Here is a 72,089-nt window from a genome sequence, read left to right on the forward strand (position 1 = left end):
CCTTGATCCCCTTATTAATCAGGAAATTATCTATTTTTGTCTTAAGTACACTTGGCTTCCACAGCCCTCTGCGCCATGACTTCCACAGATTAATCACCCTCTGGCTTCCCCCTTTTACCTTAAACCTATGTTCCTGAGCAATTGACATTTCTACATAGTTTACTGACAGAGGGAAATTGAACCAAGCAATTGTGCAGCATGAGATCTTTGTAGTGTGTTCGAGAACTGGTCACCACAAGTGATATTTTAAGATCATCTGTGATCACTTCTGTTTCACAGAGATTAAAGGATTAATCTGTAATGATCAATGGCACAGTCCACCTTCCTTCAACTAGGGCTAAGGCAAACATGGAGAAGTGGGGAAGAAATCAGTAAGTTTCATCCACCAGATAACTGCTCAAACTCTCACACTGGGTTCTGGTGCTATCTAATTTCTCATCAGTGACTGGGAGAATCACAGCCTGCATATAAATCAGGTGAGATGAGCTAATAGTGCGACGCAAGTACGTTGAAATAGGCTTCTTGCCACTCACCAGCTGGGTTTTCCTCTAGCCATTGAAACTTTAGAGGGAAAATTGGACTTTTTTTCTCATCATTGAGAATCTTATTTTTCCATTTTTGTCATCTTCTACCAAATTTCTCACATTGCCCACACCGCTCAAGGGCTAGGAATATTTCACCGGATGTTTTGATAGCTCATTCAATCCATTCTGAAAATGTACTTAATCAAGTGCCTAGTGTAATACAGGAATCCTCAAACAATTTTGTGTTAAGTGTTTTAGCATGTGTCATGTTGTCCTTGTTAATAGAAAAAAGATTTATTATTCTAGATTAAATTTAAGGCAATGTGTGAAACAGTCACCATACATCAAACCACATAAAAACTAGACAAGAGAAATGTTCATATCAGCAAATAATCTAAAGATTTCAGTGAAATTTTCCCTTTGTAAAGTGGAATGCTGAGGAGTAAGCACATTTGCCTCAGTCAGGAATTTTAGCTTTTGTAGCCTGCACTGCTTATTCAGGTAGATAATCAATTGAGACTTGGATGTTGTTCTAAGAATTAATTTATCCATGGATAGCCCTTAATAATTTTAAAGGTTACATTAAATCTGTAAGATCGTTTCATGCCAGATACAAAATGCTTTCCTTCAGCGCCAGAGGAAGCTATGACAGCATAAGTTACTGTATGTATGATTTAGCAGAATATCTTCAAGTATATAGTTCCAAAACAGAAACCCTTCAAGGATTTGGCTTGTAATAACAAATACACATCATATTCTCTCCTACACATAAATCAAAGATTTCCTAGACTGAAAATTACACTGTGTGATATTATTGCAGGAACACGTGTATCAAATTCCTCTATTTACCATCTTAAATAAATTAACATCTCAATTTTAAAAAAACACATCTAATGCAAACACGATAAAGTGATAATACTGAAGGACATAATTACCAGGTGAAAATATTCATACGCATATTCTCTGAATATTGCACATACTTTGATTTGGTATTGAGTGATAATCATAAAAAAGTGTTCAGGAAGATAAGAGGATATGAAGTGAGAAAAATGCTTTACCTGTCAACCCTGCATTTTCTGACAAATCACATCAGGAAATGATAAATAGCATTTTGGAAATAATTTAGTTTAGATGTAATCTAGGCTCAGCTGGACTCACCACATCAACACAGTGGCTACAAGAGCAAGTCAGAGGCTGTGAATACTGTGGCACTTCCATCCAGAAGGACAAGGGCAGCAGATATATGGGAACACCACTACCTTCAAGTTCCCCTCCATGCCACTCACCATCCTTCACTGTGGCTGGGTCAAAATCCTGGAATTCTCTTCCTAATGACGTTGTGGGTCAACTCACAGCAGGTGGACTGCAGCGCTTCAAGAAGGCAACTAACCAGCACCACCTTCTCAAGGGCAACTAGGGACGGGCAATTAATGCTGGCCAGCCAGCGACGCCCACATCCCAAAAATGAATAAATACAAAAAGGCAAAAGTAGATACATTTTGCATATATTACACAAAGAGCTAACTAGCAAGTTTGCTATTGGACAGTTCTTTACAGATGCCCGTAATCTCCATGATTTTTTATGTGCAGCTACAGGTTGAAGAGTTAGCTAGCACTGTAACAGAATCCGGAAGTAGCCCAGCTGCTGTGGCACTTGAAGCTGCATCAGCATTCTTTGCACATTTGGGGGAGTGCAGAATTTGATAGCACTCAAGAAATGGTGCAAGGATCACAATGCACAATTTGTCAGCACCTGTCACTTCCAATTTAGGCAACGCACAAACTTTGTCTACCAGGTGCTACAAAATTGTGAGAAGCTGATACAAGTTCAAACTAATCAAAACCAGAGAAAGTCTGCTTGGACCTCATAAGAGGGCATTCATTTTATCTAGATAAGTGCTTAAAGTCATTCCAGAAGTCTGTTTGACCTGGGACATACATAGAAATGTCAGAGTATTGCAGAGGGAAGCTTGAAAATTCACCAATACAACACTAATAGTCTTAATGCAGGAGGTAGACAAGAGGGGGTATGTGATCAATTCACAGGATGCTTGGTCGCTGTCCAGGTGCTTTGAATGCATGCAGCATTTCTAACAAAGTACAGGCATTAACAGCACAAACAGAAATAAATGAATATAATTTGATAACTATTAGAGGAGGTGTGTTTATACGTTGACCAGGACTAGCAAGTCATTGTTTAAGTGTATTCAATGTTCCAGTGAAACAGGCAAAAAGAAAAAGGTGGTGGAGTAGCATTGTTAATAAAGGGAGTTGTCAATGCAATGGTGAATAGTGTTTTAGGTGCAATAGAATATGGTGTGGAATCAGTTTGTGCAGAAATAAGGAACAGTAAGGGAAATAAGTGTAGCCTCAATACAGGACAAAGTATAAATCAAGAAATAAAGGGGACATATAAGAAGAGCATTACCATTTTTAATGGTGATTTTAATCTGCATATCAACTGGACAAATTAGATGAGTAAGGATAACACGGAAGACAAATTTGTAGAGTAAATCAAGGATTGTTTCTCAGAGTAGTTAATTGTACAATCCACCCTGGAACCGGTTATTTTAGATCTTGTTATGTATTATGAGGTAGAATTAGTCAGAGATTTTGTAGTTGAGGATCGTCTAGGGTTGACACAGCATAGTAGAATTTCAAATTCAGTTTGAGGGAGAGTAACTTGGATCTCAAACCAATGGCGTCAACTTAAATAAGTACAATTACCGAGGAACAAAAAAAATGTTGTCTAAAGTGGACTGGTTAACTCGGACTTAGGGGAAGAACAGTAAATGAGCAATGGCAGATATTTCAGCAAATATTGCGTGATACTCTGGTGTTTGACTACATTAAAGGCAGTATATAGGTTACTGCTATACTTTTTTTTGTTCCTTCACAGGAAACTGTATTTCTGACAGGGCTGGCATTTATTGCCCATTCCTAATCATCTTTTTGAACACAACTGAGTGGTTCTCATTTTACAGCGCAGTTAAGAGTCAATTGCATTGCTGTGGGTATGGAAACAAATATATACCCACAATGGGAAAATATGACAAATTTCTTTCCCTAAAGGACGTAAGTGAACCAGATGTGACTTTTCCAGTGATAAATTTGTGGTCACCATCACTGATACAAGCTTTTTAGTCCACATTTGTTTAATCATCTGAATTTAAATTCCCCAGCTGCTTTGGTAGGAATATGAACTCACAACTCAGCTTCACTATTAGTCCAGACTTTGGATTACTAGGCCAGTAACATACCCCATTGAGACAATGCCTATAGGATTGTCCAGCAGCATAGGTAGAAGGGGAACTAGAGAGAGGAAATGGGAGACATTGTTTAATGAACAGGTTGTTTTATAATAAGTGATGTCTTTGAATACTATTTCCCAAAGAGAGAAAGAAAGGAAGGAAAAAATATTTCCAACAAGGGGATTGCCACAGCTGCTACAGGACATAGTGGGAGAATAATAAACACCAGTAACCTAATACAATCAATGCTGGTTTGGTAAATTAGTGGCCGGTGAGAGAAGAAATTGTTTTATACTCGATTAGAGGCAATGGGTATGAGGTATGGGTTATAAGTGGGCAAAGAGGATTTTTAACATTATGTTAAAGGCCCTTTATGATACTTACTACAATATACAGGTGAATCACTGTTGGTGAATGACTCAACTGAACACATTGCCTGTACAGAGACAGGAAATTAAAGCTTGTGACCCTCATGGGTGACATCCTTGAATCCAGCAAACTGATGATCCGGCACTAATCAGGGCACAGTACTTACTTAGTTCAGTATCTTGGGAGGACTGTTGTTTGTGTTTCTGCATTTAACCGTCGAAACTGGCTTGCAGTTATTATTGGTTGATGCAACTAAATAGGTGTGTTTCAAATCATATTTTCAGCTATAAATCCTGCAGGAGGAGAAAGATTTCCATTCCAGTCCACTATCACTTGATTGGTTTTGATTGCCTTTCCTACAGCAGGTAATCTCTCCTTTATTTTACTTTCTAGTTTACACAGTTATTACAACTACAACTTGGTTAATGTATTTATGAGGACACTTGCTTCTTGGGAATTTTCTGGTAGAAATAACTCATTAAGTGGCAGTGCAGTCATTACTTACAGGTACTCTGCTTATTGGATTTTAGACTAATATTAATATTTGTACCTATGGTGGATACACTAAGATTATTGTATTATTGCTGGACTTTCATTTTACCCAGCTATACTTTTCTGATAATTGAATTCTGTAAACTGTCCCTATGAAGAAGAATTGATTGCTTTTATGTCTACTGCTGCATAGTACATGTAGGAGGCAGGCAGCACTACACAGTATTAATATGCTGGTTTCTGTTTGCACCTTGTTCCTCAGACTTCTATCAAGATGCCATCCCAGCTGGAAGGTGCCATGGATTCACTGATCCACGTCTTTCACAATTATTCTGGAAAAGAGGGAGATAAGTACAAACTCAACAAGGGCGAACTGAAGGACCTTCTACAAAGTGAACTGGGAAATTTCCTGGTGGTAAGAGAATGAGTGACTCTAAAATGGGAAGAGGAATTGGCTTCAGCACAATGAAACTCTGTCTTACTTTCTCAGTTAGCAGTGCATGACTTCTCCACAATGAGCTTTTTTATCCTGTGACTCCAGTGTGAAGATTGCATGAATTCTGCAGTTTCTTGTATTTGGCACCAAACACTGGGGTACAATTGTAAGGAAATTAAATAGCAAATATTCAATATCCGTTTGCCCTCTGAAACCCATTTCCACATCTTCCACTATCCAGCAGAGATAAGTAAAATGCAGTATTGATAGCATCACACACACAGGAGAATCCTCACCCCTGTATCAAATCTATGATACAATTAAATCTACTCTTCTGCCCTTTCCCTGCAAATGTTTTCTTTTCAATTATGTATCCAACTCCCCTTAGAAACTACTACTGATTCAGCCTCTGCCACCACAACAGCTAGTGTATACTACATCACAACAACTCACTGAGCAAAACACAAGTCTCACCTTTCCTCTGGCACTTGTACCAAACAATAGTATTGTTCTCATGAGCCAAAGCTTTTCAGCAACTTGTTCTGGATAAAATTGCTTGTTACAATACACTTTGCCAGTTTTTATTTTATTTAATTATGCAACCTGAGATAAATTCTCAAACTGCGACAGAGTGCCCAGTGAAATCAGTTAGATACCGTTATGTACAATGTTTAAAATTGCCTCTACCAGGATGACAGAGCCTAATGCCCTTCCTAGTCTGTACTTACCTTCAAAGCCCAGGTCTGGGAGATCCTATATAGAATTTGCAATCAAGACCGAGTGGCTGAGCTAGGTGAATAGCATTTTAGATAGCTATTAAACCAGATTAAATTAAGAAAAAGAAATCAAAGGTTTTGTTAACAAGGTGAAATGAAATAGTGTGGGAGGTGGTTTTATGTCTAGCTCCGTTGATTTATTCGGAAGAAAACTCTGTGTCTGTGTTGTACTATTGCTCAACAATATGTGACATTGACTGCCCCTGGCATTGACCGGCAGCCTCTCCTGCATTGTTTGAGATCAAGAGATTTTCATGTAGTTGCTTCATCATGAATAGGAACAGGGTGGCTTTGGACCACAAGGACCAGAGGCATTTGCATCCATCCATTCAGATAAATAGATCTTAGATTTTCACTGCCGCCTATTTAGTTTTTGAGTCTTTACAGCCTATTGTGCTTTTTATTTTGTCTATGCTAACTCCATTCAGATGACATTAATTTGTGTTTTCAATAGAAAACAAGGTCATAATAATGTAAAGTTCAAAAGAAACATCACTCCGAATCTTAAATTTCAAAAACGGGATTTTGGTCATGTCACAAGTTAAGAAGCATAAGAAACTGGAACAAGAACCAAACTGAAATCTAACCAGCCCACTTCCATGCAGAGGTGTTGCAGATTGGGTAGGAACCAACCTGCTCACAGGAACGGAGTTGGTCAATTGAATTGCATAATGAAGCTGTGCACCTTCAATTTAACAAACGTTTTGTTTTAAACTTGGCTGAGTTTCCCAGGTTTTAGTAAATTAGGCAACTTTAAAGTGACAAGTATCACAGAATCGCAAAATTATAATGGTGCAGAAGAAGGCTTTTCGGCCCATCATGCCTGCACCGGGTCTTCAAATGAGCATCATTACCTAAGGTCAATTCCCAACCTTTTCCCCACACCCTTGCACACCATTTCTATCCAAATAATGGTGCAATGCCCTTTTGAATGCCTCAATTGAACCTGCCTCCACCGCATTTTCAGGCAGTGCGTTCTATACCCTAATTAATTATCTTGTGAATTCTTTATTTCTCACATCATCCATGATTCTACGCCCTCTCATTCTTGTACCTTTTTCAGCAGAAACAGCTTCTCCCTATCTACACTATCCACCCCATTTATGCTTTTGAAAATCTCTATCAAATCTCCTCTCGGCCTTCTTTTCTCCGAGAAGAACCATCCCAACTTCTTCAATCTACCTTTATAAGGGACCATTTTGTAAATCACTTCTCCTGAGGGTTTGGATCCATAATCATAGCATCCCTACAGTGTGGATTCAGGTCATTCGGGCCATAAAGTCCACACTGACCCTCCAAAGAGCGTCACAGTCAGACCCACCCATTCTACCCTATCCCGGTAACCCTATACATCCCATGGCCAACCCACCTAACCTGCACATCTTTGGACTGTGGGAAGAAACCGGAGGAAACCCACGCAGACACGGGGAGAATGTACAAACATCACAGACAGTTGCCGGAGGGTGGAATTGAACCCAAGTTCCTGGCACATGAGGAAGCAGTGCTAACCACTGAGCTGCAATGCCACCCTAAACTGTGACAAGAGGACAAGTCAAGTTTCCAACAGACCTAAAAACTAATGTCCTAAAAACTAACATCCCATGACCTAACCAGTTCCCACAGGCCACTACATACTCTCCAGTTGTAAGATGTTTGCCCAGACAACAATCAAAACATGTCCTGTGATTGGGACCACAACTCAAACCACCACTGTATTTGCCCCTTATAGTCAGAAGCTACTGGACCATCATTGGATAGCCTGTCCCCTGCCACGACTTGGATCTCCTGGACCATTATTCAACCACCCCCATCCCCTTTCCCGTAATTCTGAACTCTCCCATGATCATGAATGAGAGATGTCTTGATAGCGGTTTACGAGATGATGAGAGGCATAGAGTGGATAGTCAGAGACTTTTTCCCAGGGTGGAAATGACTATTACGAGGGGGCATAATTTCAAGGTGATTGGAGGAAGGTATAGGGGAGATGTCAGAGGTAGGTTGTTCACACAAAGTGTGGTGGGCGTGTGGAATGCGCTGCTGGCAGTGGTAGTAGGGTCAGATACTTTAGAGACTTTTAAGTGACTCTTGGATAGGCATATGGAGGATAGTAAAATGTAGGGTATGCATGGTAGATTGATCTTAGTAGGATAATAGGTCGGCACAACATCATGGGCCAAAGGACCTGTACTGTGCTGTACTGTTCTATGTCCTATGTTCTCCTGTGTTCAAGCTCCATGCCCTATGATTGGGAGCTTCATGATCTCTTTCATTTCCAAAATATTTAAACAAATGCTGGAAAATGGGACTAGAATTATCCAGGATATCTGGTCGGCATGGATGAGTTGGACCGAAGGGTCTGTTTCCATGCTTTAAATTTCTATGACTCTATGACTCTATTATGAAGCAGGCCCATGAGGCCTCCAGCCTGTCAATGTGGACAGAAATGTCTCAGGAAACAAGAAACAAGGCCACTGAATGACTATTAATATAGGAAACAAATGGGTAGGGTTGCGAGTTAAAAGCAGGAGATTGGCGCTGAGTTAAAATGCTCAGAGAGCTAGTGCACACATGATGGATCAAATGGCGTTCATTTCATTCTGTGATTCTGATTCTGTAAAGCTACCCTCTGTTTAAATTCTGCAGGTCATTCTGGAAACGGTCCTTCAGGTGTTCCACATCTGACAGCGTCATCCCTGCACAGAACTTGCCATTTTCTGAAAACAGTATTATTAATGTTTATGGATAGTTTTCTGTCTTAAAAAGGAGGGAAGTGAATACTTGAATCAGGCAGAGTTCTGTAGAGTAAAACCCGAATAATGTACTTTCCCCATAACATTAAGCATTCCTCATTTTGCACAGAAGTGACACACCACTTTTGAAAAGCATTGCCACAATGTTATGTTGTAGAAGGAGGTCATTCAGCCCATCTTGTCTGGCAGGGGCCTCCAAATAAACATCATAACTTAGTGCCATTCTTCCACCCTTTGCCCATAAACATGCACATAATTCTGTTCAATTAATGCCAAATTTGGCTTCATTAGATCCATTAAGGGAATGTCATTGCCCAAGGGATTTCTGTAGAAGCACTAGAGAAATGCTACAGATAACAAACAAAGCCTTCTCTGGAATTAACTGCAATTTACAGACTTTGCTTTGAAAGTGGCACTACTAGTCACAATTACAAACATTAAGAACGAAAGAACAAGGGTATAAATTACTATCTACCATGGCCCATAAACAAAATGATATTTGTTTTATTGATTGGCTATTTTTACAAAGGATTTTTGATAGAGTAATCACAATTAAGGTGTCACAAGTGCAAATTAATAACACGTAATTTTTAAAGAAGCTTCCATTTTTAAAACAAAAGCTAAGCATTTCTAAATTTTTTTTATTCATTCCTTGGATGTGTGCATCACTGGCAAACCCATTCCAAACTGTCCCGCGATGTGGTGGGGAGCTGCTTTCTTGTACCATCGCAATCAGCGTGATGAAGGTACATCCACAATGCTGTTTGGGAGGGAGCTCCAGGATTTTGATCCTGTAATGCTGAAACAATGACCATTTAGTTCCAAGTTAAGGTGGTGTGAGATTTGGTGAGGAACTTACAGACGGTAATATACTCCTTTTAACTTTGTCCTTAAGATAGTAGGGTCACCAGTTTGGAAGACACCATTGAAGGGGGTTTGACAAATACAGGCAGTGTATCTTGTAAATGGTAAGGGTGGTGGAGGGAATGAGTGCTTAAGTTATTGTCTGGAGTGCCGAACAAGTGAATTACATTGGCCTGATTGATGTTAAGGTTCTTGAGTGTAGTTGGAACTGCACTCAACCAGACAAGTGGACAGTATTCCATCACAATCCTGACTGGTGGTATGTAGCTGATGGACAGGCTTTGGGGAGTTAGGAGGTGAATTACTCACTACAAAATTCCCAGCCCGTGACCAGCTCTCGTATCCACAGTATTTATGCGTTTGGTTAAGTTCAGTTCCTGGTCAGTAATGACGTCCTGAATATTGATGCTTGGGATTTACTGATTGACAAAATAGGTGAAGATGGTCAAACTTAGGATACTGTCCTAATTTTTTAAATATATCCAGAATGGCTTTTACACACAACTGAATATTTTGCTTCCATCATTAAATCTCCCATGGTATTTTTTCTATCTATTAACTACCATCAGTAAATCACCCATGTTCGCCAATTGTTTAATTTATGTGTAAAGTTGGCTAAGAGCCATATGGACCAACAAAGATGAGAGCAGGTTAGGAAAAAGAGAAAATACTGTCCTAAAGGATTTCTGCAGCAATGTCTTACAACTGAGATGATTGGCCCCCACCAATTACAGCTCTCTTGCTTTAAACCAGGCGCGGCTCAAACTCATGGAGAGATTTCCCCTCAATCCCATTGGCTTTAATTTTTTTTTGGATTCCTTGAGGCCACGTATGTTTAGATACTGCCTTGATGTCACTTAGCTCCTGAAATCAGTTCTTATGACCCTGTGTTGAACAAAGTTGTAATAACATCTTGAGTTGAGTCATCCTGACAGGACCCAAACTGTACATCGATGAGTTGGTTAGCGCTCAACAAGTGCTATTTGATAGCATGAGTTTCTTGTAGTAGTTGAAAATAGCATCTGAAGTCATCACCACACTTTGTGTCAAGTCTATAGCTCTAGACAACTCTTCACAAATTATGACTTTGAAATACCAATCAGTATTTGTATCCCTTGATTACATAATGAACTTTAGCAGAAGACATTTATTTTCTGCGTAGTGTTGATGTGTAGTTCACTCTGAAGTCTCCTCACATCACAATCAGTGTACTGCTAAGAAGTTTGTCATGCTGGAAGGGACTGCACTACTCATTTGGTTACTGCCTGTTTCTTCTGTCCAATTTGCCAGCATTTGGCCCATATCCCTCTAAACCCTTCCTATTCATAGATCCTTTAAAATGTTGTAATTGTACACGCTTCCTCTGGCAGCTCGTTCCATACACGCAGCACCCTCTGCATGATAAAGTTATCCCTTAGGTCCTTCTTAAATCTTTCCCCTCTCACCTTAACCTATGCTCTCTGGTTTTGGGCACCCCCCAGAGGAAAAAGACCTTAGCTATTCACTCTATTCACACCCCTCACCCCTCAGCCTCTAACGCTACAGGGAAAAAAGCCCCAGCCTATTCAGCCTGTCCCTATAACTCAAACTCTCTAGTCCCGGCAGCATCCTCAAAAATCTTTTCTGCATCCTCTCAAGTTTAACAACATCCTTCCTATAGCAGGGAGACCAGAATTGTACACAGCATTCTAAATGTGGAGTCACCAATGTCCTGTATATCTGCAATATGACATCCCAACTCCTATACTCAATGTTCTAATGAATGAATGTAAGTGTGCCAAATGCCTCCTTTACCACCCTGTCTTCCTGCAGCTCCACTTTCAAGGAACTATGCATTGGCACCCCTAGGTCTCTTTGTTCGACAACACTCCCCAGGGCTCTACCATTAACTGGATACGTCCTGCATTGATTTGCCTAACCAAAATGCAATACTTCACAGTATTGTTCTCTCTATTCCCACTCTCCATTATGTTTCCAAATTCCACAGGCAGAATATTAATGGGGCGAGTGCAGAGGAAGGTGTGCATGAAAGGGTTGGCCTCATAGCCATGGAGTGCTGGACCTTGCTGTGCCACTGGGAAGCTACTCTCAGACACCTGACCTAGTCCTGACTGCCTCTGGGACATACCACAAAGGCTGACTGGAAAATTTCATTCAGCCTCTAGCATTAGCTTCATTTGGCCTTTGATGACCTTTAATTAACTAACACTATAGGGCACATAATCCTAACTTTCTCCAGAACTCCCCCATGAAAGGTTGGGGATGATGCTGTTGAACACACTTCTCTATTTCAAAGTTTAATAAGTTGGAAGGAGGGGCCTCAAAATGATTGCCTGTGACAATTCACAAAATAGGGTCAGGTTGTGATCTCCATTAGTCTGAAAAATCCTACCGTTTGCTTCTAGCAATTGGGCAACTACAAAACAATTCAGGGATTTTCCGACTATGAGAATGGTGGAAGCAGAGATGAACAACAGGAATTTTTTGATCGTCAGCATAAAAAGTACATGATTGACATGTCTGTGCATAATCATAGGATTGTTGATTCCCTACAGTGTGGATGCAGGCCATTTGGCCCATCGGGTCCACATCGACCCTCCGAAGTGCATCCATGCCGCCCCCACCCTATCCCTGTAACCCAACATTTCGCATGGTTCATCCACCTAGGGCACAGGAAGGTGTGCATGAAGGTTGTGCCTTGTCTGTCATGCCGATTTGTGAGCATCATCCCCAACCTTTCATGGGGGAATTCTGGAGAAAGTTAGGATTATGTGCCCTATAGTGTTAGTTAATTAAAGGTCATCAAAGGCCAAATGAAGCTAATGCTAGAGACTGAATGGAATTTTCCGGTCAGCCTTTGTGGTATGTCCCAGAGGCAGTCAGGACTAGCTCAGGTGTCTGACAGTAGCTTCCCAGTGGCACAGCAAGGTCCAGCACTCCATGGCTATGAGGCCAACCCCTTCACAGCTGCAGCTGTAGACCATCCAGATGAGGAGCTCCCTCTCCAACTTGGTGGCCCAGCTGTTGAACACACTTCTCTATTTCAAAGTTTAATAAGCTGAAAGGAGGGGCCTCAAAATAATTGCCTGTGACAATTCACAAAATAGGGTCAGGTTGTGATCTCCATTAGTCTGAAAAATCCTACCATTTGCTTCTAGCAATTGGGCAACTACAAAACAATTCAGGGATTTTCTGACAATGAGAATGGCGGAAGCAGAGATGAACAACAGGAATTTTTTGATCGTCAGCATAAAAAGTACATGATTGACATGTCTGTGCATAATCATAGGATCATTGATTCCCTACAGTGTGGATGCAGGCCATTTGGCCCATCGGGTCCACATCGACCCTCCAAAGTGCATCCACGCCGCCCCCACCCTATCCCTGTAACCCAACATTTCGCATGGTTCATCCAGCTAGCCTGCATATACCTGGACACTTTGGGCAATTTAGCACGGCCAATCCACCTAACCTGCACATCTTTGGATAATCATAATTAAAAGCGTAGCTTTTTGAGGTATTTGATTAAATAATTCAGCAAAACAGTTTTTAATACAAGATATTTGTTCAAACTTTAACTTGCTAACCCATGATGAGATAATAGTCATTATAATTTTGATGTAGGCCAGTATTTTCCATTCCGTGCCAAGTGCTACTTAAGCTTTAATTCATGCATTTTCATATCAGAGTGTATTTATTGTTCATTAATAACAAAGAAGCTTGGAGTGGAGACAACCTGTCAACTCCAAATGAAATATCAGAAGAGAACTGTCATTTAAAAAAAATATTTATTTTGTTTTCTATGCTATTGTAGCCAGTTTGTTTTCCTTTTTTATTATTCAGCGATAATATGCTACCTACACAATTTCTGTGCAATTGGCATTAATGCTCTTCAGTGAGTTGTACCATTGAAAATGTTAAATGTGTCTAATCAACTTTCTCCTTTGTTTCTTCAGTCTCAGAAGGACCCATCTCTTGTGGACAATATAATGAAAGATCTTGATTCCAACAAAGATAATGAGGTGGATTTCAATGAATTTGTTATTTTAGTTGCAGCTCTGACTGTTGCCTGCAATGAGTTCTTTGAAGAGCAGCTTAGAAAACAAGGGAAAGCCAAGTAGGACTGTAAAGATCGTAAAAAGGCATCCTAGTAAACACCATGTTAAAGAAGGATACAAATATATCCCTTTTCTTTTGTAGATAAGCTATAAATTCTTTGTCCATGTATTTTGTAAGAATAGATAATTCACTTCAAAGACAATAAAATCTTATATATGTTACACAAATGTTTCTTTAAAACAATCATTTTACACCACCTTATATTAAATACAAAATCCGCCCCAAAGATCCAGACAGCAAAGGATGATAATAATTCATACCTTAGCCAGTTATAAAAAAGGATCAGGTAAGTTTAGAATATAATTCTGGTCCCAATGTCTATTACAATTAAATTTTAAAAATTATAGTTGAAGTAGTTTCTCATCTTCTACAGGGATGATGCATATTAGCAAACAGTGAAATACTGAGTTTATTCCACTCTTGTATCACGAAGTTATAAACACATGTTGGTCTAATATTCATGAGTGATGCTGCCAGTCAGGAGCCTTGCAAACTCAATATATGCATTAGGAAATCAACTGCTGCTTTTCTTCCTTTAGACATGCACCTGTCAGATGATTCTCTCAGTCATTGGTATGCATTTGTAAAGTCAACCATTTAATGAATATCTCCCAAACATGGGATAAGCTGAGTTTTTAGTGCTCTTCATCCTTGAATAAATTAGTTTGACATTCAGATTAAATTTCACATATTTTTGATTTAATGTTAATCAGCATTATTCAAAGTATTGAAATGAAAATTACTTACAACTACCAACTTACGCACAGCAAACAGCAAGTGAAATGAATGACCAGTTAACCTGTTTTTCCCTGGTACTGATTGATGGAACAATATTGCCTGAAATAACAAGAGCACTTTTAGTTCTCTATTGAATAGTACCAGAGGCTATTTCACTTAAAACAGAATCTCAACTTAACATATTATGTAACAACACTCTGTCAAAAAATTGTAAACTATGAGGAGGATAATGTGGAACTCCAAAAGGATATTGACAAGTTGTTGGAGTGGATGGATAGATGGAACATGAGGTTTAATGCAGAGAAGTGTGAAATAATGCACTTTGTCTTTCAGTGTTTTTCTGACCAATGTAAAATAGGGGTTATGATTCTAAGAGGGTACAGGAGCAGAGGGACTTGAGTGTATATGTGCGCAGATCATTTAAGGTAGCAGGACAGGTGGAGAGAGCAGTAAATGAAGGATATAGTGTTCTCGGCTTGATTAATAGGCCTTAGCGTACAAGAGCAAGGAGGTGATATTGAATTTGTACAAGACACTTGTTAGCCATCAGCTGGAGTACTGTTAACAATTGTGGTGCTACCTTACAGGAAAAATGCGAGACATTAAGTATTGGAGACAGTGCAAAAGTGAATTTCTAGAATGGCTCCAGGTAAGAGAAACTTCAACTATGAGGGAGATTAAAGAAGCTGTGACTGTTCTCCCTAGAGAAAAGAAGGTGGGGAGGTTTTCAAAATCATGAGCGGCTGGACAGAGTAGCTAGCATATTGCTGTTTCTGCTTGTAAAATAAACAAGAATGAGATGTAAAGTGATGTGCAAATAAAGCAAGGATAATGTGAGAAAAAAACCTTTTCACTCACTGGGTTGTTAAGGTGTGGAATGTGCTGCCTTGAAATGTGGTGGAGGCAGTTTCAATTGAGGCATTCAAGAGGGCATTGGAATTTTTTGTATAGTAATGGTGTGCAGGGGTACAGAGAAAAGAGAGGAGATTGGCTCTAGGGTATTAGAGCCGGGGCTGGTGCAGGCACAATGCGCTATAATAATTCTGTGATGCTGAGTAATACTCCTAAAAATACAGTGCACACTCAGTATTGCATTGACGTGTCAGCCACAATTACGTGCTTAAGTCCTCGAGTAGGGCTTGAACTTACAATCCACTGAGTTTGAGGCAAAAGTCATATCAGCTGAATAATACTGACACTTAAGTGGCTTTCAGGCTTCTCACCAGTTGAAATTGGTCACCAAGCTGAAATAAAACCTCACAATTAAGCTTTAAATTAAAGCCCTACCACAGCCACAAACAGCAATTATATCTTTCTGCATTGATTCCAGGAGCTGTTATGAATAGTTTGATTCCTATCTGCACAAAGAGACAAAGATGGAAATGTCAGGGCACAAATAGAAAATCAAGTTACTTGCTGCATCAGAGCTATGCAAGAGGCTATTATTATTATCACTGTTGTAAAGTGTCTTACATACAGGTACTACAGCTTTGTAGCACCACTGACGATTGGGTGAACAAGTGATCGTCTAAGTCATTAGCAGTACTTGTTGAATTGGAGACTGTTTCACTTCAACACCTATTAAAACAATCACTTATTTGTAGAAACTAAAAATTACTTTACAATCCAACTACAATAAGGAATACAAAATTATTTGTAAGTAAATAATTAAGGAAGAAGGATGACGGTCTATTGTGTTGTGCTCTCTAAGCAAACAGAATAATATTTATTTGAAAATATCATTTATCAAGGCAATACCACTGATATTTATTAAGTCTTATGCAAGCCTATTAACTTGATGGTCCGAGTTGGTTACCTCAGCAATGTGATAAATGTGAGTACGAACTGCATTTTTGTACCTTCTCTGTTCAATCAACAATGCAACCATCAGGCATTTTCAGACAAGATTAATGATGGATAATGAACTTGTGTAATGGACTTCACTTTGTGCATCGTTTCCAACTGACTGATGATGTAACTGAAAAAAGCTTCGCTCCGCAAGCAATTAGAGTCATTTACAAGCAAGCAAAACAACAAATAATCAAATCTGCGTGCCCGCAATTCTAATGGATCAACAATAAAGGATACCATATTTAAAACAAAGTAGCTGATTCATATTCTGTCAAGAGCATCTCCAAATGTTATTGCCAGTGAGTCACTTCACCTATTATGTTTATGACGAGCCACATGAAACATCTGTAGGGCACAAAGTTCAAGGAAATGTGTTGCTTTTTATACCATGTTCAAGAATATTTTAAAATTCATGTTAATTTTGAAAATCAAAATCACAAAAATGGAACCCTTTTTGTTCATTGTTTAAGTTTGGGTTTTGCTGATAGGATTGGCATTTATTGCTTAATTTTCCCTTTGAGAAGATTTTCATGAGCCTCTGCAATCTCTGCAATGAAGATCATGGCATTTTATTTTTGTACAAGTATTTAAACTCAATTAATAAATTTGGAGTTCAAAGCTAGTCTCCATCATGGTGACTATGAAGCCATTGTTGATTATCATAAAAGTCATCTGGTTCAGTATTGTCCTTTAGGGAAGTTCTAGCCTACATATGAATCCAGACCCACAACAACTGTGACTGATTCTTAAATGCCCTCTGAAATGGCTTAGCAAGCCACTCAATTGTATTGAGCCACCTTCAAAGTCTAAAGGAATGAAACAGTACAGACGATTTGGCATTGACCTATGCACTGGCAACAATGGCAACTAGCCCTGTCTAGCCAGCTACTTTCGCATTACTTACATCTGGTGCGCCAAACACTGGAAGAGCTGCTTCATAGACTGGTCAAGCAACAGCTTGACACTGATATATTCATGGAATATGACCATAAGAAATAGGAACAGGAGTCGACGATTTGGCTCCGCAACCACCCTCAGCCATTTAACAGGATCATGGCTGATCCAAAAATCCCATGTCGATGTTCCTACCCTTTCGCCATAAACTTTCATTCCCCTACTGATCAAGAATTTATCTGTCTCAAGGACTTTGCCCTGACAGCTCTCTGTGGCAAGGAGTTCCAACAACTCACAAACCCCTGAGAGAAGAAATTCCTCCTCGTCTCCATCTTAAATTGGTTGCTCTTTTATCCTGAGATTATGCCATCTGCTCCTAGGCCTTCCAACAAGGGGAAACACCCTCTCAGTATTTACCCTGCCAAGACACTTAAGAATTCTGAGATAACAAGGTGTAGAGCTGGATGAACACAGCAGGCCAAGCAGCATCAGAGGAGCAGGAAAGCTGACATTTTGGGTCTGGACCCTTCTTCAGAAATTAAGAATTCTATATGTTTCAATGAGATGACCTTTTGTTCTTTTAAATTCCAATGAAACACATTCAATGTTCAAGAATATTTTCAAATTCATCTCAATATTAAATGTCAAAAAATAGGATGTTTTTGTTCAGTATTAAGATTTGGGTGTTGCTGACAAGATCAGCATTTATTGCTGTGTACCTATTTGCCTTTGAGAAGGTTTGGGTCAGCCTCTGCAGTCTATATAATGAAGGCTTTTTTTAATGTAAATATTTAATTTCATGCCGTGCAGATTCATATCTTACAGAAAATGAACCAGACACCAAACTCACCTTCTCCAGCTATGTCCTGTTCCACCAGCAATGCAGACCCAGCACAGGTGGTGGCACAGTAGCATGCAGTTGGGAAGGAGTTGCACTGGGGAGTTCTCAAGTTTGACTCTGGAACCCATGGAGTCTCGTGGCATCAAGCCAAACATAGGCAAGGAAACCTCCTGTTGATTACTACCTACTGTCATACCACGGCTGATGAAACAGTACTCCTCCATGTTAAACACCAATTGGAGTAAGCATTGAGATTACCAAGAGCACACAGTGTACCCTGGGTTGGAGAAATCCAATGTCTGTCACCAAGAGTGGCTTGGTAGCAATATAATAACATAATAAGAACATAAGAACTAGGAGCAGGAGTAGGCCATCCGGCCCCTCGAGCCTGCCCTGCCATTTAATAAGATCATGGCTGATCTTTTTGAGACTCAGCTCCACTTATCCGCCCGCTTACCATAACCCTTAAGTCCTTTACTGTTCAAAAATTTATCTAGCCTTGCCTTAAACACATTCAGCGAGGTAGCTTCAACCGCTTCACTGGGCAGGGAATTCCACAGATTCACAACCCTTTGGGTGAAGAAGTTCCTCCTGACCTCAGTCCTACATCTGCTTCCCTTTATTTTGAGGCTATGCCCCTTAGTCCTAGTTTCACCTGCTAGCGGAAACAACCTCCCTGCCTCCACCTTATCTATTCCCTTCATAATCTAACATGTTTTGATAAGATCTCCCCTCATTCTTCTGAATTCCAATGAGTATAATCCCAGCCTACTCAGTCTCTCCTCATAATCCAACCCTCTCAACTCTGGAATCAACCGAGTGAATCTCCTCTGCAACCCCTCCTGTGCTAGTATATCCCTTCTCAAGTAAGGAGACCAAAACTGCACACAGTACTCCAGTTATGGCCTCACCAAGACCCTATACAGCTGCAGCATAGCGTCCCTGTTTTTAAACTCCATCCCTCTAGCAATGGCAGACAAAATTCCATTTGTCTTTTTAATTCCCTGCTGCACCTGCAATCCTACTTTTAGCGATTCATGCACAAGGACACGCAAGTCCCTCTGCACAGCAGCGTGCTGCAATTTTTTACCATTAAAACATAGTCCAATATTACTGGCTGAGTCCTAAAGGACATGGCTGTTAGGCTGGTCTTGCAGCAGGTGGTGAGAGAACAACAAGACAAAAACAAACTACTAAACGTCATCCTCACAATCTCCCGGTCAGTAATACATTTGTCCATGACAGCATTCATAGGAGTAACCTCTGAACATTCCTTATGGAGATGAAGACCTATCTTCACATAAAAGATACTCTACACCTTGTTAACCAATGCTAAATAGGATAGATTTTGGATAGATGCAGCAACTTAAAACTGGGCATCCATGAGGTGCTGTGCACCATCTGCAACAGCAGGATGGTATTCAACCACAGTCTATAACCTCTTGGCCCAATACATCTTCACTCTACCAGTGCTATCAAGCCAGGAGATCAATCTGCTGGTACAAGGGAATGATGAGTACATTAGGGCATGCCAGAAACAGCACTAGGCATACCTAAAAATGAGGTGTCAACCTGGTGAAGAAGCAGCACAGGTTATTTGCAATGCAAGCAGTAGAAGAAGCATGCAATAGAGAGCAGAAGGGAGGAAGTTCTACAAATATCCCCATTCTCAATGCTAGGATAACCTATCACTTCAGTACAAAAGGCAATGCTAAAGTTATTGCAACAATCTTCAGCCAATAATGCTGAGTGAATGATCTATTTCAGCCTCCTCTGGAGATCCCCAGCAGTACTGATGCCAGAACATCAGCCAATTCAATTCACTCTATGTGTTACAAAGAAATGTTTGAAGACACTGGATACTGCAAAGATTATGGGTCCTGACAACATTCTAGCAATAGCACTGACCAACGGTCCCCTAATGGTTATTGGTGTCAACCACAGCACTGACTTCTGGTTCCAGAAGTCACTTCTACGCACAAACCTTGAACACCTGTGCAGTCAGAAGGAAAATTAGACGGAACGTTCCTGAAGATTTGTGCTCCAGAACTTGCTGTGCCCCTCATCAAGCTATTACGATCCAGATATAACAATAGCATCTACCCAGCAATGTGGAAAATTACCCAGGTATGTCCAGTATATAAAAAGCAAGATAAATCCAACCTAGTCAGTTACTGCCCTGTCAGTCCATGATCAACCATCAGCAAGGTTAAAGACAGTGCTATAATAAAACAAAGAACTACAAATGCTGACTGTCAGTGCTATCAAGCACACTTTAATGAGCAATAAACCACTCACTGATGCTCAGTTTATGTTCTGCCAAGGTAACTCATGTCCTTGCCTAATTACAGACTGATCCAAACATGGGCAAAGAGCTAATCCAAAAGATGAAGTGAGAGTGACTGCCCTTGAACGCAAGCAGCATTTGTCTAAGGGTGGTGTCAAGGATCCCTAGCAAAATTGACATCAATTGAAATCAAAGGGACAGCTCTCTAATGGTTAGATTCATGTCAAGCTCAAAGGAAGATGTCTGTAGTTGTTGAAGGTTAATTATTTCAGTCACAGGACATTACAGCAGGTATTTCTCAGCATAACATGCCAGGCCCAAACATCTTCAGCTGCTTCATCAGTGACCTGCTTTCCATCATAAAATCTAAAAAAAGGATGTTTGCAGATGATTTCACAGTGTTCAGCACCATTTGCATCATCTCAGTTATGAAGCAATTTCTGTCCATTTGCAGCAAGACCTGGACCAGGATGAGGTTAGATAGGCTGGGACATTTTTTTCCTGGAGCATAGGAGGCTGAGGTTTATAAAATCAGGGGAGGCTGTGATAAGGTGAATAGCCAAGGTCTTTTCCCCAGGGTAAGGCAGCCCAAAGCTAGAGGGCATAGGTTTAAGGTGAGAGGGAAAAGATTTAAAAGGGTCCTGAGGGGTAACTTTTTCACATAGAAGGTGATGCATATATGCCATGAGTTGCCAGAGGAAGTAGTAGAGGCAAGTACAATTACAACATTTAAAAGGCATTTGGACAGATACATGGATAGGAAAGGTTTAGAGGGATTTGGGCCAAATGCAGGAAAATGGGACTAGTTCAGTTTAGGAAATCTGATTAGCATGGACAAATTGGACCAAAGGGCCTGTTTCTGTACTGTATGATTCTACAACTCTAAAACTCAAAGAAATGTTCATGCCATACGAATGCCAGGCATTAATCATTTCCAAGAAGAGAGAGTCTAGGCATCTTCCTTAAACTTGTTATGGCATTACCATTGCTGAATCCCTCACTATCCAAACCGTGGCTGTTACCACTGACCAGAACTGAACTGGACCAACCATATAAATACTGTGGCTACAAGAGGGGAGGTATGGTGGCTCTAAGGTTAGCAGTGCTGCCTCATGGCGCCAGGTACCTGGGTTCAATTCCAGCCTTGGATGACTCTCAATGTGGAGTTTTCACATTCTCCCGATATGGGTTTCCTTCAGGTGCTCTGGTTTCCTGACACAGTGCAAAGATGTGCAGGCTAGGTGGATTGGCCACGCTAAATTGCCCATGATGTGCAGATAGGTGGATTAGCCATGGGAAATGCAGGGTTACCGTGTTAGGGTGGGTCTGGGTGGGTCACTTTTAGGGATGGCACAATGGCCCTGTGGTTAACACTGCTGCCTTACAGCTCCAGGGACCGGGTTCAATTCCACCCTCAGGCGACTGTCTGTGTGGAGTTTGCATGTTCTCCCCGTGTCTGCATGGGTTTCCTCCAGGTGCTCTGGTTTCCTCCCACAGTCCAAAGATATGCAGGCTAGGTGGATTGGCCATGGTAAATTACCCATAGTGTTTAGGGATGTGTAGATTAGGTGGGTTATAGGGGCTGGGTCTGAGGGACAGTGTGGACTTGTTGGATCAAAGGGCCTGTTTCAATACTGTAGGGATTCTATGAAAAACAAGATCAAATCAGAAGCTAGGAATCCTGCAGTGAGACACTCACCTCCTGTCTCTGCGAAACCTGATTTGACAAGAATCCAACAGTTTTATGGTCATCACCACTGTTGGTTGCTTTTTTCACATTCCATAATTACTTAATTGAGTTTAAATTCCCCAGATTTGAACTTGTGGGGTGAAATTATATGATCTAAACCCTGGTAGACCCTGCCCAGCGTGGTTAAAAGGCAATAGGTTCCTTGTCTGGAATGGTTGGCCCACAGCAATCCAACTGCCAATTGGCCATTAATATGCTGGCAATGGGATTTCTGCCCCTCCTAGTTGCTGCTGGGACAGCAACAGAAAGGTTCAGCAGAAAAGACATACAGAATTGAAATGTTAACTTTCTTTCTCTCTCTACGGATGCTGTGTTTCTGCAGCACTTTATGTTTTTATATGAGTAGAAACTTGTATCTGAAACCTGGCAAGCATCATAAAAATATTTTGAAACTTTTTTTAACTACTAAAACCACATTTTGAATATTTGACTGTAACTCATTCAAAAGGTCATTGTCCAGTTCGACAGAACCTTTGAGGGAAATAGGCACTGAGCATAAAAGCTGGGACATCATGGTGCAGCTGTACAAGACATTGGTAAGGCCACATTTGGAGTATTGCATACAATTCTGGTTGTTCTACTATAGGAAGGATGATAGTAAAATGGGAAAGGTGCAAAAGAGATTTACAAGGATGTTACCGTGACTGGAGAGTTTCAGTTATAGGGAGAGGCTGACAAGCTGGGACATATTTTCCCTGGAACGTCGGATGCTGAGGAGTGACCACATAGAGGTATATAAAATCAGGAGAGGCATAGATAGGGTGAATAGCCAAACTCTTTTCCTCAGGATAGGGGAGTCCAAAACTAGAGGGCATAGGTTTAAGGTGAGAGGGGAAAGATTTAAAAGGGACCTGAGGGTCGAGGTTTGCATGTGGAATGAACTGCCAGAGGAAGTGGTCAAGGTAAGTACAATTACAACAATTAAAAGACATCTGGACAGGTACATGGATAGCAAAGATTTAGAGGGATAGTGGGCCAATGCAAGCAAAAGGGACTAGTTCAGTATAGGAAACCTTGTCAGCATGGCCATGTTGGACTGAAGAGTCTGTTTCTGTGTTGTGTGACTCTATGACTCTCCAAATTATTGAATGTAGCCTATCTAGTTGAGCTCTGTAACTTGAGTTTTAATTCAATTCAATGGTTTATCTCTACAAACTGTAAAGTTCCTTGTGGTTTGTCTGGTTTCACACTTCTTTCCAGGATGCATGGCCCTCATCTCTCTCAAATGATAAACAATTGCAACTGCACAATATTCAGAAATAAGTCTCCATTCAAAAGCTTGGCTCAATCCAACTGGTAAAAATTAAAGATGCATTATCTGCTGGCCCAATTAATACAGACACCTTCTGGGGACACTTCACTCCGTAAAACTAATGCCAATTGCACATCCTTTGAGATAACTGTAAAAAATATTGGGCAGAATTTTATAGGGATCTGAGTATCATGGGCTATGGTGAGATGTATGACAGAATTGAACTATGATTCTATGATCTATGATTGAGGTCTGGCAAGGTCCATCTTGATATTAAGAGCAACTTGTGCCACCTGATATGCTTTTCACAAGTAGTGTGGTGCGTTTCTTGGTAGGCATAGGTGAGCCAATCAAGGGGGATTATTGCTTGTTAAATGTCTTGAGGACAGCCTAACTCACCTCATTAATATTCAGATTTCTATCTTATCAAACTCGCCAAAGACGTTCAACATCAAGAAAACTTAACAAGGAAACCAGAGTTGTTACTTGGCAGGTTCATTCTGCTGCTTGATCTGAATGACGTCTGTGTTGCGTACATTGAGGCTGTATGCCAGGGCACAATCCATGGGCACCAGCTTTTCTCACCCATCATTCGTGGACATTGGCATCCAGCATTTGCCAAATCCTCATGATCATAGCTCGTAGCTTCGTTGGCTGTGTCCTCTGGACACTCAGACTTGCATTGCAGGATGCACTGGCAATTAGTATTGAAAGGCTGCAGCAGGGACACTTTGCACACATGAATGGGCACACAGCTCAGAGATTGGACTAGACATCTCAAGACTGCTGGCTTGTCCTCTTTGTGCTCGCTCACTTAGCATCTACCTACTTGCTCACAGCATCTATGCCTTGCCTTGCCTTACCTTGCATTGCCAATTAGTTTACTCCTATAACCAGGCAGCTTGACTTGCTGGTCAGCAATCTTCAGTCAAGAGGATGCACATTTTGACGTACAGCAGTGTGCTACAAGGCCCTTCAGCTCATTGTGTCTCCTTCCATTGTGCTGGAAATCAAAATGGAGAAAGCGGAAGAAAATGGCTGCAAACCACACTTGGAATACGTGAAGTAAGTGACTTGTACATCAATTTCAGACCTGTCCCATGTGCCAGCAGACTTGGGGAGTAGTTCTCACTGAAGTCAATCAAGAAATCCTGGCACAATAAGTCAAGTGTTGTCTCTGATATTGGTCCAGGGGACTGGCCAAGTCAAGTTTCCACTTGGCGTGATTCTAGTAAGGGGACCTATATCTCTGCAGCCAGGGGAGTGGGGTCATGGTCAGTCCTGTAGGTGGACAGTCCAGAGGCTTAGGGCTAATGCAGCTAAGGAAATCTACAGGCACTAGACAGGATGTGGGCAAGGGTGGCCATCGTGGCAGGAATGGGTCTCAGCAGGTTTGTCTTTGGTGCTGGAGGCTGCATGATCTGACTAAGAGAGGATTAGAATTGTGAAGGAGGGAAATGGTTTCTAAAAGCGGGGGGTGATACAGTAAACATGACACTGAAAGGGGTAAGGTGGGAGAAGGGGTTCGCAGTCAGGAGTGCCCCAGTTTTAAGGCAGATGCATTGTATGACCACACCAGGCATAGCCATCTCATATGCCAGACACTGAGGAGGAAATATGAGCAAATAGATGTGTTGGGTGGGTCTTGGGGTGGTAAGAAACCTCCAAGGGTTTCTTGGCTCAACTGAACTGGAAAGAATTAAAGATGCATTATCTGTTGGCCCTTGGGTCACTTGTGTCTGGACAACCCTGACATGGTGAGAGTCTACATGTCACAAAATTGGCCCTCCTCAGCTTGAACACCCAAGGGGTTTCTGGGATGGGCTACAAGGAAGTGGAGATGGATGTTTGGGACCTAACCAACACATTCAGGTAAAGACTGGAAGCCACTGGCCAAGAAACATTAATCATCAAAAAATCATAGCATTTTAGAGCATGCAAAAAGGCCCTTCACCTGTTGCTCTCTTTCCATTGTGCTGGAAATTGAAATGTGGAAAGAGGGAAAAAGACCCAACAGCAACCACACTTGGAGTGGGTGGAGTAAGTGACTCAATCTGTGAGAGAGCAGGCTGTGGCAACCACCTTTGGAAAGGGAAAGAACATTGCACACAGACTCATGGACCGTACAGGACTGCACAGTCCCTGATCTTGAACCATCCAAATACATTGCATCATACTGCCACAGACACTGCTGGACAATTCACTGACTGCTACAGATCCGAGTACAGAGGCCATGAAGCAATCGGGAAGTTGCATGAGGAAGGTCAAAGTTGTCAGCATGACCTAATACCATGCATACACATTGTTTTTGTTTGCCGTTGGGTCACTTGTGTCTGGACAGCCCTGGCATGGTGACAGTCTGCATGTCCCAAAATTGATCCTCCTCAGCTTGAACCTCCAAGGGTTGGAGAGGGGAGGCAGGATGGACGTAAAGGGCCTGGCCACTTCTGGAGTGTCCTGAGAGGAGACTTCTGTGGGGCCTGTGTCGTTCCTCCTCCTTGGTACTTCTAGGCACTACGCTGTTTCCTCATAAGGACAGATTTAAAACAGAAAGGAGGAGAAATTACTTCTTTCAAAAGATTGTGAATCTGTGGAATTCCCTACTCCAGACTGTGGTGGATGCTAGAACATTGAGTACATTTAAGGAAGAGATAGACAGATTTTTAATTCGTAACAGGTTGAATGGTCATGGAAAGTGGGCAGGAAAATGGAGTTGAGACTGACATGAGATCAGCCATGATCATATCAAATGGTGGAGCAGGCTCGAGGGGCTGAATTGTCCATTCCTGTTCAAAATTCCTATGTTCTTATGTTACATAAAGCCACAACTTATGTGTACAGTACAATGTGCTTTGTGTGTAGTGTTTTGGTCATCACATTACAGAAAGGATGTAACTACTCTGGAGAGAGTGCAGAAAAGATTTACTACAATGTTGCCAGGGCTGGAAAATTGTAGCTTCAAGGAGAGATTGGAGAGGTTGGGCCGTTCTCCTTGGACCAGAGGAGACTGAGGGGTGACATTATTGAGGAATACAAAATTGTGAGGGGTAGAGATAGAAAAGGCAGGAAGAACATGTTTCCTTTGGCAGAGAGTTCAGAAACCAGGGTCATAACTTCAAGCTAAGTGGCAGACGGATTAGAGGGGCCATGCGGAAAAACTTTTTTAATGCAGAGGGTAGTCGGTTTCTGGAATTCGCGGCCTGAGTTGGTGGTGGAGGCAGAAACCCTAAACTGTTTGAAAAAGTACCTGGATCTGCACCTTAAGTGCTGTAATCTGCAGGACTATGGCTATGTACAGGAAGATGGGATTGCAAAGGGCATCTGGTTGTCTTTGAGTCGACATGGACAAGATGGGTCAAAGGAACCCCTTCTGTACTGTATTATTTCTTTGGCTCTATGGTTCTATGTTCTAAGTTCCAAACTCTTCTCTGAGTTACCTCATGTTCAGTATCTCTGCCACTGCACCCAATATCCCATCTGTACAAGTTTCAACAGCTTAGTCAGAAATGAGGGCATTCTACCGTATTAAAGATGCTGTGTAAATGTAAGTGGATTTTCTTGAAGAATTAATAACTTATTCCACTGTTGAAAAAAATGGCACTGCAGTTTTTAATGAATGTCTACTACCAAAGAAGAAAAGTGAGAAGTCATTTCTAAACATAGCGTCTTGATTAAAGAAGTGTGGCTTTAGTGTTATCTGCACATTTTCAATATAATAACATATGAACCATCTTCTAATGCTACCAAATTACATGCAAATCATCAAAATTAAAGTCAAAACAATGAAATACTTGACCAATGGAAAATGGAAGAATAGCTAAGAATTAAATGATGCACACTGCAAATCTGATTTAATGTTGTAAAATACGAAAATAGCTAAGAATTCATGGAGAGTTTAATAATCTTAATCTCAAACACGAATTACAGGTACAAAGTCAAAAGCAATAATATATACATATATATATTATATAAATGCAAAAAAATTGTATTAGCTTTTTTTTCCTGGCTAGTATTCTCATCAGAGCAGGGAGCTCTGACTAGATTTCTCAGGTCTGACAGCATACATGTCAGCAATGTATTAAGCAGCCAATCATCAAAGTCATGACTTACTTTTTATATTTGTTGATTGTGAAGCTACAGATTTTTTAGAATCCCTTAGAATCATCTGCCTGCAAGTAAATTTGATGCTTTTTTTCAGGAACAGAGTGTGATGAGTGGACAAAACATACCCACTGACGTTTCAATGTAATCCTGCAATCTCATCAATACATGATTGAGCTTCCCATATCTACGATCAGAAGCCACTTCTGAATGGAAAGGGAAGTTTAGAATGACATTTGTTGCTTTCACTGCTTTCTACAGTTTACAAATCAATATTCTGCAATGTCTGTTATGTCCAGATATTGAAAGGTTAGAAAGGATATATGCTACTGAACACATCAGTATCTGTCTGTCCTCAAGGCAATGCTTTGCCTTTTCAGATTTTACAACACTAAATCAGATTTGCAGTGTGCGTCATTCAATTTATTGTGAATAACCCCAGGAATCTGTTTCATTTTCACAAGTATTTGAAAGTAGCTATTGCCTAGTGAATTGACTTCATAACATCTAACCTGGACATCATCTAGTGTCTTAGATTTTAGGATCGACTGCTATCAGTCCTCTTGTGGGTTAAATCTTAGTCTTCTAAAACAGGATTAGACATGTGGCCGAAGAAAATACAAGCCTTTAGGTAGTTCAATAGAATTATGAATAAAGTAAAGGCCAACATAAACCATTTCGTTGTACTGGCTCAAATCCTGTGGCACTAGCAAAATGTGATTGTCATTTATATTTCTTAATTTGTTTAAAAGAATTTACAGGTGACACTCAAACAGCAACATTTTAAATATTTGAGTAAAGTTGCAAACAAATATTGAAGGATACAATCACTAGTATTTCGATTTCATAATACACCTTTTGAGTAAATTATAAGATAACAAAGGAACAGCAAGGAACTTTATCCATCAAGTATGCATTTTGGAAATTCACATATGCACTGACTATGATTCTTCAGCTAAAATAGATGCAAATCTCAATGATGCCATGTTTTCAGCAGACAAGATAACCCGTTGGAAATTGACCCCTCATTTTTTTTTAATCTGTTACAGGTTGTATTCAGGAGTTTGTGAAACCATTGCTGAACCCGTTAATAGTTTTCTATTAGTACTTTCCTGAAGTCAGTATCTCATGTAGGATATGGTTCCAAATTTCTCCGGTACCTTGGCCAAGAGGCAATTCATTCTTGTGTGTCTGATCTTAAACATTGAGGAGATGATGTTTTGATCCAGCATTTCCTGGGATCAATTGCATTTTCTGGGACCACTTCCCTGAAAATCACAATCTTGCAGCCCATAAATTTCCATCTCCAGCATTTGGAAAATGATTAAATGTCAGCTTGGAATTTCCTGACGAGAACCCACTGTTTCCAAAACTGACAGGGCAGCAGCTCATGAAATCACACTGTGATTGAACAGCAGCTTATTCAACCACAGATAGTTCCATAATGTTTTCTCTCTCATGTACAATGTCAGGTAAGCGTTATTGGAAAATGATCAAAAATATGGAGAATTATTTCTTTCCTCCTTAGCCTAGGGTTGGTGAGACTGATATTTTAGTCCTGATACTGCATTCCTAGCAATAACCAATTATCTCAACACCAACCAGTAGCTGGATCAGCAGATTTTCTGACCAATATAGGTCAATTTTGGTGGCACTACACAGGAAGCCCAACCTTTGTTAGACTGGGTACCTTAAAATTCATTCACCCTTAAGATTTACAGGTGCGAGCAACCATACATCATGTTCAGTACAAAATTATGTTGCTGCTCATATAAATCCAGAAACTGCAAGGGAAATCTTTTATGATGCATTCATCATGCTCTTATGACATTTATACGAAGTGCAGTGATATTTGCTGTGAGGATTACCCAAGCCTATACGCAAGAATCAGATGAATTCATTCTTTCTGGAATCATAATGCCAAATGTTTTGTCAAACTTTTTAAAGCAGCAGTGCAGAAAGTTCTGTAGCAATTATTCAAAAACAATAAAACTGCTAAATCAGATTGATGCCCATCTTTCCTCAAGGCTAGTTCGCCAAAAATCTATAGCCTGTCAGGCATAAAACAGAATGTATATCATTGAAGGAGGTTTTTCACCTTGGAGGAACATTGGCCACACCAACATTGTTTATATCCCAGCCACTCTGCAAACAGACTTCCAACCCTTCTTTTAAATGAATGTCATATCCTCCGTAAAATGTTTCAAAACATTTGATATGCACTCAACATAGACATAGGCTCTAGCTGGAAAATTGGATTTAGGACATGACCCCATATAACTGTTATTTCACAATAAATGTGCCCTAATTGACTGCCAAATTTCTAATTACTCTGGGTTCCTAAACTAAAGGAAACATTCACACATTAAATTATGAGCCAAGTGTAAAAAGTGATCCAATTAATGCAATTCAGATTGCTCAACATAAGGTTTAATCTATTGCCAAGATTTTCATAAAGAGTCTTAAAAAAATGTTCTCACATTTTCCTTTGGATACTATTCTGATATGTTAATTCAATCTGTGGGATGTTGAACTTCCCACTGATTGTTGTACTGTAATGCTGCACAGACCCATGCTGCTGCTTAGGTGGATCCCCATCTGCCTGCTCACTTTGTCTTGATGGTCCATTTAAGTTGTCAACTGATAGCTTGCCACCCATATTATGACTCAGGACTTTCAATACTTGTTCTGCAACTGACACAGATGATCAAACACAGTGAAAAAACTACTTGTGACTTTCTCCTTCCTAGATTCCTAGGCTGCACAGTGTATAGCATGGCCAATAATCTATTGTCTGCATCTCATCTCAAAAATAATTTATTGTCTGCATCCCATCTCAAACTAAGTTCCAGCTAATTATTACCACTATCTTTGTTGCTTTTATTGGCTGTCTGTCCTTCAAATTATAATTGTAAATTATAAAATAATAAAACTATAGTATTCTGGATATTGGAGATCTCCAAAATGTCTTGTTCTTAGCTAAACTCTTCCAGAGTGCTGTCTGACCTGCTGTGATTGTCCAGCTCCACGTTTATTGACCCTTCCATGATATCTCTGTACTTACCTCGGAAACTCTGTCAATAATTCATTGTGCATCCTCCATTTTTCTGACTTTGCCCATGATGCATTCCTTCTCCAAATGCTTTATGAACAATGATAAAGAATAAGTCACTGTTGCAAATATAAGGTTTAATAAGTTTGTTAAGTATTGAGACTGTGTCTTTAATTTAAGGTGAAGTGAAGGAATGATGGCTTCATTTGACCTCTTCTGGAATCTGCTGACAGCAAGCTTGGGTGTCGAAGATTAAAGGGGTCCCACATTGATTGGGAACAGGCTTAGATGCAAAGGTATTCGTGCCTGCAAACAGTGCCAAACATATTTATGTTGATGGTGGATTCTCCCAATTGGCAGTGGTGTTAGATACATAAATGAAGATTACTTAAACAGTTAACATTTTTACCTCTGCAACTTAACAGAAGAATCCCTTATAAATGCAAATAACATTTAATTTTGAATCAGAATACAGGAAGGAGATAGAGGGCTTGGTGTCATGGTGCAATGATAACAATCTCTCTCTCAATGTCAGTAAAACAAAAGAACTGATCATTGAAGAAAGGAGCAGGACATGCCTCTATCTAAATCAATGGAGCTGAGGTAGATCTGGTTGAGAGAGTGAAGTTCCTAGGAGTGATGATAACCAATAATCTGTTTTGGACCTCCCACATAGATGCAATTCTTCCTCGGGAGGCTTAGGAAATTTGGCATGTCCATAAGAACCCTCACCAAATTTTACAAATGCACCATAGAAAGCATTCTGTCTGGGTGCATAATGGCTTGGTACAGCAACTGCTCTGCCCAGGACTGTAAGAAACTACAGCTCAGAAACTACAGTACACAGCTCAGACCATCATGAAAGCTAACCTCCCATCCATGGACTCCATCTACACTTCGCGTTGCTGTAGAAAGGCTGCCAACATCATTAAAGACCCCTACGAGCCTGGTAATACTATCTTCCAACCTCTTCCATCAAGCAGAAGAACAGAAGCTTGAACATATGTACCAAGAGGTTCAAGTGCAGCCTCCTCCCTGCTGTTATTAGGCTGCTGAATGGACCTCTCTATTCTTAGATCTAATGTCGATCCTGCTTTTGTTCACCTCCTGTGCAACTGTAACATTGTATGACTTGCTTTGTCTAAACATCCTATGATCTGTATGTCCTTATATATTATGATCTGCCTGTACTGCTCGCAAAACAAAACTTTTCACTGTACTCAGGTTCATATGACAACAATAAATCAAATCAAGTCAAATCAAATCACTTCTGATATATCTATTAAACTGCCCTTAAATGGATTTGTGCTGGGATCTGTGTAACCATCAGAAATTATTGCTAAATAAGAAACAGAGTTACATGCAAAACCCTTCTAATTTGTAAAATCACAGGATTTCAGAGGATGTATTACACAGAAACAAACAATTCAAACTAATCAGTCTGGGTTATGCTCCACTTGACCCTTCATCAATATCTTTTTTATCTAAAGGCTACCATCGTAAACTCCTATTACTTCTCCAGATACTTAACGAGTTTCCCCTTAAATGAATCTATACCTTTCACTGTGTAGAATGGATTTCATGTTCTTGCCCATTCTTTGGATGAGGACCGTTCTTCTGAATTCCCTTCTTGGTTACATCTTCCTTGTAGCTCTTTATCATAATGTTTAGATTGTCGATGGATAAGGACAAGAAACAATTAGGAGTATGACAGATTAACTAAAGCAATGTCAATCTCAATAGGATAAGAATGGATCTGACAAATAAAATTGAATCAAAGACTGGTAGGCAAAACTGTAATTAAACAAATGTCTGCCTTTAAAGAAGAGATGGTTGTAGTCAAGGTATATTTACATGAAATGGAATGGACGGCAGGCAAATCCAGAGTTCTGCAAATGATGAAAGAAACAAAGATGAAAATTAAACAGAAAATATGTACTTATGAGATATATCCAGTGGATAATACAAGCAGGGACAAGGCTGAATATATGGGGAGGTCATTGCCTGATGGTATTGTCACTACACAATCTCTCCAGAGACACAAGGAATGCTCTGGGGACCTGGGTTCAAATCCCACCATGGCAGAAGTTTGAATTCAACAAAAACCTGGAATTAAGAGTCTAATGATGACTATGTCGGGAAAAACTCGTCTGGTTCACTCATGCTCTTTAGGGGAAGGAAACTGTCACCCTCACTTTGTCTGTCTTACTTGGGACTCCAGACAACAGCCCTCTAGCAATTAGGGATGGACAATAAATGCTGACCGAGACTGCAATACTGACATCTTGTGAATGAATTGAAAAAGCAAATAAGAGAAGCACATTGATATTAGAAGAAACTATCAGTGAGCATAAAATGGAATTCAGAAGTCTGATATGAATAACAAAAGGGTGACTAAAAGAGGAGTAGGACTGATTAAGGGAATTCACCTTTGGGCAGGGGGTGTGACTAGGATAGTAAATGAATACTTTGCATTTGCTTATACCAAAGAATATACTGTTCAGGTCATTGCGAAAGAGGAGGTAGATATCTGGAGGAACTAAAATTGATGAGGAGGATGTATTGAAGATGATATCTGAACTTAAAGTCTTATAGCCAAATGGGCTATTTCCAGGGAATGCAAAAGTGGAAATTGCAGAGGGACTGGACATAATTTTCAAATCTTTCTTAGATTTAGATGGTGACAGAGATCCAGAGTCCTGAAGCTTAAGCAAAATTGAGAAGGAGAATCCTTCATTGTAACGTCAGCCACTGCAGAAATTGAAACCACACTTCTGCAATATAGACCAATTTTCTAGTCAACTAAGCTAACATAACATTCTCATTCAAAGGTAAGATGTAAAGATAAGTTAGCAACTATAGGCCAATCAGTTTAACCTCAGTGATGGGATAATTTCTAGAAAGGGTAACTCGGGACAAAATGAACAGTCACTTGGATAAATGTGAATTAATTAAAGAAAGCAGCATGGATTTATTAACAGCAAATCATGTTTAACTAACTTATTTAAGTTTTTGATGAGATAACACAGAAGATTGCTAAGTGTAATGCTGTTGTTGAGGTGTACATGGACTTCCACATTTGACACAGTGACACACACCAGGTCTGTGAGCAAATTATGAGCTGGAAGAATGAAAGGGTCAGTAGCAACATGGATATGAAATTGGCTGAGTGATGGAAACACATTAGCCAATGTTTTGTGGGTTGAGGGAGACTTATTTTGAGTTCCCTGTGTGTTGGTGTTTGAACCCGTGCACTTCCTGATTTATATTAAGTGCTAAAACTCGATGTGCAGGGTACAATTTCAAAACTTGTAGTCAATACAAAGCTTAAAAACATTGTGTACTGTGTGGTGGATGGCATAGAATTTCAAAAGGACACAGGCAAATTGGTGGAATGGATGAACAAGTAGCAAATAAAATTGAATGCAGAAAAGTGTGAAATTATTCACTTTGATTGAAAGAGAACAGAGATTTTTTTAAGTGGGTACAATTCTAAAGGGATTGCAGAAGCAAAGGGGCCTAGACATAAATTTACGTAAAGTCTTAAAGGTGGAAGGAAGGTTGAGAGCATGAATCATATAGCAGGGTGGATAGAGAGACTGGAACCAGGGACCATAGCTTAAAAATAAGGATGTCTCATAAGGGCAGAAATGAAGACTTTTTTTTCTCTCAGAAGGACCTGATTCTGTAGAACACTGATTCCGAAAGAGTTTGATGGAGGTGAGATCATTTAATATATTTAAGGCAGAGGTAGAGAGATTTTCGCCTGACAATGGAGTCAAAAAGTACCTGGGTGTGCCAGAAAGTGGTGTTGAAACCACAATCAGAACAGTCCTGATTTTATTGAATATCGGGAGCGTCTTGAGGGGCCGAATGGCCTACTGCTGCTCCTAACTCGTATACTGGTATATATATGCAATAAAAGAATTGGCACCGAAATAAAACCAAGAACTGCGGATTCCGGAAATCCGAAACATAAATTGCTGGGGAAACTCAGCAGGTCTGACAGCATGAGCGGCGATACAAGCAGTTAATGCTTCGAGTCCAGCCACCCTTCTTCAGAACGAGCTTATTACCCACGGCTGTATCAAATGTGTTCTGTGATTTGGAAGAGTTCTCGTGCTTTTTTTTAAATTCAAGTTTAATTAAAGAGTTTGACTAGTAGGTGGTAAATTCAATCAGATTACAGCCTCTCTGCTCCTATGATGCTGCTTGGCCTGCTGTGTTCATCCAGCCCTGCACCTTGTTGTCTCGGATTCTCCAGCATCTGCAGTTCCTACTATCTCTGATTCGAGATTATTTTGATGTTGTTTTAAAGTAAGAAAAGAGAACTGAAAACTGTCAGCTACACAAAGTGGCATGTTTCCAACTATTCTCCAGAGTGGGAGCTGAACCTTATGGTTTTAATTGCAGTTACAGGGTATGTTGATGGAAGCTCGCTGTTCGGTTTATCGCTACTGGTGTTTTGTTGCATCTGAAATAATCCGTGGGCTGATTTTTTTTTCTGCGTGTGATAATGACAATCCGTCTTCTGCCGCCGTCACATTCACGTAACTTAGGTAAAAGCGATAGGGTAGCCTAGTAACTCGGTTGTTATCAACGGCTTCTACCCACAGCATAAATTACAGACAGCTTTCAGCCAAGTATAAAAGGCGAATTTCAATCATGTTCCCCAATACTCGTCAGTGACTGCAAGTTGCTAACACGCCGAGACAGAGAGAAAGATGTCTCCTGGCTTCAAGGTTCCGCTACACATCGTGCTGCTGTGGATGGTGATTCTCCAGGGACACGGCAGATACATTGAGGTGGGACATAACTATCAGTCAGTGTCTGCAAAACGGGATCCCTCTGACCATCCATGTGTTCATCTAAACACTTGTCTGTCTCTTTTAGTCTTTTATTTCTGTGATAAGAATTTGCGTTCACGATATTTCAACGTTCCTTCTTTCGTTCACATTCTACGTTGAAATAAATCTTTATCGGTTCGATTGACAGCCATCGCATGCACGTGTTCAGTAACTCTATTCTCAGTCTTTCTCTCCCTTCTGATATCTGCGTCTGGGTCGCCTTCACGTTTCCTCTTTGGAAGATGTGCGGACCATCTGCCCAATTAAAGCTAAGAAACTTTAGCTATGTTTGTTTTTTTTTTCCAACTGGCTTCTTGAGTTTGTATTGGAGACTGTCTTATCAATTCAGAATAGCAGCATACAGAAGCGTCCTTTATAAAGCAACCCTGTGTAACCTGTATAACCCACGCTGATCTGGCGTTGAAAGGTAGCAGATACATTGTATTCAGATTCAATTGTCAGAACCAAGAGGCTAGCGTCTCTGCTGCCGGCGTAAATCTGATTCATTACATCGCGAACATTTTTTACGAATTCCAGTTTAATACATTTCCACGAAAGTTTGCAGGCTTTTTTTAAAAAAAAAATTGCTTTCCGCGACGTGCCTTATGTTTCATTTCCAGCAACAAGTGGTTCTACATTTCACAGATGTGCACTAAGCATTGTTTCCACTTTTCTTAAAAGAAAAATGAAATAATCGAGGACACTCTAGGGCTCCTCAACTCGGAGCTGAAGCGAGAACTTTCTCAAGGTTACATCTACAGCCGAAGTCTGAGTGAGTATAAAAACCGAAAGAACTGCGGTAAATCAGAAACAAAAAAAATTAGAAATTGCAGGTCTGGCAGCATCTATGGAGAGAAATCACAGTTAACGTTTTGGGTCCGGTGACCCTTCTTCAGAACTGATGGTAGTTAGGAATATGTGGGCTTATATGCAGAAGATAGGGTGGAGGTGGGGGTTAAAGAGTAAATGATACGTGGGGATAGAACCCAAAGAGAGAGAGAGACCAGTTAGACCGACAAAGGAGTGGATAACGATCTGGTTAGGAGGGTGAATAGCTTTAATGGGGACTATTAGGTGCTAACAATGGGTGGTGTGTAATAACAGACAGTGATAATAAGGCCTGGTTTTGGGGAAGGGATAAGGACATGGGAGAGCTCAAGCTTTAAAGTTATTGAACACGATATTGAGTCCAGAGGGCTGCAGGGCCCCCAGGCAGAAAATCTGGGCTGGGTGAGTTAGAGGATCTTTGTTGTTTACAGTTGCATTGGGTGAGGAATTCGTGTGCAGGCTCAGACTGTTATACAAGTCAAGAAACAAAGAGGGGTTTGGAAGCTGCAGTCCAAGAAGCAAGTCTTATGGTGTTAGGATTGTTGCTGCCTGGTTACAGGTGTGAGCACCAAATCTGCTCACTTTTAATCCACTTCTTGACATATGGATGTTCCATGTCTCACTGCCTTGCACTGTTGACAGTTAGTTTTTAGTACTCCTGTTCAAATTTTTGTCCCAAACCACGTGTAAGATGTCTATATCTTGGTTTTCCATTCTAAATCAGTCTGAATTTTGATCACTCTGCTTCTGAGGGAGCCAGATATAGGAACGGGTAGACTTTGCATGTTGCCAGACCTCACTCTGAGCTGGAAACCAACTGCAGATGCTGGAAATCTAAAAAAAAAGGATAAAAGCAATTAAAATTCTAATTTAGATAAGAATGTGCCTAGGACAGGGTGAAAATACTCACAGCTCAGAGTGGTGTGTGCAGGAATGAACCTGACAGGTTTGATGTGGTCTTAGGGACAGGTGCTGTATTCCTGCATGAGATTATAGAACAATGGAAGTAGCCACAGTGGGCCAGCTGTTAGAACATTCCGAATACAACTTTAGCTCAGTTAGTTTGGAATGAAGATACCTAAATTTGTTTTGAGGAGTGGTGGTAGGACGTGGAGACACAAAAATATCCCAATTAAATGTAAGACTTTAATAATCATTCCATAAAATCTTGATTATTCCACTATCTCATAATCTCCTGTTCGGGGAGTACAGAATGTTTTTTTTAAATGCAGGACACTTGTTCAAAATTAATTTGGAGGAGTTATTGAGACTGGGACTATTCTGGCAAGGGATGAATCAATACCAACAGCCCTTGGTACCATGTGCAACTATTTTAACCATTTCTGCTAAATTGGCTCTCTTACAAGTAAGGAGTGTAGTATCGCATCCAGTCCTGTATCCCATTGTGCTGTAATTGTCAATGCTATGTACAAGTTTAATTTGTTGAAAAGAAGAATGATGGTGAAGCCCAAACTTTAACAGATATCTTTTAAGAATGCAGTTGTGTAATGTATAACCCAGTCACAATACTTCAAAAGAATTAATATAATGTAATCTACATGTTGAAAAGACAGACTATTCACCAAATTTCAATCATTGATAAAATTGCTTTTATAATCAATAAATGGCTAAAACATTTAACAAATGTTGCATTGCTTTCGCTTTAGAAGATTACAGTAAAATCGTTGTAAGATTTTTAGTTTTGAAGCTGCACAACAGTTGGAACTTAGTAAATCTATGGTAGCCTTCATTTTGAACATCAGATGGCTTATGGTTATTTTCTTGCAATCCTTCTTGCTACAGAATGCATTGACATGTTGAGTCTTGATGGCCGGTTCACATTCAGTGCAGATCGACCACAGCTCCATTGTGCTATCTTCTTCATTGGCAGCCCAGATGAGATTATCTCCCTTGAATATAATTATGTCAATATAGACTGTCAAGGTGGAGATTTCCTCAAGGTATGCATAAACAAGCTAGTTTTTTTTTCAAAAGAGTTCAAACTTTAATGAATAGAGCTGTCTTGGTTTTTTTTGCACGTGATTAATATTATGTTAGATGCCACCATTCTTTGTAATTCCATTTTATCTGTTGATATTCTCGGCCTTCTTAGCTCTTTTAATTTAAGTAGATTCCTCAGAATTCCTTCAGTGTTAAAGTTGCTTCCATGACACTCAGTTTCATGAGTCACATAATAATTTATTTTCCCCTCCATAATTTTTTTTAAACTCCAGCTACATGCAAGATTAGAGTAACCCTTACCCTTGGGAAACATCCTGGTTAGAATTCATGCTAAACAGAATATAAGAAAAAGTGATTTTCTGACATTGAATTGCATTTTCACCCTCCAGAAACCACTCTTTTTCTTTCCCTTTTGCATTCTTTCCTATCATTTTATCAATAATATTGCACTCACTGTACCTCTGAATTTTCTTTTCTTGACAATTAAAGCCTTTTGAGTTAAATTTTAACCTAATTTATTTATTGCGTGGCAAGTCGGTATTTTGAGTCAGATGCCTATTTTAAACTCCCCTCGCTTATTGTCTAACAATCGTGGTATAAAACAGGTGTCCAATACAAAGATGCCTGTTTCAGTCCAGTATTAGATGACAAGTACTTCCATTCTTTTCCAGAAGAAAACAATACGGAGCTTTTCATTTCCCTCAGTCTTTCCTTCCTCAGCGAGCTCGTAAAATCTGATCACTACTTCCTGACATATTCCATATTGTCCTCTATTTGTCACTAATAGTATCAGTTCATCAGTTCCTGATGTGCTTCTAGTTCCTAGATCAACAGGCTGCTTTATTTCTCAGTTAACTTTAGCTCCTCATTATTTGCTCTACTCAAACCAAACATTGTGTAACTCTTCATTCCACTTCCAAGGTTTTTGTGTTTAAAGAAAGGATAATTTATTTCACTGTTTACAGAAGGAGCAGGGGCATTGAAAAAAAGAAATGGCCTAAAATTGGATGAAGCAGCTCTGTATTGCTGCCAGACTCTGTTTCACACTGACAGCTCTGGGATGAAGTTGGCAGTCGATGGAATCAGAAACATATGCTCAAGAAGAAAGGGAGCAAGTGGAACAGCAACAGTTACTTGTAAAGTATGGGATAGACAATGACTTAAATAATAATCAGTAAAATCGCGGAGAGAAATGGTGGTGATATTAGTTAGAAAACAAGAGATCCAGAGACAGGCTAGAAAGCAAGCATGATGAAAACAAGTTAGCATGATGGAGAAATTCAGATTGTTTGGGATGTAGTATTGCTGGTAAGGCCAGGATTTGATGCCCCTGCTTTGTTACTCTTGAGAAGGTGTTGAGCTGCCTTTTTAAATTAATTTCAGTTTGTGTGGTAAACACCAAAGCGCCCTTAGAAATCTATTAGGGAGGAGCTTCAGGACATGAAAAAGTGGTGATAATTCAAAGTCAGGGTGGCATACCACTTCGAGGTATTGGTCTTCCCATGCATTAACTGGGGAGGCGATGGCCTAGTGGTATTATCACTGGTCTGTTAATCCAGAGACCCAGATAATGTTCTGGGGACCTGGATTCAAATCCTGCCATGGCAGCTGGAATTAAGAGTCTAATGATGATCATAAATCCATTGTCGATTGTCAGGAAAAACCCATCTGGTTCACTGATGTCCTTTAGGGAAGGGGCAACTGCCATCCTTACCTGGTCTGGCCTACATGTGACTCCAGACCCACAGAAAAGTGGTTGACTCTTAACTGCCCTCTGGGCAATTAGGGATGGGCAATAAATGCTGCTTCACACATCCTGTGAATGAATAAAGGAAGAAAAAACTGGCCTTGGCCTTCTAAGTGCAGAGGTCACAGGTTTGGAGGGTGCTGCTGGAATGTAACAAGAGGAGGGCATCAAAGAGGAAGTACAGTATTGAGAGACAGATCAAGAGAAAAATCAGTAATGGACAGATGGAGCAATAGTCATTCATTACTTTCTCTAATAAACCAAATGGAAAGAAATAAAGGAGAAGCTTCAAATGTGAAAACTTATGAGGTTGTCTAATAAGGCATGAAAACAATGAAGCTTGTGGTGTAACTATGACAGACCGGACCTAGGACAAAGAAATAGTCCAGGTGTCCAAATAAATCCTCATGTCTTGCAGTGCATGTGTTAATCCCATTTTGTTTACAATGCATTAGTGTTGCCAGTTATTACTCTTCTAGGGAAAGGAGAAAGTTCCAGTAGTAAGCAGTAAGCTAATCAATATTTTTTACAAAAAGATGAATTAATATTATCAGACCTTTCACTTTCAGATGCTGATTTGACTGGTTGTGTTTTCCTGAATTTATGCTTTATTGCTGATTTTATTTTTGTTTTTAACTGGCTTTTCTTCAGTTTTCTTCTTGAAGTTCCCACACATTGCAACACAGTGCATACACATTCCATTTCAGAACAGTGCATTGGCTCTAAGCTCTTTGTGATGTTTTCAGGCAGTGATTTGTCTACGTACAAATAACATGTTTGGGTACAAAGCAAAATACTGCAAATGCTTCTAATTTGAAATTTTAAAACAAAAGTGCTGAAAAGGCTCATTAGGTCAAGCTGTACCATCAGAGAGAGAAACAGAATTATTGGCCTGTATTTTACTAGTCCTTTGGGAAAAGGCTAGGAGGCAGTAGTCAGTGTACATAAAGTGGTGCCCGAAGATGGATGTTGTCCTGCCCATCATATTCCTACATCCTTGCCATTTTTCTAGCCCCAGATAAGGTGGCAGAGAGCAGGTGATGATGATAGGAGTTTGGGGAGGGGAGTGAGGTTGCCCTAGTAGCTGTCCTTAATAGGGACAACTGCCAGGGACATCATCCAGCTCCCTGGGTCCTGTAGGCCACCGAAATGGGATTGGCCCTGCCTTCACACCTCCCAGCCAAACTCCACTGTAAAGACTAAATCTATTCCCCAACATTTCGGGTGGATAGTCTTCCATCAGGACTGACGTAGGACTAGTGAACGGTCATCATTCTGAAATTCATTCAGTTTCTCTCTCCACAGTTACTGCCTGATCCACCGTCATTTTCTGTTTTTAATTTCTTCTATTGCCCTAAATAATTTGCATTGATGCACAGGTCTTTGATGGCTGGATATTGAAGGGGGAAAAGTTTCCAAGCGCCGTAGACCACCCTCTCTCCACCTCAGAGCGTTACTTTGATTTCTGTGATAGTAACAACATCAAGACAATAATCAGATCCTCTCAAAATGTGGCAATGCTGTTCTTCAGAATTCACATGTCTGGAAATGGATTTTCCTTAACAATAAAGAAATTAAGCAATCCTTTCCGTAAGTATTTATTTTTAAGCACATTTTTACATGTTATTTGAAAGAATAAACTATCAAGCTACCTTTTAGGAGTTCATTCTTTGCTTTCTGAATGTTTTATTTCAAATTTGTCACTGTTGTCTCCTGAAGGCATTCACACTGGGTTACAGTTCTTGTACCACTAGCAGCCTTCAGTTAAGAGATTACTCGCTATATGTGGTCTTAGACTATGTGTGTGTATGCAGTTTCGCCTGATATCCACGCGCATGAATTTTCCATTATGGTCAGTGGATAGGAAAGAAGTGGGAACTCTGGTTGGCTTACCTTTTATTTATCAACCATCTAACTTCATAATGCTGTAGCCCATTGTAATATGTCATTGCCATTCAAGCCAACAAACTCAACACAGAATTGTGATTGGCCTCAATTTTGTTAACTCAGTAGGGTTGCCAAACGGACAACGTGTAACCATCTAATTTTTCTTTCCACTGAAATCATATATTTTATGTATTTTACACCCCCTGAACTTTAAAGTTCAACCCAACCATTTAAATCCTTAAGAACGTAAAAGAAAATCTAACTCCCATGTTAGATTTAAATTATGGTACTCCATTATTAGTTTGTGTACCTAAACATTCTCCCTCCAGCATTGTCATTCTGTAGCTGTTCTATCTACAGGATGCACTGGGAAAACATAATAATGCTTCTTTAATTTTAGCCCTTGCGACAGTGATATTATCACAAAACTGATAATTTATTGACCCAGATTAATGTATTGGGAACAGAGGTTCAAATCTCACCTATTCAGTTGATGGAATTTAAGTTAATCTGAAATTGAAAGCTAATCTTACTAATGGTGATCATGAAACTATCATAGGTTGCCATAAAAACCCATCCGGCTCATGTCCTTTAGGAAAGAAAATCTGCCATACTACCTGTACTGGTATTGTATGTCTCCAAATCAACAGCAATGTGGTTGACTCCTAGCTATCCTCTGAAATCACCAGGAAAGCCATCCAATTCAAGGCCAGTTGGGATGAGCAACAAATCCTGGTGTTGTTAACGACATGCTCGTCCCATGAAAGACTTTTTTTTAAAATATTACTTAACCAAAAGACAAGTGTAGTGGTCCTGATGTTGGTGTTGGTGATGCTGGGGAGGTGAGCCACAGTCAATAACTAGATAACAGGAGCATTTGAAACTGGAACACTGTCATTGTTCCCCAAGTATGATCCCAGACTTACCCATAAACCTCTCTATAAGTCTCACTCAAGATGACAAAACACGCAATATAATGTATGAAAATGCAGTGTAACATGAAAATGATTGGAATATAAAAATATATGTAAAATAGTGTTTTGACAATATTTAATGCATGAATTAGACCAACAGTTGAATTTGAGGGAAGGGTGCAACAATGTCAGTCTATTAAATAAGTATAGTACATCGGTATAAAATTATGGCATTAGATTTTAGTCATAGACTTTAAATCATTGGAATGACATTATTAGCTAACATCTAAAGAGCACACAGCTTCAAAAGTGTATCTGAAGATAGTGTTTGTTCATTCTGAATTCATTAGGCTATGGTAATAAACATGAGTATTGTACATATTAGTATAGTTCGAAGAACAATTTCCCAATGTGCCATATGTTACATATGAAACCTTTGATGCAATATTTTACCAGGAGTTGCTAAATTAATTTTCTGTTAAAGATAATGCAGGAAATGTTAAACTGAGCCTAAAAAAAGTACAATGTTTATATTTTACCAAAAATAATTCAATTTATTTATTATTCTAACATAAACACAATACAAAAATCTATCCAAGGAGAATGGTATGGAAATTATTGTGTTGAGCCTATTCATCGGGGTAAAACAGATCAATTCACCAACAGGAGAAAACTTTGCATACCCAGAGGCCACTGCCTTGTTCACTTAAGCATCATGTAGAACATTCCTCACCCCAGTCATGGTCATTCTGAGGATTTCTGCCATTGAGAAAGGAAGCCCCAAATTGTTATCTCCCATCAAGCACCTGTCCACAAAAGGGTGACTAGCAGCACCTTGTTCCAGGTACAGGTATTTCAGCTATAATGCGTGTTTTGTTAATGCAAATTGGCTGTAATGTGATTGATGAATAGTGGATGCTGTTTGGATAACGCAAACTTTCTACTGTACAGATATAGTAATTTTCTATAGCGATTTCCCTATAACGTGATTTTCTATGGCGATTTTCTATAGCACAAGGTCACACCAGAACACAACTATCGTGATATAGGAGAACTACCTGCATTCAGAGGAAGCCCAAGAACTAACTTCCTCAGACCTCTTGCAACACTGGATTTTGGATCAGGATTTTGCCCCACCCCCAACACCCAAGTGGGGCAAGTACAGGGACAAACTATCATGAACTTCATGGCATGCCAATTTGCTATGTTAACTGAGCTACGAGTTTCATCTCCTTGGGAATTGTAGAGCCTCCTGTTGACTCTTCAGCTTCCAGAGTCAGTCTGCCGTCATTAGTTGGAGGGTGAGCCCACCCACTGGCAACTATTTGGCTAATTTAGGAAAAATCCCTGCTGGGTGACCTTTCCCCTCACAGTGTTAGTTAGTGACCGTTATCTGACCCCAACCTTTTCCCAACCCAAATTTCTGCCAATTGCATCTGGACCTTAAAATACCCAGCAGGTTTAATTTCAAGCCTTGTGTCTCAATACGAGTTCATATTTGTGAATTAATCATCAACAATGTCGACCTGAATGTCTTGTGAAAGCCAAACGTTCATTTAAAACAATATGCTTTAAACAAAATGTTATGAGGAATCTTCCATTACAGCCTGGAAGATAAACAAGCTTTCCATGCAGCAACCACGTGCTCTAGTTAGCACCACAAGTGTTCAGTATAGCTTCATGCATGATGTCTTTTGAACATTACACAGCCACTAATCAGTTCATGGCTCGAGCTGTGCAAATGCATTATGAAAATTGTAAATTACCCCTCAGACAAAACTAATACAGTACACAGAATGCTGTTAGAATTGGCCTATGATTCTTTTCCCTAGAAAAGTGATCCAACACATGATATGCAGAGCAGAAAATTGAAGTAAAATAATTTATCCTTGCAACATTGTAAACTCCATTAACTGTATGAGCACCCTATTTGATCATTAAATCCAGTTGTTTGAGGTAACCTACTCATTGCATGGATTAAAAATTGATTATGTGAGAATAGACAGTGATTCACAGCCGCTCTGCACCACATGGGAAAAATTCAAAACCTAGTATTTAAACGAACAATCTGTGGGGACTCCTATGGTGCAGTAGTAGTATCCCTACCTATGAGCCAGAAGAACCTGGAGTTAGGACCCACCTCCTTTACAGTTGTGTCATAAAATGACTGAACAGGTTGATTAAAAATATCTTCTACTACAAGTCACTTTCATAAAACCACAGCCCAAAATTCATCTGTAAAGAATGGCTACAGTGATGTTAACACTACAGTGATGTTCTATATATCAGTTGTGATGAGATATTACCATAAAACAGGCACTCAGCATACCCACATCTGACTGAGCATTACATTTAATGGCTTATTCAACTGACCTTAGTTGAATTGTTGTTAGGATTAATGAATCTCATATGTCTTGAGAATACTTGAGCCCACATTTCACTCCCTCATGAGAGCTGGATAAAATTTAATCGCCAAGTTAATGTATTCCTGATTTGGGCCAATTATGAAACTATTAACTCCCTTATGGTAGGACGGCCAGAGAGACTGCCTGTCGTGAGCCTCAAATCCATTATTTTCTCAAAATTAATTTGGAATCTCCCTGCTGGCCAATGCAATCAATTGATTTTGCAGGTATTTTGGATTGTTAAAATGCAAAGTCTTCTTTTTCCACTCCTGTAGCAATGTTGGCCTCTAGCTGCAACCAGACATTCTTAGCCCCCAGAACTGCCATGGGGCACATGAGGAAAAATGTAGCAGACAATGAATTTTCATCGTTCACAGACCTCATCAGGAAATGGATTGGCAGAATATACTGCATGTATACCCCTAGATGGGGAAGTGGAAGGGATGTGGTGATCCATGATCCATTTCCCAGTCCTATCAGCCAGATCTATAAAGGAAGGTTCAGAACTTGCCTTCATTGTGTGCAGAAAATGGACTGGGGAAAATGAGTAAAATTATAACAAAGGTGACTGTAAATAGCAAAATAAAATAACACTGGACAGAGCATTGGCATTCAAATCACAACTCCACTGCTGCTGTTTAAAATCCAAACAGTTTGTATTTGTGTAGCAATTCTGTCTCTCAAATATTGTTTGTTCTTCCACAAAGCTTGCAATGTGATATCTCAGACTCCTGATGGAAGGTTCACAATGGTCATTCCTCACCAGAAGAGAAACTGCAGCTTTTCCATCATTTACCCAACAGAAATCGTGATCTCTGAGCTGACCCTGGGACATTTCAATGACCTGCAGGTATTCTGACCCACAAAGGATTAGTTCACTAATTAATTAAGGCTGTGTTGAAATGTTATGTAATTTATCACATGAGTTTAGAAAGAAATTATACATGTGCCTAAAATATGGTTCGAAAGCATGCCACTGGATCCTGCAGCACCTGAGGAATCTTATTGTTTGTAGAAATTTGGGTATTTTAGAGACATGAGCAAATAGTTAATGAAACTGCTTACAAACTTTCCAGGGGCTGACTAAAGCAATAGAATATGAAGGTACTTTCAATAAATTGACACCAGCTAGAAATCTTACATTTAGGTTATTTCAGTCCTGGCTTGAAAGCGTGTGGGCCCAAACTGCAAATCATCCTTTTTTTGACACTAAGTGCTATAAAATTGCCAGTCTCACTCTAAAGGTTACAAAGTTGATTGATGCTGTCAATTTCATTAACTTTTGTCCCTGCTGCAAATTCTATGCCCCAGCCACCAGCTCCATCCCGCCCGCTGGTAACTGCCTAAGGCTGAACCACAGCCTTCCTAACTTTGGACCTACAATATTTAACCGGGAGATGATTTGTTGAGCAGTATGCACTGCCACTAACCCCATTTATTTCCATTTCAGTAACAATGTCCGACCCCACCCCACCTCAGCTCAATTGTTGCTGAAACTGTCATACATGTCTTTGCACTCACTAAAGATAAAATTGCCATTGTTGTTCCAGACTACAGGGGTGCTCTTCCATGAGAGATGGCAGGTGATGGTTTAACCTGAGACTCACCATATCTCAGTTATAGGAAGATGTTGAGAAGAAGAATCCCTCATGGTAACCTCAGTCAGTGCAGGAAATGATTCCACACTGTTGGCCTCAGTCTGCATCAGCTGTTCAGCCAACTGAGCTTCTTGGAGCTATCATGTACCTGAGCTTCAGTGTATTCAGCTTTAAGTAATCTTTTCATGGCTTTATCCCAGCACTTCTGAAATTAACACTAATTCTTCACTCTAAAATACCCTAGTTCATTATACATCCCTTCCTTCTCAGGAGCACTGTTTGCACAACCATCCTGTTCAAAGGATTTAATGAGATTGCCCCACTTGAAGTCAGAAGTGAACTTTAAAACTCTGTCTCAGCTGTGGGTGTTTCCCCTCAGCTTTACTAAGAAATAAGTTCCAGGACTCAGTAACAAACCTTAAGGCTGCATTATTTACCATGCCGAGGCAAAAAACAACATAAAATAAGTAAAAGTCTATGAGTGGTGCACAAACCCATTAGTTCTGAAGCCAGGACTCAAAGACTGTTTTTAAAATAAATCACCATGACTACAGAGATAACAAGGTGTAGAGCTGGATGAACACAGCAGGCCAAGCAGCATCATAGGAGCAGGAAGGCTGACGTTTCGGGCCTAGACCCTTCATCAGACCCTTCATCACCATGACTACAGAAATGTTTGTGATTAATTATTAATAAATTAGTGAATTAATTATTAACTTCAGACATGCAGAAAACCCATAGTTACTAATTCAAAATACAGAAGCCCAAACTCATAAAAATAACATTAAAATTATACATTCCCCAGTGCCTTGAAGAATGTTGCTGTGTTAAAAGTACTATGTAAGTGCAAGTTGTTAATGATGGCTTTGTTGAAATGAGAAATGAAAAGGCGATGTGAGCAGAAAGTCTCCCTGTGAGGTTTAAGTCTTTATGGTGGGATGGAGTACAGATGGCAGAGTCAAAATATAATTGCTTATATCTGATCCAAAGTGATTGTTGCCAATAATTGTTGAAAAAAAGTGCAAAATGTTCCATTTCACAATCTGATGAGCAAGACATTCACACCCACGTGAAAAAAAGAGCGTACTGGAAAAGATATAGAAAATTTGCCTGTATGAGTACATGAGGTTTATCACAACCTTCGCAAAATAATTGTTGATAGCATACACTAAAATAAGCATATGTCATAAGGCTGCAATGTATTAATTTTGTACAAATGCAGCCAATCCAACAGTTGAATATATCTTGCTGCCTGGTATCACTACTTATGACTGTATTAATTGTAATCAATAATACATTTTTTTTTAGGTGGAAATACACTGTTAGTCGCCACATGATGATTCAGCTCTTTGTCATTATATGGGCAGTTACTGAAAATAACAGGGTGCCATTCTCTGGCCCAGTGAAAATGGATTTCTGCTTGAGAGAATTTGCGGGCATTAGTGAAACTCTGAGAACAATGCTTGCTCACTGTTAACGAAACGATCTTAAGTTTCATCTTTGAATTATACTGAAAAGCTGGCGAGAAGCCAAAGCAGTGTGACAGAACACCCTGGAAGTGGGCTTGCACATTTTGACAAATTGAATTCACACAAGTTGAGATCTGAATTATACTTCACAATTTGTGATGATGCTAAGTCAAAGATTGGTTCACATTTATGTAAGCTGCATTGTATGTCTGGAATAACAAAGACAGCTGTTTTCATACAGATAGAACCGTGCTACCATCTCTATTCCCATGGCAGCCTATATGTTAATGTTAGGAAAATTGAACTGGAACCTCATGCAGAAATATCACACATCCCCTGATAGCGATGACATCTGAAACATACTTCCAAGTTGTACCCTGTGGACTATAATGTGAAGTTTTGGTTTACGTAATTCCACATTGATCACACCCAAAGAGACAGACAGTGTATACCATTAGAACATATACAGGAGGGATTAATTTTGTCGATGTAAACATTAACCAACATTGTTACAAATATGAAAACGGAGGAATGGAGGGGAAATGTGATCTGCTCTGGATGGCTTTGCTGTTAATGCTTACAGAGGGAGCCCAGGTTGTTTTATGGGGAAGAAGGTGCAAGTTACTGTCACCTGGAAACAATGACTAGAGCAACTGTGTTGACAATGGATAGACTGTTGGTCTCCAAAGCATTAGAAATGTCAGATACTGTAAAAGGCTATACTCTAATCTAAAGATTTAATTCCAGAATAGAATGAGAGAATAACTAATTAGCATTTCTACCAAGATACAAAACTCATGTCATTCTTGTTTCCATAGAAATTGGCTATGACAGACTAAGAGTTCATAGGAAGCCATTATAAGGTGCAGGTTTTCCTAAAAGTATCCCTGAATCTCACAGTGAGGATGAATCCAGGGAGAGAGAGAGACGGACAGACAGAGAGATAGTAGCAGCAAAATGCAAGTAGATCACGCTCTAATTGAAGAGACCAAAATTGTGAGAGTTTAAACAAATCTGGAAGTTTCATTTTGCATTGGCTCGAGAGAGGAACCTTCTGGGTTACATACGCTGTGAAAATCAGGTTGGAGATTAGAAGTTAACAAGATTGGAAAGAGAAAGGAGCTAAGAGTCATTTTGAACTGGTTCTTGGAGAATGATGTTAAGTCACCTGAGGACCAAAGTATAGTAGAATCATGGCAAGGAAATTTCAGTCATTTTAATTGTTGAACAGAGGATCCTTCCTGAAATACAAAGTATAAGTTGTCTACAAAAATTAATCAGTATCACTTTTAGTTTTTGTGTTATGTAAAAGTCTTGAAACTTGAAATCTTGATGTCTGATCATTTCAGTCAGTCACCTTTGAATTTCTTTTTAAAAGTTATAGGTCATAAAACCTTCTGGTTAGAACTTACATTTTCATTTAAGCAAACTGACAGGTCTAACAACTTTACTTTCTCTCAAATGCGGAAATTAGCAGATGATAATGAGCTGTTTTGGGATATGCCCTCTGTGGAGTACCAAGCATGAATGAGCTGCATTGATTTCTTTGTGTCATGTCCATTAGATACCTGTTAAAAGCTGTGGTGGAGCAACTGATTTTGTGCAACTTTTGGGAGGGAATAGACTGGACCCGAGCCAGATGTACCCAGTGGCTGACATTTGCTACTCATTCAGTGGACCAGGTGAGAGATTGATTCCATGAATCAAAGTTCTATAGGTGCGTTAAAATTTATTTAAAACAGCTTTCCGTGTTTGGAAAGACATATTTTGAATAAAAATATATATATGTGTATTTATGTTTCTTTTAATTTATTATAGTTGTTAATGATTAAGTTAATAAATATTTCTATGTTGACTGTGTGTGATGTTTATTGGGATTTGACGGCTATCATGAAAGGACAGAATGATATTATCCCATGTAATTTTTTTCTATCAGAATTTTACTTCCTTTTAATTTATGCCTTCCCAATGAATCAGGTTTTTTTTTGGATCAAGGGATTGAGTATTCATTTTGTTTGCATAAAACATGACCTCTGATCATTTTTCTACAAATTTTATTTTGGAAGGTCGAATTTGAATGCAGAAAACAGGGTTAATGGCAGGATTCTCAGCAATGTAGAGGAACAGAGGGATCTTGGGGTTCACGTCCATTGATCCCGTAAAGTTGCTACCCAAGTTGATGGGGTTGTAAAGAAGGCGTATGGTGTGTTGTCTTTCATTGGCAGGGGAATTGAGTTTAAGAGCCGTGAGGTTATGCTGCAGCTGTATAAAACTCTGGTTAGACCACACATGGAATATTGTGTTCAGTTCTAATCACCTCATTATAGGAAAGATGTGGAAGCTTTAGAGAGGGTGCAGAGGGGAGAGGGCAGGTCTTATGAGGAAAGGTTGAAGGAGCTAGGGGTTTTTTCATTGGAGCGAGGAAGGTTGAGAGGTGACTTGATTGAGGTTTACAAGATGATGAGAGGCATAGATAGAGTGGATAGCCAGAGACTTTTTCCCTGGGCAGAAATGACTATTATGAGGGAGCATAATTTTAAAGTGATTGGAGGAAGGTATAGGGGAGATGTCAGAGGTAGGTTCTTCACACAGAGAGCGGTGGGCGTGTGGAATGCGCTGCCGGCAGTGGTTGTGGAGTCAGATATTTTAGAGACTTCTAAGCGACTCTTGGATAGGCACATGGAGGGTAGTAAAATGTAGGGTATGCAGGGTAGATTGATCTTGGTAGGATAATAGGTCAGCACAACATCGTGGGCTGAAGGGTCTGTACTGTGCTGTACTGTTCTGTGTTCTAAGTTCTTGTCTACAGTCTTGTTGCTCATTAATTCCTTTTGGCTGAGCTTGTGGAGGTGTTTGGCGGTTCACAGAGTTGTTCAAAGTTGGTGACATTGACAAGGATTGGTGCTACACATGGCAAAGCCCTTGGTTCGCACTGCTGGAATTTTGGTCGGATTGTCTCTCAATCATAGGTTCTTGAGTAACCATCACCTTGGACTGAAGCATGTATGAGAAAGACGCAAAGCAATAGAGAACAAGTTGTTCACAGAGGGAGGAGGAGATGGTGGGAGTGAAAGAGCTCTTAAAGATCTATCGACCAATGGTCTCACAGGAAGATGCCTTTTACTCTAACTGAACCCAGAGGCAGTGTGTGCATTGACTCCATTTTACAAAAGGTGTGCACACAGATATCTACCAGCCTGTGTAGGCAGATCTGCAACCTCAGAGTACGACATAGATGGTGACTGTGAAAGTAACCATGACCCCGAATTTCTTCAGTATTCTACCAGGCTGGCCCAGGCAACATCTGGAACATCTCCCCATTCAACTTTATTTTATCCCTTCATAGGATGTGGGGGTCACTGGCTAGTTCAGCATTTATTTCCCATCTTAATTGCCCTTGAGAAGGTGGTGATGAGCTTCTTGAACAACTGCAGTCCTTGGATTGTAGGGACACCTGCAATGCCAGTAGGGAGTGAGGTGCTGGATTTTGACCCAACAACACTGAAGGAACGGCCATACAGCTCCAAGTCAGGATGGTGTGACTTGAAGGGCCACTCGCAGGTTGTGGTGTTCCCATGCACCCACTGCTCTTTCATTCTGGGTGGTAGAGGTTGTGGGTTCACAAGGTGCTGTCTGGAGGAGCCTTGATGAATTATTAATGTGCAATAGATGCACCTCCTCTTTAAGAGATATAGGCTTTAAGTGTCGATAACCCCGAATAAAACTTGGCTCCTTGCTGAGACGTGCAGGCAGCGCGGCCTGTTCTCTATGGCCATTAGTAATTGACAGGCAGCAAGAAGATTGTCTGCTATATCACAATGAAAGTGAGGGCTTAATCGTGCATCACAATTCCTGTCCCTCGCTTTGGGACCTATCCAATTGCTCCCCTTAGGATTCTGTCGGGTACTTTTATGTGCTTAGAGGTAATCGCTGCAATCACATTCACAGCAGTTACCTTTTATTCTTTTGAGGACTAGTTTATTTGAAAGGCTTTTTTTTATTAAACTTAACATTTTTTTCATTTCAGCACAAATTAAGATTGGGTGTGACAACACCGTAGTGCGCATTGTGTCCAGCGGCAAGTATATAAATCGCCTTACGTTTGAGTACCGCCAGCTGAGGCAGTACGAGATGGACAAACAAAATGAAAACGGGGTTGAGGATTTCTGCTACGCTGCAGAGTGAGTGGATTTCTCTGTACAGACTCCACCTGCTCTTTGATTAAAGGAGAAAAGCTGTGGCATTGTTGTAATTCTGTCAAAAGTGTGAGATCTGTAGTGGTCATCTGTTACTACCTTGTTAATTCATTTATTAGAACTTTGCCGGGTAGCTGCTGCTTTATCTTCCCGATTAATGAATGAACTCTTGTGGTGAGCTCTTGCTGCTTTGCCAGTGAGTTAGTCAGCAAGTGTTATGTTTAAGGCAGACCAGCAGCCAGAATGGTTATTAGGCTGACAGGAAAAAAAAATCATTGCTTGCTAAGACTTTATTTGATTCGATTGTGATAGCAAAGTATATTTACTTCATATTTATTGCTTAGAAATGATGCTGTCACACTGGACCACCAGCACTGTATAAAACACTTTGTGAGGCAATCAAGTATTATGTAAATAAAGATAATTAACAGCAGTATCTTTATTCTGTGCCATGTTCTGGGGAATAGCCTTTTTTTGTTCTGACAGAAGTGGTAAACTGAATGTGAATGACACATACTGGTCCAACTCATCTTGCATACTTCAAAATGGTGCTCCATTACAATCAGTCCACTCAGGTCCAAATATAGTTGGGTTTTTAACTGTATTTTTCCTTTGTGTGGACAGGGTTAAAATCCTCTGAGGAATGTTCACCAGTCCCTCTTCAATTGTGGCAATCACTGTATTAGTTAATAATATGGTACCAAACTAAATATTTTTCAAGATTCTAAATTACTTTTAAAATTTCAAGTATATTTACAATTGAACTCTTGACTTCAAAGACCAAAAGTGGCATTTTAACCTCCAGGGGAGGGTGGGATTGGGTGGTGATAGAGGGTTCAAGGAGGCAGCAACAAATCAGACCACACTGCGGACACAGATCCACCCTGCTGACTTTTGGATTTTTTTTTTACTGAGGCTGGGAAGAGATCAGCGGCCAATCCACTCACCACAACGAGGTTGACATTTTAAATATGGAGGGTTTCCAATTCTGCCACACTTCTTCCCACCATCACACCCCCACCCTCCCCAAACAGACACCCATGAATCAAACCCCTCTGTGATTGAGGATCAGCGCTAGCCCCCACTCCCCATTGCACTGAGTTTAATCAGGGACCGAATTTCTCCCAGGTTGGGGATTGCATTCCAACTTGGATTGAAGATCAGAATCCCTTCAGAATCAGTGATTGAACCCATTCTCAGATCAGCCATCTACAAGATTCAGGGATCAGACCCAATCCAGTATTGATGATTAGACCTTTGGTACCCTGAGCTCAGGCTGATCAGACGCTTTGTAAGACTGTACTCCTACCAGGATCAGTAAACTAATACTCCCAAGGATCTGATGCCATAGGATCAGGCACTTAGTCCTGTAACCTCCACCCTTGGGCTCCCTGCGTGATTGGAACCCAGACTTGTCAATCAAGCTTATCTCTGGGCAGGCAATCTATCGGTGAATGAAGAAAATGTATCCTTCCAGATTTGACAGACCTGTTCTTCCTTCATTCCCACCATACTGGCAAGTCAAAACTATCCAGATTCACCAAACAGAAGGAATTGTGTTGAACCAGCTCTCTGAGTATTCTAACCTCGCGCCAATTCTCCTAAAACAGAAAGAAAGGACAAGTTAGCTGATACAGCATTTGCAAAAGAGATTTTAACATTACATAAAGACATATCATTATTTAGTCATAATTAAATCCTCTTTAAAAACATAAAACAGCATGAGAATCTGTACATTGAAATTTAATTATCTATATTTAACTCAAAGACAAAATAAAATATTGTGGACAATTTTTGTTTTCAAATGTATTATTTTATTGAGGAGTATAACAGTCATAACATTTTTTTTTATTTCCTGCAGTTCACATTAAAGTTATTGCGCTGCGTTAAAACATTTCAAGTCACATTATAATGTCTTGAACTGCAACTCAGAATATTTTATATAGATTCATATTACATCACTTGGGGCTGACTTTCCCAATACTTTTGGCAAAGTTTGTTTGAGTGAGATTCATGGCATCTTGTCCACTGTAATCCTTGCCAACTTTTCAAATGCAATCTTCCACTCTTCATCTTATTAATTATGCAACCAGGCTCTCCAGTGCCCATCTTGTGAAATTGCATGGCAGAAGAAGTGGAAATGCTTCACGATCTGCGATGTTCCCATCACTGGCACTAAACTTAAACACTAGTTGCCCAACTCATAATGTGCTGCAAGCCAGAACCTGCCATTCACCATGGGTTCCTGGCATATAACCAATGAGAAAAAATTACACAATTAACAGGCGTCCAAATCTGGCTCGTTTATCCCAGAAGGGGAGGCAATGGCCTAATGGTATTATTGTTAGACTATTAATCCAGAAACTCAGCTAATGGTCTGGGGACAGCAGATGGTGGAATTTGAAATCAATAAAAAAAAACTCTGGAATTAATCTACTGATGACCATGAAACTATTGTTGATTAAAGTTTTAGCAAAGACTTGTAGCTCGGGTTGTGGGTGAGGTTGTTGACTTGCTCACTGAGCTGGCTTGTTCTCATTCAGACGTTTCGTCACCATGCTAAGTGACATCATCAGTGGAGCCTCCGCTGAAGCGATGTTGTTCTACTCCGCTTGGAATTTACACTATCCAGTCTTTTATGGTGAATAGTGTCATTTCCGGTTTTGACCAGTATGATCATATACAAACCTGTACTGATCAAAAACCGGAAATGACACTATTCACCATAATGGACCGGACAGTAGAAATTCCAAGCGGAGTAGAATAACATCGCTTCAGTGGAGGGTCCACTGATGATGTCACCTAGCATGATGATGAAACGTCTGAAAGAGAACAAGCCAGCTCGGTGAGCAAGTTAACAACCTCACTGTTGTTGATTGTCGGAAAAACCCATGTTGTTCACTAATGTTCTTCAGGGAAGGAAATCTGCCATCCAGATCCACAGCATGTGGATGACTCTCAGTTGCCCTCTGAAATGGCCTAGCAAGCCATTCAGTTGTACCAATTGCTACAAAGTCTCAAAGAAATGAAACCAAACAGATCACTTAGCAGCGACCTCAGTACCGGAAAAGACAACGCCAGAAACAGCCCTGTCCACCCTGCAAAGTCCTCCTCACTAACATCTAGGAGCTAGTGGCAAAATTGGGAGAGCTGTCAAGCAAATGCCTGACATAGTCATACTCTTGGAATCATACCTTATAGGCAATGTCCCGGACATCACTGTCATCATCTCTGGATATATCCTGTCCCACCGACAGGACAGACCCAGCAGAGGAGGCGGCACAGTGGTATACAGTTGGAAGGGAGTTGCCCAGGGAGTCCTCAACATTGACTCATAAAGTCTCATGGCTTCAGGTTAAACACAGATGAAGAAACATCCTACTGATTACCACCTACCATCCTCCCTCAGCTGATGAATCAGTCCTCCTCCATGTTGAACCAGACTTGGAGGAAGCACTCAGGATGGCAAAGGCACAAAATGTACTCTGGGTGGGGGATTTCAATGTCCACCACCAAGAGTGGCTCGACACCAGCACTGCTGATCGAGCTGATCAGTTTCTAAAAGACAGTGCTGTTAGACTGGGTCAGTGACTGCTGGTGAGGGAAGAAACGAGAGGGAAAAACATACTTGACCTTATCCCTACTAATCTGCCAGCTGCAGTTGCATCTGCCCATGACAATATCAGTAAGAGTGACCATTGCCCACTCCTTGTGGAGATGAAGTTCCACCTTCACATTGAGAATCGTGTTGTGTGCACTATCACCATGCTAAATGTGACAGACTCTAAACAGATCCAGCAAGTCAAGACTGGGCACCCATGAGGTGCTGTGGGCCATCAACAGCAGCAGAATTGTGCTCCAACACAATCTGTAACCTCATGGTCCGGCATATCCCCCACTCAACCATTACCATCGAGCCAGGGGATCAACCCTGGTTCAATGGAGAATGCAGGAAGGCATGCCAGGAGCAGCACCAGGTAAACCTGAAAATGAAGTGTCAACCTGGTGAAGCCACCAAACAGGATTAATTGAACGTCAAACAGCGAAAGCAGCAAGTGATAGACAGAGCTAAGCAATCCCACAACCAACAGATCCGACCTAAGATCTGCAGTCCTGCCACATCCAGTTGTGAATGGTGGTGGACAATTAAACACCTCACTGGAGGAGCCCCATGGCACCATCCCCTGTAATCAGCGAAGGTGCAACACCTACCCATTTACCTCCTCCCTCTCACCTATCCAAGGGCCCAAATATCCCCATCTTCAATGATGGAAGAGCCCAGCACATCGATACAAAGGATAAGGCTGAGGCATTCGCAGCCATCTTCAGCCAGAAGTGCTGAATGGGTGATCCATTCAGGCCTCCTCCAGTGGTCCCCAGCATTACAGATACCAGTCTTCAGCCAATTCAATTCACTCCACGTGATATCAAGAAATGGTCAGAGGCACTGGATACTGCAAAGGGACCATTGCCACTGGGACACCTTGGTCCCCTCTACCTTCACTCCCACACCCTCCCCACAGCCCCATGGCACCATCCCCTGTAATCAGCGAAGGTGCAACACCTACCCATTTACCTCCTCCCTCTCACCTATCCAAGGGCCCAAACATACCTTCCAGGTGAAGCAACACTTCCCAGAATCTAGTCTACTGCATTCGCTGCTCACAATGTGGTCTCTTCTACGTTGGGGAAGCAAAACATAGACTGGGTGACCGCTTCACTGAGCATCTACGTTCTGCTCATAAAAAAAAATCCCTGAGTTAACTGTTGCCTGCCACTTTAACACACCACCCTGTTTCCTAGCCAACATCTCTGTCTCTGGCTTGCAGCATTGTTCCAGCGAAGCTCAGCACAAGCTGGAAGAACAACACTTCATTTTCCGCTTGGGGAGCCTGCAGTCCTCTGGACTCAATATTGAGTTCAATAATTTAAGGCCTAAACTCTCCCACGTCCCAGCCCCCCACCCCACACACCAGGCCTTATTATCATCTAGCCTGCCATTACACACTACCTGTCATTAGTCACTTACAGTCCCCATTAACAGCTATTCACCCTCCTAGCCAGATCGTTATCTACTCCTTTGTCTGTCCAACTGCTCTTGTCTCTCTTCCAGCTCTATCCTATTGTTTACTCCCTACCCCATCCCTCTGCCTATTTTCTGCATATAAACTGATTTTTCCCAGCTACTATAAGGTCTGAGGAAAGATCATTGGACTCAAAACGTTAACTCTGATTTTTTCTTCACAGATGCCAGACCTTCTGAGCTTTTCCAGTAATTTCTGTTTTTGTGCATAAATTCCAGGCTCTGATTATCACTCATAAACTCATCACTCACGATCCAACCACCACCCCTTGGCATTCAGTGGTGTTGCCATCACTGAATCACTCACTATCAACATCCTGGGGGTTTCGATTGACCATAAACTCAACTGGACTCACCACATAAATACATTGGCTACCAGAGCAAGTCAGAAGCTAGGAATACTGCGGCAAGTAACTCACCTCCTGACTCACCAAAGCCTGTCCCTCATCTACAAGGCACAATTCAACAATACTCAAGAAGCTTGAGACCATCCGGGACAAAGCAGCCCGCTTAGTTGTCAAGAGATAGTAGGAACTGCAGATGCTGGAGAATCTGAGATAACAAGGTGTAGAGCTGGATGAACACAGCAGGCCAAGCAGCATCAGAGGAGCAGGAAGGCTGACGTTTTGCGCCTAGACCCTTCTTCAGAAAGCCTTCTTCATTTCTGAAGAAGGGTCTAGGCACAAAACGTCAGCTTTCCTGCTCCTCTGATGCTGCTTGGCCTGCTGTGTTCATCCAGCTCTACACCTTGTTATCTCGCTTAGTTGTCAATACTTCCACAAGTATCCATTCCCTCCACCACCGACACTCAGTAGTAGCAGTGTGAACTATGCACTGCAGAAATCCGCCAAAGATCCTCAGATAGCACCCTCCAAGCACACAACCACTTCCATCTAGAAGAACAAGGCCAGCAGATATATGAGAACACCACTACCTTCAAGTTCCCCTCCAAGCCATTCACCATCCTGACTCAGAAACATATATCTCTGCTCCTTCACTGTCGCTGGGTTAATATCATGGGAATTCCCTCTGTAATGGCATTGTGGTTCAACCCACAGCAGGTGGACTCTAGCAGTTCAAGAAGGCAGCTCAACTCTATCTTCTCAAAGGCAACTATGGATGGGCAATAAATGCTGGTAGGTAGCGATGCCCACATCCCACGAATGAACAAGACAAAATAATAGGTTTCAGTAAGGTTCTCTTTGGCTTCTTGTGTGCAACAGTGCACAGTGCTATCATGGTGTCTTGGATGTCTGTCCTGGTCAATGTCCTCATCCTCATCTTCATCCTCAGCGGATTACTGTCCTGATATCCTCTACATCCAGTACGTCCACATTTTGCCAGCTCCAGTTGCGAAGAATTACAATGATGAGCCACTCCCTTTCTGTGCTATTCTGCAAGACCCTGCCAATGTAGTCCAATCTTTAAAACCTCAACTAGGATAGGAGATAATGGACTGGCATGGATGAAGGATGGGCTATCAGGGAAAAAGAGAATAGGAATAAAAGTGTTATTCTCATGTTGACAGACTGTCATCGGTGGAGTACTGCAAGGTCCAGTATTTGGACCCTAGCTGTTCACAATCATGTCCATGATTTGAACGGTGGGGAATAAATGTATTATTTCCAAATTTGCAGAGGATACAAAGTTAAGCAGGAATATGTCATGAGGAAGATGCAAAATGATTTCAGAAGAATTTGAATGTGCTCAGTGAATGAACAGGAACAGGGCATTTTGAAAATGATGTGGAAAATATGAGATTACCCATTTTGACACGAGGAACAGATGTGCAAAATATTTCTGAAATGGTAAGAACTTGAAAAGTCTTATTGTACAAAGCAACTTGGTCAATCAGTCACTGAAGGATAACAAAAGCCAAAAAAAACCGTGAATGCTGGAAATCAGAAAGAAAAACAGAAATTGCTGCAAAACTCAGTAGGTCTGGCAGAATCGTTGGAGAGAAATCAGAGTTAATATTTCCATCCCAGTCACCCTTCTTCAGTACAGTTTGAGTACAGGAGTAGTGAAATCTTGTTTCAGTTGTATGGAAGCTTGTTTAGGCTGCATCTGGAATACTGTGTGCAGCTTTGGTCTCCTTACCTCAGGCAAGACAATAATATCATAGAGGGAACAAAACAAAGGTTCACCAAACTTGTCTCTGGGGTAGAGGGACTGCGCTATGATGGAGATTGGGAAAAATGTGTCTATTTTCACTTCTGTTTTGGAGAGTGAGAGGTAATCTCATTTAGACTTACAATGTACTTCAAGGATGGACAGGTCAGATATTTCTCCAACAGGGGAGTTTAGAACCACAGGTACAATTTAAAAATAAAGGGGAATGTCATTTTAGAACTAGAGGAGGAGAATTCATTTTTACTCAGAGGGTGCGAATCTTTGGAATTTCTACTTCATAGGGCTTAGGAAGCTCAAACTTTGAATATATTTACAGTAGAGATTGATTTTTTTTATCATCAGTGGCCTAGAACGTTATGTGAATAGTGTGGATAAAAATCATTGAAGTGTTCAATCAGTCGTAATAATATTGAACGGTGGCTGAAGGCTAAATGGTCTACTGCTGCTCCTGTTTTATGGTGGCCTATATCTTTCCTGCTGTGGCTCTGATAGAAGAGTGTGCAACATTGTACGTTTGTTCTATTTCATTCTGAGGGTTTTGTAAATGTGTCAATCAGCCATGTATGGAAGGAGCCCTGGTCTCTCAACAGCCAGCTCTAAATTTCCCAACGACTTTGGAAGGAGGCTGAAACTTGGGAGCTCTCTAGTATGTGCCATCATGGCATCTCCCACCAGATCTAACATCAACCTACAAAATCCATCATCAGTGGTTACAATTACTTTAAACATTGATGGAGAGGAAGCCGTTTCTGCTTATGAACTCTGCAGGTTATTGATAGGGTACTCTCAATGCAAAGTGGGTGCAGTCAATAGCACTCTATGCATGGTGGAAACCAATGATGGTGGAGAATCCCAATGTCCAAGCTACTTGATTCTCCTCATCACAGTGAAGAATACAACGAGCCGCGATCTGGAGAAAATGGCATCAATTACATTCCAGATGTATTTATACCTGGAGAATTGGGTGCTGACTTACAGGTCCCCATTTGTTCCTTAAAGTGAGCAGTTGGTGTACAAACTCAAGGCAGCTGTAACCATGATGGTCACTGGGATGGGATGGTCACACTTTCTGAGCACAATAGCTGCTCCAGCAGACAACACAGTTCGTGTCGATGGCCCATGACATCCTCACTCTGTGCCTGCACTTTGTTTCCAAGATCTGTATTAAAAGACAGTGAGATCAATAGCTTCAGGGTCTGGTGATTCTCTTCCACCTCCTTGGGGGATCATCACTTGCTACTTCTCCATCTGGAGGTTGTGCTGCAGCGTTGCATGTTGCTGCTGTGCCTCACAAAATTGTAATTGCTTCCTCCTTCTATGCTCACTTTGCCTGTGCACCAAAACAATGGTGTTGTCCACTTCGGATACATGCACCAATAATCTGTAGAAAATTTCAGAAAGAAAATGCTATTTTACTAATGGTTTTCTTGATCTCTCACGCATAAACATATGAAATAGGAGCTGAAGTAGACCGTTCAGTTTCTCATGCCTGCTCTGTCACTCAGTAAGATCATAACTGATCAATTTGTGCTTCAAACTCCACATTCCCAAGTACTCCTGATAGCTCTTGATACCCTTGCTGCCTAACAAAAATCTATCCATCTCTGTCTTAAAAATATTCAATGGCCCCATTTTCGCCACCTTTTTGAGGCAAAGAGTTCCAACAATTCTCTGAAGAAAATAAATCTTCTCTATCCTGAAAGGATAACCACTAATTTTAAAACAGAGTTCCCTAGTTCTGGACTCACCCACAAGAGGAAACATCCTTTCCACATCCACCTTATCAAGACTATTCTGGATTTTATACATTTTACTTTTCTAAACATCAATGAAAACATGCCCAATCTGTCCAACCTACCCTGATAAAACAATCTAATCATTACAGATAATAATTGAGTAAACCACTCCTGACCTGTCTTCAATGCAATTCTTCCTTTCTTAAATAAGGAGACCAAATCCACATACAGGATTCAAGATGTGATCACAGAAATACTCTCTAAAACTGAAGGATAATGTCCTTATTTTTAAGTTCAATTCCTCTTGTGATAATGGGTAGCATCCCAGTAGCTTACCTGATTACATGCTGTACTTACATACTAACTTTTTATGGCTCATGCACCTGAACACCTCTGCACCTGGGAATTCTGCAGTCATTCCCTATTTAAGTAATACAACAGACATAATAAAACCTCATATTATGCCCTGACACATTGTGTCACGGAAGCATCCCAAGGAGGTCAATGCCATACCTTGATTAAAAAGCTCTAAGATTTATAACCTAATCCAGGTGTATGTTGCAGTAACAAAGTGCCCATGCTACATTGTGGAATAAAATTCTGGCAGAAATCCATTGTGACAGAACTCACTCCCATAGAAAGCCATTCTGGGACGTCACAGACCACGTCCTTGCATACTTACAATTCAGTTTGTGAATATGGCAGCTGCAAAGTATTGTCTTTTAGTGCCAAGTATGAAATATGATTCAAAAATGGGAAACCCATGTGAGACACAGGAACATAGAAACGTAGGAACAGGAGTAAACTTCTCAGCCACCTAAGCCTGCTGCTCCATTCAATAAGATCATGGCTGATCTGTGGCCTAACTCCATTTCCCTGCCTTCATCCTATATCCTTGACACCCTCCCTTAATAAAAATTTGTCTATCTCAGATTTAATTTAACAATTGAATTAGCATCGACTGCCACTTGAGGAAGAGAATTTCAAATTTACTCTTTGAGTGTAGAAGTGCTTTCTAACATCTCTCCTGAATGGGCAGGCTGCAATTATTAACCATGCCCCCTGTCCTAGAATCTTCAACCAGTGGAAATAATTTATCTACCCTGCCTTTCGCAGTTAATATCCTGAAGACCTTGATTAACTCACCCCTAACCTTCTAAATTCTAGAAAATAAAGGCCTAATTTGTTTAATCTCTTCTCATAACTTAACCCCTGAAGTGTAGATACCATCCTTGTAAACCAGCATTGAACTCCCTTCAGGGCCAAAACATGCTTCCTAATGTGTGGTGCCCATATCTGCTCACCGTACACTAAGAACATTAGAAGATAAGAACTAGGAGCTGGAGTAGGCCATCCGGCCCCTCGAGCCTGCTCTGCCATTCAATAAGATCATGGCTGATCTTTTTGAGACTCAGCTCCACTTACCCGCCCGCACACCATAACCCTTAATTCCTTTACTGTTCAAAAATTTATCTAGCCTTGCCTTAAACACATTCAGCGAGGTAGCTTCAACCGCTTCACTGGGCAGGGAATTCTACAGATTCACAACCCTTTGGGTGAAGAACTTCCTCCTGACCTCAGTTCTACATCTGCTTCCCTTTATTTTGAGGCTATGCCCCCTAGTCCTAGTTTCACCTGCTAGTGGAAACAATCTCCCTGCCTCCACCTTATCTATTCCCTTCATAATCTTATATGTTTCGATAAGATTTCCCCTTATTCTTCTGAATTCCAATGAGTATAATCCCAACCTACTCAGTCTTTCCTCATAATCCAACCCTCTCAACCCTGGAATCAAACAAGTGAATCTCCTCTGCAACCCCTCCAGTGCTAGTATGTCCCTTCTCAAGTAAGGAGACCAAAACTGCACACAGTACTCCAGTTGTGGCCTCACCAAGACCCTATACAGCTGCAGCATAGCCTCCCTGTTTTTAAACTCCATCCCTCTCGCAATGGCAGACAAAATTCCATTTGCCTTTTTAATTACCTGCTGCACCTGCAATCCTACTTTTAGCGATTCATGCATAAGGACACGCAAGTCTCTCTGCTCAGCAGCGTGCTGCAATTTTTTACCATTAAAACATAGTCCATTTTGCTGTTATTCCTACCAAAACAGATGACCTCACACTTAACAACATCGTACTCCATCTGCCAGACCTTTGCCCACTCACTTAGACTATCTACATCCCTCTGTAGACTCTCAGTGTCTTCTGCACACTTTGCTCTACCACTCATCTTAGTGTCATCTGCAAATTTTGACTCACCACACTTAGTCCCCAACTCCAAATCATCTGTGTAAATTGTAAACAATTGCGGTACCAACACTGATCCCTGAGGCACACCACTAGCCACTGACCACCAACCAGAAAAACACCCATTTACCCCTACTCTTTGCTTTCTACTGGTCAACCAATCCTCTATCCATGCCAATACATTACCGTGTAACTATATCTTATGTAGCAATCTATGCGGCACCTTGTCAAATGCCTTCTGGAAATCCAGATACACTACATCTACAGGTTCCCCATTGTCTACCATGCAAGTAATGTCCTCAAAGAGTGTCCACTAAATTAGTTAAACATGACTTACCCTTCGTGAACCCATGCTGGGTGTTCCCAATGGGAGAATTTATATGTCTTGCTATTTCTTCCTTTATGATCGATTCAAGCATTTTCCCCACTACCGAAGTTAAGCTAACTGGCCTATAGTTACCTGCTTTTTGTCTACTTCCTTTTTTAAACAGTGGCGTTACATTGGCTGTTTTCCAATCTGCGGGAACCACTCCAGAGTCCAGTGAATTTTGGTAAATAATTACTAGTGCATTTGCTATTTCCCCCATCACTTCTTTTAGTACCCTGGGATACATTTCATCAGGGCCAGGAGACTTGTCTACCTTTAGCCGCATTAGCTTACCCAGCGCTGCCTCCTTAGTGATAATGATAGTTTCTAGGTCCTCACCTGCTATAACCTTCTTGTCATCAGTTTTCGGCATGTTATTTGTGTCTTCCACTGTGAAGACCGACACAAAATAACTGTTTAATGCCTTGGCTATTTCCTCATTCCCAGTTATTAAATTGGCCTTCTCATCCTCTAAAGGACCAATGTTTACCTTTACCACACTTTTACGTTTTACATATTTACAGAAACTTTTGCTGCCTGTTTTTATATTTTGAGCTAGCTTACTCTCATAATCTATCTAACTTTTCTTTATAACTTTTTTTGTGGCTTTCTGTTGGCCTTTAAAGATTTCCCAGTCTGCTAGTTTCCCACTAATCTTTGTTTTTTTGTATTTTTTTTTGTAATCTGATACTTTCCTTTATTTCCTTAGACATCCATGGCTGACTATTTCTTTTCCTACAATTCTTCCTTATCACTGGAATATACTTCTGCTGAGCACTGTGAAAAATCTTTTTGAAAGTCCTCCACTGTTCCTCAATTGACCCACCATAAAGTTTTTGCTCCCATTTTACCTTACCTAACTCCTCCCTCATCCTATCATAGTCTCCTTTGTTTAAGCACAGGACATTTGTACTGGATTTAACCTTCTCACGCTCCATCTGTATTTTATATTCGACCATATTGTGATCGTTCCTTCCAAGAGGATCCCTAACTGTGAGATCATTAATTATTCCTGTCTCATTACACAGGACTAGATCTAGGATAGCTTGCTCCCTCGTAGGTTCCATTACGTATTGTTCAAGGAAATTATCGCGGATGCATTCTATGAACCCCTCCTCAAGGCTGCCATGACCGACCTGGTTTGACCAATCGATATGTAGATTAAAATCCCCCATGATAATTGCTGTACCATTTTTACATGCATTAGCTATTTGTACGTTTATTGCCCATCCCACCATGATGTCATTATTTGGTAGCCTATAGACCACACCTATCAGTGACTTATTTTCCCTGCTATTCCTAATTTCCACCCAAATGGATTCAACCTTTTGTTCAGTATATCATCTCTCACTATCGCCCTCATATCACCCTTAAAAATCAGAGCGACACAAACTCCCTTACCTTCCTGTCTGTCCTTCCGAACAGTTTGATACCCCTGGATATTTAATTCCCAGTCATGACCATCCTGCAACCATGTCTCAGTAATGGCCACTAAATCATACCCATTTGCCATGATTTGCGCTGTCAACTCATCCACCTTGTTTCAAATGCTCCGAGCATTCAAAAGTGCCCTTTTGCCAATTTTTGCACCTTCTTTTTGGGTCCTATCACCTCCATTACTAACAGCTCTTGAGTTCTCCTTCCCTTTAACTTTTTTTCCTAATTTTCAATGGAGTTGAAGCTTCCTCGTCACCTGCTAACCTGCTGCTTTTCCTTACATTAATTGTTATACTCCCTGTACGCTCACTCCTCCCTTGCCCCCTACTTACTAGTTTAAAATCCTATTGACCACCCTATTTATTCTTTTCGCCAGAACACTGGGCCCGGCCCTGTTCAGGTGGAGTCCATCCCAGCGGTATAGATCCCTCCTGTCCCAGAACTGATACCAGTGCCCCATGAAAAGGAAACCATCTTTCCCACACCACTCTTTTAGCCACGTGTTTACTTCCCTGATCCTCGCCTCTCTATGCCAATTTGCACGTGGCTCGGGCAGCAATCCAGAAATTATGACCCTTGAAGATCTGTTTTTTAATTTTGTTCCTAGCTTTTCATAATCCCAAAACAGGTCTTTTTTCCTACTCCTGCCTATGTTGTTGGTACCTACATGGACCACAACAAGTGGATCTTCCCCCTCCCTCTCTAGTTATCCTCTCAAGCGGTCAGATATGTCTCGCACCCTGGCACCGGGCAGACAACACACCATGTGGGACTCTCTATCCTGCTTGCAAAGGATACTGTCTATCCCCCGATGATGGAATCCCCTACAACTACAGTCTGTCCTTTAGCTCCCCGTTCTTGAATGGCCTCCTGGACCATGGTGCCATGGTCCTTCCTGCTGCCCTGTTCCTCATCCACGCAGGGAGCAAGTGCCTTATACCTGTGGGACAATGTCAAGGGCTGCGGCTCCTGTGTTCCTGTCTGCAGGGTCCCTCTATCTGCCTCACTCGCAGTCACACACTGCTGTCCCTGCCCACCAATCGAATTAACATTAGTTAATCTACTAGGTGTGACTGCCTCCTGGAACACAGCATCTAGGTATCTCTCCCCCTCCCGGATGTGCTGCAGTGTTTGGAGTTCGGATTCCAGCTCATCAATTTTGAGCCAGAGCTCCTCAAGCAGCCAACACTTGCTGCAGATGTGGTCACTGCCGTTCTCAATGGGATCAGACAGCTCCCACATCATACAGCTACAACACAACACCTGATCTGCCATCTCTAGTTAATTATTTAAAACTTAGTTAATTATTTAAAATTAATTAGTTTTTTTTAGTTTCACAGTGTTCTCTCTTTAAGTGTTCTCTGCACCAGTAAGTTTACTCCGTTATACTCAAACAGACTCCGGTTTTGCCTTCCAAACCGCTCCCAGAGGATTAAGCGTCTCGGTGACATCCCCGAAAGATAACAAAGACATGAGAAAAAAATTGCAACTAGCTTACTTGCTCACCACACTTAGTCTTTATTATTAGGTTCAAGGAGGTGGAAGGGTGGGAGACACTACACGTGTAGTGCCTTGGGTATTAGTTACTTCCCAAATTTATTGAGTGAAAGATAACCATTACCCAGCCGACCACTTGCGCCCGCTCTGGGACTCCTCCTCCGCTGAACAACTGAAGGCCGCAGTCACGCGAGGTAAGACTTTTATAAAGCTTACCTTCCCAGACTGCCCTTGCGCTCTCTCCCAGACTCCCGCCGCTGAACAACTGAAGTGGGGTCTAACTAGGGTTTTATACAACTGCAGCATACTGTCCGCATCCTTATACTCCAGCCCATTAGATATGAAGGCCAGTATTCCATTAGCCTCCTTGACTATTTTCTGCACCTGATTACAGCATTTTAAAGAGCTATGCACCAAAATTCCCAAATTTCATTGGAGATCCATTGTATTTCACATTGTACATTTAAAAAATATCCTGATCTATCCTTTTTCAGTCCAAAATGAATAGTCACATACCTGCTTATCTGAAAAGCCATCTGCCATAGCGTTACTTATTCATCCAGTCTATCAATATTCTTGATACTGTCTTGCACAATTTTATGTCATCAGCAAAATTTGAAAATTTGATATTTTATGCAATTATCCAAATTGTTAATGAATATTGAGGCTCCAACACAGATCCCTGGAGGACAGCACTAGTCTCATCCTGCCAATTTGTGTACTTACCCATTATACCAACTCTTTATTTCCAGTCACTCAACTCAGTGTACTATCGATTTCAGTCATTTGCACTCAGTTCCAAAGCTTCCACCTTAGCTAACAGTCACTTTTATCAAAAGCCTTCTGGAAATCCATATAAGTAAAATCAATCGACTTTACTGTGGTCCACCATCTTTGCTACCTTTTAAAAAACTCTGAGGTCTGTTAGGCATGACCAACCCTTCATGAATTCATGTTGACTCTTCCTGATTAACTGAAATTTTTTGAGGTAATCAGTTACCCTATCCTTGATTATAATCTCCAACAATTTCCCCACCATAGATGCTAGGCTAACTGGTCCATAATTCCTTTGTTTCCCTCTATCACCCTTCTTAAAAAGTGGAGTGACATGAGGAACTTTCCAATCCAGAGGTACAACTCCTGAATCCAGACAACCCTCAAAGATTATGGTTAGGGATTGGCAATATACTCTCCTATCACTTTTAACACATATGGAAGCAAGCCATCAGATGCTGGCAATTTGTCACTCTTCAGTTCCATTAAGTTCCACATTACATTACCGCAAATGTCCCCAATTTACACCAAGCCCACGCTTTTGCAAATTTCCATGCTTCCTTAAATGAGTGGTTGTGAGTTGTGAAAAACTCCCCCTCTTGGAGTGCCCTATCTCCTCCTCTTCTCTATGTGATTCCAAAGTTACATCCTGGATGATTCTGTTTCACTGTAATTATTCCCTCAGCAACACAGTTTAATGCCATCTATCCCTGATTTTAAGGTTCCCACTTTCACCAGGACACCATGAGCTGCCCCCAACAAGCCTCTGACCATTACTACCTAATCTCCAAGCCCATCTCCCAGACTGGTTTTGCAGGATGGGTTATGAATGAGGATAGTTCTGTCTCCAGACAGATGTCTCCACAGCACCCTGAATAATGTACCTTTAATCTCTGGACTGATTATGTCTGACCTGCAGGACTGACTGAGGATCAATTCTGGAGACTGAAGACTGAAGAAAGTCACTGGACTCAAAATATTAATCCTGCTTTTCTCTCCACCTATGCTGCCAGACCTGATGAGTTTCTCCAGAAATATTTATTTTTGTTTGCTTCAGATCTTCAATATCTTTAGTTCTTTGTCTTTTTTAACAAAGACATGTATCTCCAGACACTGATTAGCCCAAGTGCCTGACTGACAATGGCTACTCCACCCTGGACTAGAATTGGACCAGCCCTTCACTGATAATAGTGGTACCCCCTGACTGACTATAGTTGCTCATAATTTCACTAAAGCTAAATCCTGTTTCACTTTCAGACATGGCCATTTATTTGAAGAAAATGCAGTATGTTTATCATGTAAACAGCTGTCACATTGGGTAGGTGCGACATTGACATAGCCTGGTGCCATACAGCCACATGTCCAGACCTTTGACTACTCAGTGCCCTATACAGTGACAAAATGCTGTCTTTCCCTCTGTGCTAAAAAGCAATGCAAGCCACAGAGACTGATGGCTTGTATCTTACAGACTATATGCTGAAAAATAATGCAAGCCAAATAAGCTGACCATCTCTCTCTCTCTCTCTCTCTCTAAGAAAGTGAAAGTGAGTAAGCACTAAGAAATTAAGCTAAAAGCCACATGATGCATGAGGTGTGTGTGTTCCTGTCTGCAAAGCAACCTGGCAGAGGTATATAAATCGTAGGCGCTCCTGAGCTCCAAAGTGAAGTCCCGACGTGGTCAAAAAATTAACCAAAAGGAGGCATTATGATGTGATGGATCTGGCAGTTTGCTGATATTGATTTGCACAGACAAAGGGTGGAGGCGAACGGTGTTAGCAAAGTGTGCAAGGATGTTGTTCTGAAGATGGAATTAGATGAATGCCTGGAGAAGCAAGCAGTGAATGTTCTAACCTGGAATGTTGGGAATTGGAGCTATCTAATTTCTCAGATGGGGAAAGAATAGGAAGCTGCGGAGAAGTGAAGCATGTTGGGCTAATAATGAGTTGCAAAGGCGTGAAAATAAGACAGTCATTGCTCATTATTAAGATCCTAAAGTTGCCATTTAAACCCAAAAGGGAAAGTTAGATTTTTTTTATAATGTTGAGACATTTTGTTTTCATTTTAGCTGCATTTCCCACATTTCTCATCAGTGTTCAAGCTGCTCAAGGGGACAGAAAATTCCACCCATAGTTTTTAAATGTTATTAACCTGATCAATGCAGAGTCCAATCTGCTTCCAAATATCCCTCAATCAGTAGAAACGTTTTATTAAAAATAGAAAGTGCAGGTAATGCATATTGCAAGGAATAGTGTTGTCTTTCTGTATTTGAAGATAATTTAACATCAGAATTACATTACAGGATATTATTGCACAAATTCTTTACTCTAAATAAACTAACAAGCCTCTTGAAATGTTGAACAGGCGAATAACCACATCCACTGTGTAATCTCACACTTTATAAACCAAACATGTATTTGGCATCTTGAGGGGAAATTTGACTTCCTACCCCCAAGTCTGAATCATCTAAGTAAATAGAGAACAAAAACAAAGCCAGTACAAACCCATGAGGTTACCATTTCCATTCCTTTCCCAATCTGTGCAATATCCATTACCAAACATTTGTTTCCCCTTCATTCGCCAACTTTCTATGCATGCAGTCACATTTTCTATTATACCCAATGCTGCAATTGCTACTAAGAAGCTAAGGAGATGCCTTATCAGACCACTTCTAAACACTCAATACAATATGATCACTTTTCATTCAGACCTTCAAAAAATTCCATCAAAATTGTTCGCTACGACTTCCTTAACAAGAACAAGATCTGTGCTGGCTCGCTTTGATAAGTTCCTTGTATTGAAATACTAATTTCTCAGACTAAAATGAGTAATTCTTTCTTTATTGAATTAGTGTTACACTGCTTTGTCAAAGAGTCTTTCAGGGTGCTACAGACCCTTAAACATTGTTGGAGATGTAAGGGAAGGCATTAAACAAGAAATCAGAGATGCATAATGTAATGATTGTAACATGGTCAGCCAGGCAGACCTCATAGAATATGAGTTCCCTGATTGGGGCTGTTAATCTTGTCCAATCAGGGAGCCCTGGCTGACAGAAAGAAGTGTCAGAGGTTCTGTTCACTCTGAGAGTTGACTCTAAGGAAGCTGGATCAGTGTTAAGGACATTCTATATTAGGAAGTGTGGATGTACAAAGAGACCTGTACACCTTGTACACCAGTCAGTGAAAGTAGGTGGGCAGTTGCAGCAAGCAATTAGAAAGGCAAATGGTGTATTGGCTTCATTGCAAGAGGTCTTGTGTTCAGGAGTAGGCATATCTTTTTGCAGGCCTTGGGTATTATGTACAGGTTTAGTGTCCTTACTAAAGAAAGGACATACTTACCATAGAGGATGTGCAGCAGATGTTCATTAGGCTGATACTGGGGATGACAGAATTGTCTTTTGAGGAGAGAATGGTTCCATTGGGCCTGTTTTCATTAGAGTTTTGGAAGGATACTGGGGGGCATTTGATTAAAATGTATACATTCTAACAGGCTGGGCAGATTGGATGCAGAGAGAATGTTTTCTGTGGCTGGGAAATTTAGAACCAGAGCATACAATCTCAGGCACAGAGGTAGACAATTTAGGACAGAGAAAAAGCAAAACATTTTTCACTGGAAGGGTAGTGAACTTGTGGAATTCACTATTACCAAAGTCTGTGAAGGCCTAGTCACTTGTCCAGGTGATTTATTCAGCTTCAGACCTTTCAGCTTTTCCAATATCTTCTCCTTAGTGATGGCCAATACTTTCACCACTGTCCCCGACTCTCTTGAAGTACTGGTAAGCTGCTGGTGTCTTCCACTGTGAAAACTGATGCTGAGTACCTGTTCAGTTCCTCTGCCATTTCTTTGTTGCCCACTACTACTTCTCCAGCCTCATTTTCCAATGGTCCAATGTCCACTCTTGCCTCTCTCTTACCTTGTAGACATCTAAAAAATCTCTTGCAATCTTCTTTTATATTACCAGCCAGCTTACCCTCATAGTTCATCTTCTACCCCCTTGTTGTTTTTCCATTTATCCCCTGCTGCTTTTTAAAAGACTTCCCAATCTTCTGGATTTCCACTAATCTTCACTACATTGCATGCTTTTTCTTTTGCTTTTATGCTGTCCATGACTTCCTATGCCAGCCACGATTGTTTCATCTCCCCTTAGTAGGTGTCTTCTTCCTTGGGATGAGTTTCTGCTCTGCCTCACACCTTACCCCAGAACTCCTGCCATCGCTGCATCACCATCATCCCTGCTAGACTCCCCTTCCAACTGACTCTGGACAGTTCCTCCCTCATGTTTTTGTAGTTACCTTTACTGATTTGCAATATCATTATATCCATTTCAGCACCTGTCTCTCAAACTGTAGGTGGAATTCTACCATATTATGGTCACTGTCCCCTAGGGGTTCCTTCATCTTGAGATCCATAATCAAGTCTGCTTCATTATCCATCACCAAATTCAAAACTCCTTGCTTCCTAGTGAGCTTTACCACAAGCTGCTCCAAAAAAATAACATTTTGTAGGCATTCCACAAATTCATTTCCTTGTGATCTGCTACCAACCTGATTTTCTCAGTCCACCTGCAGTCCCGCATGATTATTGTAATAATGCCTTTCTTATATGTCTTTTCTATC

The 72,089-nt window shown here is 40.7% G+C and overlaps 2 protein-coding genes across 2 annotated transcripts; both read left to right on the forward strand.

Moving 5' to 3' along the window:
- Positions 1-4,421: 4,421 nt before the first annotated feature.
- s100z (S100 calcium binding protein Z) lies at positions 4,422-13,583 on the forward strand. Its single transcript, XM_020531267.2, has 3 exons — positions 4,422-4,509; positions 4,899-5,051; positions 13,419-13,583. Exons 2-3 carry the CDS (start codon positions 4,911-4,913, stop codon positions 13,581-13,583), a joined length of 306 nt encoding a protein of 101 aa, XP_020386856.1. The 5' UTR covers positions 4,422-4,509; positions 4,899-4,910.
- Positions 13,584-34,900: 21,317 nt separating this feature from the next.
- Positions 34,901-52,633, forward strand: LOC109932008 (corticotropin releasing hormone binding protein). The gene is made up of 7 exons (XM_020531266.2): positions 34,901-35,152; positions 35,876-35,966; positions 37,826-37,983; positions 41,111-41,321; positions 45,645-45,787; positions 49,569-49,686; positions 52,032-52,633. The coding sequence occupies exons 1-7, from the start codon at positions 35,072-35,074 to the stop codon at positions 52,187-52,189; spliced, it is 960 nt and encodes a 319-aa protein (XP_020386855.1). The 5' UTR covers positions 34,901-35,071; the 3' UTR covers positions 52,190-52,633.
- The last annotated feature ends 19,456 nt before the right edge of the window (positions 52,634-72,089 follow it).

The sequence above is a fragment of the Rhincodon typus genome, chromosome 3 (assembly GCF_021869965.1).
Source record: "Rhincodon typus isolate 14 chromosome 3, sRhiTyp1.1, whole genome shotgun sequence".
NCBI lineage: Eukaryota > Metazoa > Chordata > Chondrichthyes > Orectolobiformes > Rhincodontidae > Rhincodon > Rhincodon typus.

Coding starts and splice junctions, on each gene's coding strand:
- s100z (XM_020531267.2), top strand. CDS start 4,911: ATGCCATCCCAGCTGGAAGGTGCCATGGATTCACTGATCCACGTCTTT. Junction 5,052..13,418: donor AACTGGGAAATTTCCTGGTG/GTAAGAGAATGA, acceptor TTGTTTCTTCAG/TCTCAGAAGGACCCATCTCT.
- LOC109932008 (XM_020531266.2), top strand. CDS start 35,072: ATGTCTCCTGGCTTCAAGGTTCCGCTACACATCGTGCTGCTGTGGATG. Junction 35,153..35,875: donor GACACGGCAGATACATTGAG/GTGGGACATAAC, acceptor TTTTCTTAAAAG/AAAAATGAAATAATCGAGGA. Junction 49,687..52,031: donor CTACTCATTCAGTGGACCAG/GTGAGAGATTGA, acceptor TTTTCATTTCAG/CACAAATTAAGATTGGGTGT.